The following is a 72,089-nucleotide window of genomic DNA, read 5'->3' as shown; positions in this document are numbered from 1 at the left end:
CTTAAACTGTTTTTTTCTGTTTCCTGCTTCTGGTCCATAGCTTGAATTTAAAATCTCATTGGTTAGAAAATGGACCCTCAGTTTAAAATCGGCTTTCTTCTGCTTTCTTTCACACATCTGAGGCATTCACACATTGAACATTCAGGACTAAAAGTCATTTGTAACAACCCTTGCACGAAAGGAACCTTACATTTTCCTGTGAAACTAAAGTGCTTGCCATTTCATTCAAACTCACTCTATTTTTGGATGACAGCCAGCATAAAATAAAATAAAAAGCTGCTGCACAAAGGACTTACGAAGTGGAGAGATCACAGCAAGAACGGAGCAAAATGTGTTTTTCTAAACATGCATTGATTTCACTGCAACTATGCTCCTTGCATGGCACTATTGAACAAATGGAGGAGCAACGGTCATTGTGGAAGGGAGTGTGTACAGAAAAGAATACAAAGATAAGTAGGGATCTACCTGGTTCTTGCTGGAGAATTTTGAAATGAAACCCAGAAGAGGCAGACCAGGAGGAGAATGGAAACCAGAAATGAAAACCTGGGACCCTTGAGGGGACACACCCACCCACCCAATTAAAAATATTGGTCCAGGGAGGTACATATGCTTAGAATGCTGAGCACTTGTTTCTGAATTAACCAGTGAACCCAGCTAAGATGTGATTGGCCCTGGCAGGTCCCAGACGCCACCTACCAGTCTGGGATCAGGCTGTGCCTTTGGACAAAGGCCCTTTTTTCTCCATGCTTCTGGTCAGGCAGGTCCCGTGGGTCTGATTCTACGACTAGGAAATATCTGAAACACACACACATTTTGGATGTGGACTTTGTTCTAATTTCATTCACAATAACTTGGCTTTGGGAGTTATTCAGTGCGCCATGTCTTCTGAAGAGTGGGACATAAAATATACATGGGCATGGAAGGTCACGGTCAAAATTTGGGCTTAGGAGGAGGAGCCGGACCGAACAAGGAAGGTTGAAGAAGGTCTTCACTCAGCTGTAATCAGGCGTTCACCTGAATACAGGTGATAGCTCAGAGATGGGGCAGAGGGGCACTTGCAAAGATCTCTGCCCCAATGTTCCCTGATGAATGGACCACTCTTTGGATCTTCATGTTTGACAGATAATGTTTCATGTTAGCAACCCTACCCATGATTAGATGTTTGTGTCAGTTGTGCAAAGATCTGCTGAGCAGCCCAAAGATATTGTGGGTGGGGCTTGGTGCGTGAAAAGAGATTGGCTCGTTCTTTACTGTGAATCGGAGAATGCATCATTTGTGCAATGGGGGTTTCCCACTGTACAAGCAGAATCTTCCTTGTCACTGAATAGAAATAGACATCATCAGTTGCACAGATCTTCATATAACTAGAGCTTATATATAAATTTAATTAACAATAATTGATAAAGGCCAATGTTGCAACAAAGTTTATGTAACTTACAAATGTTGTGCAGGAACTAGATTAGATGCAGCAGGAATTTGTCCAAATGCTGCATCGCTTTGAAGATCAATGGCATTCCCTGATGCAATTTCGCAGTGAAGTGTTTGCAGACAAAATTCTAGTCTTATCACCCACTTTTATGATTAATTATTATTAATCACCCATTATTATTATTATTATTATTAATTAATTAAATTTATATATAACCCTTCATTTGAAGATCATGGGGCTACTTACAACATAAAAATACAAAACGAAAACACAAAATACATAACATAATAATAATCCCCCAACGTCGCCAGTAACTCCCCTTCCACAAACACATTTAAAAGGCCATAGATTGTTTTATCATCCAAAGGGCTGCTTGAAGAGAAACATGGCTATCAGACATTGGCAGAGCAGGTCTAGGTTAGAGCGTGAATTGTGCAATTGAGCCACAGCCTTTAAGCCTCTTTTCCACACTCCTCGTCTATGTTTTCCCTACAGCACCTTGTATATGATAGCTAAAGAAGGGTCAGTCCTTCCTTTCTGTCCTGGTTTCTGGCTGCTGTTTCACCTTGGGCAGGAGGATGCAGCAACTGTTGAATGGGTGTAGCAGATATGGCTAGAGTCAGTCTTGTTTTATTTTTCCTCCTCCTGTTTCAACTGGAGTCGACTTGCAGGCTTGGCTTTGTCCCAGTGGTTTTGTGGGTATACAGAGAGTGGTGGCTTGTTTAATGAGCATTCCTTCCTTTCACTCATCTTAAAACTGGGGCACAGTGATGGATTTATATGACTTTTTTTTTAAGGTTATGAAGCCACTACAAACTTGATACCTTGGTCTGGCAAAAGCTCACCTGAATTCTTTAATACATCCTGGATACACACAGAAGTCACAGTTCACCACAGTCTGGAACTTCTAAAGGTTTCAGAGGACGCCCAAGTGCTTGAGGCATGCTATTCATTGAGACAACCCATCACCATATGCCTGACTTTACCACCTTACTCAGAGAAAACTATGGGGTAGTTTGGTTGTTACTCTGAGGGTTTGTTCATACAAATATGGATTTGAACCTGCCTGTCTCCCTATTAATGTAGGGATGTCCAGACAATGTCTTCTCCATCTTGAGGTTTTTTTTAAAAAATCTGGCCATTTCAAACTTTCCAAGGCTTAAGAAACCCTGCATTTAAAGGGTGAAAGGTCTAGAACAACACTTGGATGGGGAGGATGTTGTGTGGATGCCCCTTCATCAATGGAGGAACAGGCAGATGCAGTGGCGTAGCATGGGGTGCGGGGGGGGGGGGCGGCCGCAACATCTGGGGGGGCACGCTTGCACTCGCAGCTCTCTGCCCCTACCTGGGTTAGGGGGCGCAAATTACTTGCCTTGCCCCGGGTGCTGACAACCCATGCTACGCCACTGGGCAGATGCAAATCCTCATGCATTCTTTCTCAGTGGTACATTTTTTGCCACCTTCTCTATGTTCTCAGAGGAACAGCAATGGCTTTTGGGAAGCTGTCCTTGCATGGGCATGCAGACACTGTACATTGAGAGCACATTGCATCAGTGTCAAATAAGAGTGAGGCAGTAATAAATGTCAAGGCAAGAGCGGATGAATATATTTTTCCAGTCAGAGAGTATAATACAATACATAGTGTCTCAAGCACTGAGTAGCAAGACTGGTGATAATCTGAAAGCATGATGGGGAGGGAGAGAGAGAGAGACAGAGAGAGAGAGAGAGAGAGAGAGAGAGAGAGAGAGAGAGAGAGAGAGACTGGCAGAAGGACAGTACAGTGGTACCTCGGGTTAAGTACTTAATTCGTTCTGGAGGTCCGTACTTAACCTGAAACTGTTCTTAACCTGAAGCACCACTTTAGCTAATGGGGCCTCCTGCAGCCGCCGCACTGCTGGAGCATGATTTCTGTTCTCATCCTGAAGCAAAGTTCTTAACCTGAAGCACTATTTCTGGGTTAGCGGAGTCTGTAACCTGAAGCGTATGTAACCTGAGGTACCACTGTACTAACATGACATGACACTCCATCTTTAGATTGTATTACAAGATAAATGGAAAGCAGAGTATCGTTGACCCAAGGCCTCATCAGCTCCACTGTGAACTCACAGACTCCTCCCATTCTGTTTTATACAATGCCCAGGGCCGGTCCACCCATGGGGCAAAGTGAGGCAATCATCTCAGGTGGCAAGATCCACAGGAGCTGCAGATCCCAATGTAGATGTTTATCCCTCTGACTTCCGACTCGTGGCATCGGCCACACAACCCTTTCCCTCTTGATGTTTCTAACATGCTTTTTTGGTTTCTCCAGAAGTCAAAAAAGGCAGAGTCACAATGCTTCTCAACTCAGGTTAGCAAGGAGGACACACAATGTTCTCTTCATTACCACACACTGGTTTAGGCCCAAGCATGCAATGCATTTTAACTCAAGGGCAGGCCCAGACCCAATATTTATGGCATGGATGCTGAGTATGAATGAGAACTTTGTTTTCTTAAAATAATGTGTCTGTGTAGCCCGCATCCTATCTGAGCTCATTAGGCTTTGCTTTTTTTGAAACATACATAATCTCTCTTCGATATGGCAGTTCCCACTGTTCCTTTAAACACTGGTTTCCTTGATAATGTTTCAAACTTCTCAGATATGCTTTGAACTATTGCCGAATAACTCAATCAAATTTAATGCTGAACTGTTACTTTGTGAAGTGCACACCCTGTGGAGATAACTTCCAGCGGGTCATTTCAGATGTCATAATATTGCATGAATGTTGCCTTTATTGAACAAGAGAGATAACTCATCCTTAAAGCATGATGTACAATCTAGCAGGCACATGGCCCCAACTGCAGCTAGAATTCCAAACGCTACTGCGGGTCATACAAGGGACTAGTGCTAAGTGATCCCTGCCTTTCGGTGGTTGATCTCTGTCAGGGAACATCAGAGCGAGAGGTGGAGGCAAGGCTCCAAAACGATGCAGGAGAGGGGACCAGCAGGGGGGAAGGAATTCAGCGTAACACCAGTAGAGAAGAGAAGGAGATGGAGGATTTGGAGACAGGGCTCCAAGACCCTTCACCAGAGACTAGTGGGGAGAGCGCTGACACGCCTCTGCCTTCCCCTTACTTGCGCAGACGAGTTCCGCGCAGGGAAAGTAGGAGGAGACTAGGCGTCAAACAGCTCTTATGCTGGAAGAGGTTCAAGAAACGCCCACTGACGGATTCTGCAAACGACTGACCGGCCACGGAGTGTGGGCTGTCAGCCAAGGCATGGAGAACCAGGCAATCTAACTGAAATTGAAGGCAACTTACGCACAAGTAACCCCTTACAACCATTACAATCTCCATACCGTATCCTTTAGTGCTTTTGAAAGTCTCATTAATTCAGAGGCAGTTTTCTACGCAGCTGTTAACAACACCAATGAAAGCCCAAACTTTCATTGTATTCACAGAACTGGTTTCATGTCCCTTTGGATCCTTGCTTATAGCTGAGATCCCTTCTTTATTGTTCAATAATCCAAGTCCAGATTTTAATAATGGGCAGACCAGCACGTCTTTACTTACGTCAGACACATCAAATAAGAGTTCAAATGAATGCAGGTGGGATGAATTTAAAGAGACGTGCATTTAAAGTAGTAATAAAAGACTTCCAAAATATTCTGGCCCAGTGTATTCCTATCAAATGCAAGAGGGCTTTGAAAAAAAATACACAAAATATACTCGGATTTATTACTCTAACATCTTGGGCTATGAGCCTTTTCATTCCATGCCTTCAGTGGCTGCCTCTATAAATCTTATTTTGCTCAACATCCTTGCAATTGAAAAGGAAAGAGGTCAGCAATTAGCCTCTGCAGAACAGAAGCTGCTCAACGTAAGAGTTTTGGGTGGCCCTATATATCAGAGTGACTTTTCTTTACTGATCAACTAAGAATCAGTTATGGGTTACAAAGGGAGGGGGGAAAACAGCTGAATTTTTGAGGTGTCGGCATCATTGAATTGTTTGATGTGAAGAACGACGCTTGAGCAAGAAGCCTCAGAACTTGATTTGTAACTCTCTGCATGCACACAGATAGTAAAGGAAAACACATAAAGGTGTGAGAGAAATAACAATATGTAACTTAACCTAAATTTGGGGGCAGGGGTGGGGGAGTCTGCAAATATGAAAGGAAAGGGGGAAGTACAATGGCAAAAATATGTGAATGTACCAAGCCTAAAACAGTTTGCTGAGTTGTAACTGCCTGAAGTACAGTATGTGGAGGAAAACTTTGGTGTTTCTTTCTTTTTACTAGAACTCTAAAGTCCATTGACTGGAGCCAAGTGCAAAATATGAGCAGGTGTGGTTAATTTTTGATGCAAAATTGGCTGGAGCCAATTGCTCATTGTAGCAGAGAAAGCACCTTACATGGATAACCTTCACATATCACTTTGAAACAACGTCTGTCTTAGAACCAGCCAAGGATTCTAATATTGCATGATTTAGAGCAGAGGGGGAGATAACACTTTCAGGTTGCTGTTATGGGCATATAACGAACTATTTCTTTATCAGCTTCCAATTAACCGGCAGATTTACCTGTAGATCCCAAGCTAACGGAAGCTCACCAAAAAGATTTGAAAAGGGCGTTCTTTTTTTTTTTTTTTTTCCCCCTCCGAAAAGGGCGTTCTGAAAGTCTGTGTGCTTTCCATTCTCAGCCACAAGATGGCTGTATAAAGCAACATTTTTCTCCTTGTATATTTTAGGCTTGCAGAGATGTTATAGCAGATTCCCACCCCCCTTTTTTAATGGAACAAAACAAAACATTTTTTTCAGAGGGGTGATCAAAAATTACAAACCTTCCCTGTGCGAAAGGGTTGCTGAACTGGTGTCCTTCTGTTGTTGGACTTCCAACTCTCATCAGCACAAACCAGCCTAGCCAAATAGTCTCAAGGGTGATGGGAGATGCAGTCCAACAGCACCTGGAAGGCCCACTGGTTCTCCACCCTGCCTTAGGATCAAGTACAAGAGGCCACTGACTGCTAGGTCTCTCCTTCTACCCATGTCTGCAAATATAATGTGCTGAACCACACAGGATGTTCCCAGCAGCCCTGGTTCAGTAATGCCAATGGCTGCTGATGCTGTATGACGGACCTAGAAATGAGATCTGCTCCTACTCCAGCTCCATATTCAGGCTCCTGATTCTACTATGCTCCATAGTAAAAAAGGTAAAGGACCCCTGGACAGTTAAGTCCAGTCAAAGGACTGAACTCTGGGGTTGCGGCACTCATTTTGCTTTCAGGCCAAGGGAGCCGGTGTTTGTCCACAAACAGCTTTCCGGGTCATGTGGCCAGCATGACTAAACCGCTTCTGGTGCAATGGGACACCGTGATGGAAACCGGAGCACACAGAAACACTGTTTACCTTCCCGCTGCAGCGGTACCTATTTATCTACTTGTACTGGTGTGCTTTTGAACTGCTAGGTCGGCAGGAGCTGGGACAGAGCAACAGGAGCTCATTCTGTCGCGGGGATTTGAACCGCCAACCTTCTGATTGGCAAGCCCAAGAGGCTCAGCGGTTTAGACCACAGCGCCACCTGCTCCCATTATGCTGCATAGCCCTTAAACAATGGATTATACATTTGGTAGACAAATCCTGTTTTGCCTTACTTAAACCAAGAACTTCTCTACCCTACTGGCTGCTTTCCTGGAATTCTTAGGCCACAGTAAGTCAGGCTTCAAGGCAGTAATCCTATTTACACTCACCTGGCAGTAAGTCCCATTGAACTCAGTGAGATTTACTTTTGAGTAGAATATTCTATGAGTAGACATATGGTCTCACTGTGTCAGTGATCTGCTAATGGTGGCGCAACTTTGGCATTGCGCAGCGAGTGTCCTATGGTCTTATAAACTCAGGAGTGAAGTGGGTAGACTTCTGCCTCTACTAGAGCCCATTGATCTACCAACCAGAGCCAGGTGCAAAAGATGCAGGTCTCAGCTACATTAGTCAAAATACAGCATTATAAATGTGTTATAACAGTGTGGCACCAGATGGCGCTGTAGAGCTTAAATCACAACTCAATTATATTCAATTGTGAGCTTTACAACGGTTTTTTGCTGAGCATTTTCATAGCATTTTTTAATAGCTCTGTAGATCTAGCCACAGTGTTAGAATGACCGCTCCCCGCCTAAAACGGGGAGCGCCCTTTGCGTGGACGCGCGCAGCCCCTAGATCTGGAGCGGCTCCAACAGCATAGGCTTGGCTTTGCCTTCCCTCAGGTGGGATACCTGGAGGTCTCCGCCTACCTCAGTCAGTTGTCCAATCTCACCTGGGGGAAGCGTTGCCAAGGAGACCAGGCCAGGTAGGGGAGAGATTACCTGCCCACACAGTGTTAGAATTAGAGAACAAGGTGCTTATGAACAAATGCCTGAGCCAAGGAATTTATTTTCAGTAGCAGAACTGAACTGAGCACACAAAATTCCATTTTTTGTTAGTGTTCTTCATTTCAGTAGCTTGATTTAAGTTGGTGAAAAGCCTCTTTGTTGTTTGCTGTTGGGAGTCAGAAAACCTTGCTGATCTACTAGAAAACACTGGGAGATCTGGCAGCAGATCCAAACCTCTATTTTGCCAAGCCCTGCTCTAGCTGCCACAGGTGGTTCATAATATTCTGCTATAATACTGCTAGCCTTCTGGAATTTGTCTTTATGATGCATATCAGTCAGAATTTCTGGGGTTATAACTTACTATATTTGTGACTTGACTATGATCTCCCAGAAGCTCTTTATAGGGTGGTGGTTTTTTACATTATTCTATTCAGATTTATTGGCCAACAGAGGTCTTCTTAAGCAGACACAAAACTGCACTTCATTGTAAAAGAGCAGCACTCATTGCTTTCTATGGGGGATTGTAAAAGCCTGAGGCAGCTGGGACTTGGTATTCCTACCACATCTGCGACTGCCAAACGACACCACAGTTTGCTCACAATTAATGTTCAGACCGAGACTTTTCAAAACATAGCAGTTATTTACCGAAAAATTATGTCAAAGGAATGTAACACAGATTGCCATCCAATTCTGCTGCTCAACAATTTGCTGTTTTTGCTGCTATTTCATATTTAGCTAGGATCCCTGCCAGGTTATATATTGCCCAGAGATTCCATTTTGGTTTTATATTTTCTGGTTTAAACCATTTGGTTATGTTTGACTAAAGTCATCTTTTGGGGTCTTAACTGGCACTTAGTTTCTCCTGAGCTAGAATTCTGTGTTTAAAATTCCCAGGCTTCACACCTAGAATTGAGTGCTCTGATTTGCATAATGTGTGCATGCAAATTTAAATTTTAAAATAATTAAATGTGCCAGCTTTTAAGAAAAATAAAACGTAAGGGAGGAACTTCCCCTACCCTTGAAGGAAGGCAGGAGGCAAGTGTTTGAAATATGCAGCTTTTGGAGGAACCGCCAAAAGGCAAGTTTCAAATTGTCCCCGCCATTCTTTCAGTTTACCTAAAGCAAAAGAGATATCTATAAAAGGCACTCCCTTTTTCTCTTTTGAAAGCTCTACCCCATTTCTGTGGGATATATCAACCTCAAATAACCAGCATACTTAGATCTAGTTAATGCATGAAGGGGTTAAGACCATAGATTACTTGCCCTCTGCTCTGGATCTAGGCATCCTGGCAATTACAAACAGAGGCGCCAGCTTGAGAGGGCAATTTGGGGGGACGACGGCGACAATGTAGCATGTGTGATGTCATGCGTGTGATGTCAGAATGTTGGGAGGAGCTGGGGGCACAGCCGAACATGGTGGCGGCGCAGCTTAAATGGCTGGCGGCTCTTGCTCCACCTCCCCCTGGCAACACCAGTGGTGCCACGACTGGCGGGAGGCTGCTTCAACACTCCTTCCCCTCTGTGGCAGGAGGAGGAGTTGAAGGAGCTGGTCACCGGAGCTGTAGCACACTCAGCTCTACACTTGGCCTCCACGCTTTATTATGTAGAAGTCATTATCTCTGCTTTACATGAATGTGAGGGCGGGGAAATCCAAAGATTATGTTTGTAGGAAATTTGGCAGTGATGTTCTAGGTATGAACAAGGGGCAGATGATATCTGGTTTTCAACATCGTGATATATCACCAGCTAAACATTGTGATATACTGATTTATCATGACGTCTGAAAGAAGGATGGAGCTATGTAGAGGCACTGGCTGGCTTCATGGTCCCCCCCCCCCCGCATGGTGATTTTTGCCGGCACCTGCTCTTGTGATTCGCTGCACACTGCAGGAGGCAGAGAAGAACTGAGCTGGCAGAGTTAACAGGAACTGCAGGAATCGAGAGAAGCATTCGCTAGCTTCAGTCCCCCCCCCCATTGTGATTTTTGCATAGCACACACACACACACACACACACACACACACACACACACACCATGAGTTATAATATATTGCCGGGTCAAAAACTAAGAAACTGATAACACGATATGAACTTCAAACCGGTTTGGGACAATGTATCACCCAGCTCTAGTATGAACTAGCTCAAATGTTAGATTTAGAAAATGATTCCCATGATCATTGCAATTATCACATTAAAATCAGGTAGTGGGGGTGTTATGCCATATCAGGACTTACGAGTAGCGATCAACAAGAAGAATAGCTGGGGCTATTACCATGTCCATGAATTGTTAGCAGGATGTCAACATTTACATGTTTGCTGCTCAGTATGCAAAAGTTAGAGTTTTGTTATTTTAGGTAGGACGTGAAATTTGTTTTGTGTTGTTTTGCAATATGTATTAGGCATTGATATGTCCAACCCCAATGGCTTAATCTCAACACAAATCTCAATTCAAAAGGGCTGTTTAAAGTAGCACACATGGTCTTGCAAAACTGTATTCCCAAGGGGGCTTTTGAAATGACACACACTATATACTGAACTTATTAGGCAATGGAATTTGTGCTTCTGAGGATTTCGATGCTCTCATCATGAACTCTGCAGCGGCAGCCTACCAAACCCCATTAAAGCCAGAAGGACTGCGGGGAAGTCTAGGTATAAAACATCTGAGGAACTGGGTTTTGGGGGTGCTTTGGCAAAAGAAGACCAGAACGGCAAGGCTAGAAGATCAATGGGAAGTCCGTGGGGACTTGTGTGCGTTTGACATGGAATAGCTCTTCACATTATTTACTCCACTCAAAATGTCGAAGTGACGGGTATAAAATATGAATATATGCCTGACAAAGAGTGCTTCCTTCCTGCTAATTGAAAAACATTATGCAACCCAATATTTTGTAGTGAAGTAACTGTAATCTACTGTAAGTAGCTGCTGGGAACAGAGGTTCCCCCACCTTAAATTGTCAATATGTAGTACAACACATGCAGGTATTATTTTGGGGTTTGATGCAAAGGGTCAGTAGCAACAGGCGGAAGGCACTTCTGTACCATGCCGTGGGGAGAGGCATGATTACCCCCACTTCTCCCCTGTAGCGACATCACCCTGCACCACATCCCATGCCGTCTCTGGGGGTCAACTTCCAACTTTTTTTGGAAGTTGCTTTTCTGGGCTGGAATTTTCAGTTAATGAAAGAAAATATGGACGAGGTATCTAGTTAAAACCAAAACCAAATACAACCCCCTTTTCATCAAATTACAAGCAGTCAGAGCCAGAATCAGTCACCTGCAGCAGACGTTTAATGCACTATCATACAACTTTAAATCATCACAACTTCCCTCAAAATAATCCAGGGAACTGGAGTTTGTTACTGGTGCTGAGAGAGTTGTTAGGAGACCCCCTATTCTAGACCCCCCCTCCAAGTGTCCCTATTTTCCAGGGATGTGCCTGATTTAGAGAAGCCATCCTGGTTTCTGATTTGATTCTAGCATGTCCCGCTTTTTCTTAGGATGTCCCTATTTTCACTGGAGAAATGTTGGAGGGTATGGAATTATCTGACCCCCAAGCTGTCTGAAGGCAATCATGCATAGGAAAGGTTTTTTTTAAAAAATGTTTAATGTTTTGTTATGTTTTTATATACATCAGAAGCTGCCCAGAGTGGCTGGGGCAACCCAGAAGATGTGTGGGGTATAAACAGTAAAATTATCATTATGGAATGGGACGTCCCTATTTTCACTGGAGAAATGTTGGAAGGTATGCTATTCTCCTCACAGCTATATTTCTCACAGTGAAGGCCTTCAACAGTGGTTTAACAGTCAATCCCTCTTCCCAGAGAACTCTGGGAATTGTAGCTTGGGGGGTGGGACAAGGGGCCTCCTAACAGCACTAAGCCCCCTTAAGAAACTACAATTCTCAGAATTCTTGGGTGGGGAGCCATGACTTTTTAAAGTGGTGCAACCCTATTTTAAATGTGTAGCACATAGATTAGAATAGAACAATGGAAAGCAATGGGACTTAATCTGAAATTTTAGAAACATAGCTTTCTGAAGGTTTACACAGCAGTTGTTGGAAGCTGTACGGCTTCCAGAACAACAGACACAACTCATTTCAGCAAAAATGCCAGCTCAGCTTGAATCAATTTCCTGTCCTTTGCCATGGACTGCTTTAACATATAATCCTATTTTCCCCCTTCTGGTTACTATTTCCTGCCAGTGGCATAAATCATCCAAGAATACTGAGCCCAGTTAGGCTTTATTTTTTACAGTCTTTTCCTTTTCTAGATAATTCAGTATGCCGATCACTGTTGCACCTGGATGAGGAGGAGGGTTTAAAAGGCAATAAAGTCAAAGCAGTATCCTACCTACCCTATAATATATTTCATTTTAAAATATTTTTTTATCTTGTCCCTCTTCATATTTCAATATCTATATAAAAATCAAAGCAGCTAACAGATATGAAAATCGAATATGCATAAAATCCAACAATGAAACACATCTCAACAAAAGAACAACATGCAACAGCAGCAAGAACTCAAATGCAAAACCAGGAGAACTGGTAAAAATGGAATGAATGTAATATATGATGAGGGGAACACAGAGCACAGCCTCATCTGGAGGCTGCAGAGACTGGGCAGGTTCATATAGTCAAGAGAAGATGGTTCTTCAGATTTTCTGGACTGTCCTATTTAGGGCTTTAAAGGTGGAAACTGGGATCTAGCGTATAATCAGCCAGACAGGGCTTTTTCTTTTCTTAATCAGCAATAAATAAAAAGAAATAGGGATACATAGCCAGGGTGATATGTTAGCTAGAGTGAGAGACTAGGGCTGGGTACATATCAAGCATTTAACCCTTCCTCACCACAAAGAATAATAGAAACTGTAGTTTAGCCCCTATAGAACTACATTTCTCAGTTCCCAATATTCTTTGTGAGTTGGGGGAGTGTTTTAATGTATGGTGTATACACAGCTTAGGACTGGGGAAACCCAGGTAATTTTGGACTCTGGACAATGGTCTTATGACTCCCCCTACAGAGATATTGTGTAGATGGCTTTGGCCCTGTATATCTAAAGGAGCATCTCCACCCCCCATCATTCAGCCTGGACACTGAGGTCCAGTTCCAAGGAACTTCTGGCAGTTCCCTCACTGTGAGAAGTGAGGTTACAGGGAACCAGGCAGGGCCTTCTCAGTAGTGGCGCCCGCCCTGTGGAATGCCCTCCCATCAGATGTTGAAGAGATTACCCATTATACGACCTTCTGTAGACATCCGTGTATTGGGAAGCTTTTAATGTCTGATGCTTGGTTGCGGGTTGGGGCAATCCAGTCATGTGGGTGGGGTATAAGTAAATAACAACAAGGTAAAGTAAAAAAAGTAAAGGACCCCTGGATGCTTAAGCCCAGTCAAATTCGACTATGGGGTGCAGCGCTCATCTCACTTTCAGGCTGACGGAGCCAGTGTTTGTCAACAGACAGCTTTCCGGGTCATGTGGCCAGCATGACTAAACCGCTTCTGGTGCAACGGAACATCGTGATGGAAACCAGAGCACACGGAAGCGCCATTTACCTTCCTGCCGCAGTGGTACCTATTTATCTACTTGCACTGGTGTGCTTTTGAACTGCTGGGTTGGCAGAAGCTGTGACGGAGCAATGGGAGCTCATCACCATTGAGTGGATTCCTATGACCTTCCAATTGGCAAGCCCAAGAGGCTCAGTGGTTTAGACCACAGCACCACCTGTATCCCTTAAATAACAGCAACAACAATAATTTCTCTTACCTCAAAAATGTGGTAAATGGATACATTTGGGGACCCTTCAGCTTATTCTGTTGAACAGGCCTTGTCCTCCTTCCCTAAAGTCCTACTCTGATGGTACCACCAGACCCACGTTCAAATCCCTGCTCTGCTTTTACTGAGTGGCCAGTTGCCACAACAGCCTAGCCTCCCTCACAGGGTTGTTCGGTGGCTAAAATGAGAAGGGAGAGAACCACAAATACCATTCTGGGCTACCTGAAGGGAGGGCAAGAGAAATAAATAAGCAATAACTGGTTTATTCAGTAGTAAGTTAATCAATCAAGTTTCCCAAACATTTTGTCAGCTCTGAATTAACCCATCAGCAGCAATCCCAGGGCTTTTTTTCAGCCGGAACTCGCCATAACTAAGTGCCGGCACTTATCAGGTGGACACCATTGCCATTATAAGAGAACAAGGGAGAGCTCCATGGTGAGTTCTGGCACCTCTTTTTCTAGAAAAATAGCACTGAGCAATCCTATATGGTCCACTAAGAAATAAGTCCCATTGAGCTAACTAGGGGTTTCTCTCAAGCAGGTGGGTACAGGATTTCAGCCTAAAGCAGCATAGCCACTTCATGGAAGATCATAATCAATAATAAAATCTGAATGGAAATGGTAAGCAAAACACATTTTAATTAACGATTCAGTTCCAATCCCGTCTTTTAAAAATAGCATTGAGAATTTTCATTTTGTCATAATCCAGAATTGGAGAGTTAGACGGCAGCCCCAAAGAGAAATTAAAATTGGCCAGAGCAGCTAAGCAACCGCCTCAAACAAATAAATTACGAGAGCAGCAGACATGAATATTTTTTACAGATAATTTTAATTTTCTGAGTTCACTGAATTAATAGTTCCCAGATGGAATAGAATTTATAGCCAAACATCTTCCTACCAATCATGACTTGACAGACCACCGTTGTTTCAGGGAGACAGTAACTACAACAGCATATTCTACAATTTGCTTTACAGCAGTGGAACAGGAGTTCCAAAACGGTAGTAAGGTGAAAAACACAGACGTATTGCGACTCTGTCGAGTGGAAACATTATTTACTTACCTTTGCCAATTTAAAATGTGTGGCGTGAATTCTGCCTTGACTGAAGAGCTTGTGGGTTGGCCAACATGCTGTGAAAACCAGGCATTTGGACCTCAGATGGTCGTGGTGATGGAGAATGTAGCAGGATGGCCTCCAGTGATGTTTGTCTCGGGTCGGATTTTATATCAACTCTGTGATTTGTGTGTTCACTCAGACCACTACAAGTACCAAAAGTTCAATTGTTACACACACTGAGGGACTCAAGTAATAGTTTCTGCAGATGCCGGGTCGTGAGGCTCAACAGTCAACACCAGCTGAGTCCCAGAAGGTGAACTGTTTCTCACCTTTCCAACGCCAGGTCATACCCTTCAGGTGTCCCAATTTTCCAGGGACAGTCCTTGAATTATGAAAGTCACCCCAGCTTCTGATCTGATCCAAGAATGTCCCTATCTCCCCCACCAGTGCCATCACTGCCGAACTTGGAGAGGAGGTGGAGCTGGCACTTGTCCCGAGTTGTGGTGGCAAGGGAGCAGCCCATTACCTCTCCATGGCCACTGGTGCTGGCCTCCTCCCTTGGACAGCTTGTAGAAGCTTCTGGAGAGTGGGTGAGGAGGATGAAGAGAGGTTGCTGCCACTGAGGCCCAGCCACACGTGATGTGCCAACTCTGAGGGGCAGGCAGAGGGCAGAGCTGCCCTGAGCTGGAAGAAAGGGGGAGTGGGGCGGAGTGCAAGGAGTCTAGATCAGGGGTCGGCAAGGTTTATCTTGCCTGGGCTGGATCGGTCCTGCAGAGATCCCTCTGTGGGCCAGATTGCGCATATGTGAGCGTGCCCGTGATTTTTGGCATTTGCGCATGTGTAGACATGATTTTTGGTGTTGCAGAGCAAGTCCATGTGCTGCGCTGCACTGGTTTAGTGCAGCGCGAGAGCGGGCGGCTCAGTTTGGGGGCAGCTCTGTGCCGGTCAAATGACCTCCGTGAGTCACTTTCGGCCCATGGACCTTAGGTTGCTGACCTCTGATCTAGATTAAAATAAAAATAAATGCTGTGCGTGTCTGTGTCTAAACCTGCCCAAAAGCAGTTTGAAGAAACACCTTTCTTGGCAAGATTCACCCAGATGAAAGCATTTTTAAGTCCTGCTAATTTCAACGGAAGAGGTTTAAGCACATGCTTAATTTTGGCTGGGGTTATGCCCATGGTATTTTCTTTTGAATCTAGTTTTATTCAAAATCCACAGGCTGGGTTTTTATACTTGGGGTGTGTGTAAGAACAGTTGTGGGGACTGGGACGATGACTAATAACTAGATAACCAGATGCATGCATTAATAAACTTGCATGTCTCTTTGGAAAACAGACAAGAATAGCATCTAGGATTAAAGATTTTCGGTAAGTATTCTTTTGAGCCATTAGATGTCACTATTCAATGCAAAATGCTTCAGCTTCAGTAATCATGTCTGTTCTCCACATACCAAACAGGGTTTTTTTTTATCTGTCACAGTTTTGTTTTAAAACTATCACAGAAATCCAGTTAAGTTTGCAGATGGATTGGCAGTTCTAAACTGTTTTGTGTTGAGTTCCTTAGAAAAGCGAGTGGAGTGGTATAAATTGGGGGATGGAGAGAAATCAATAAATATATGTTTTGATGGAAAAGGATGTAAAATGAAAGGCACCGCAAGCACATTGTGGTTTAAAACAAAATAAAAATGCAGGGGAAAATGAAATGTAAAGGATTGGCAGAGACACGTGGAAAAAAAACCTTCAGGTCTCAAAAGATGTGAGAAGCAAGATTTATAAGAAAGTTGAAATGTGATTCTTTACGCAGAACTCCATGTATTCCAAGTTTAATTATTTCACTAAGTATTAAAAATAAATCACATCACAGATGTCGTCACACGTGGCTCACCATCTAAGTGGCCCATTCATTTTTAATTTTCTTTTCTGCTATGCATTTAATTTACAGTAAATAAAATGGGATCTGGGCTTGTGGCTAAGGCTAGATCTACACAGCTATTAAAAACACTCTGAAAATGATCTGCAAAAAAACACTGTAAAGTTCACAATTGAAAATATCACTAAGATGCGCTTTCAGCTCTACAGCGCCATCTGGTGTCACAGTGTTATAACACATTTACAACACTGTATTTTGACTAACATAGCTGAGTCCTAAGTGTGCATGGGTACTACATAAAACCGCAGAATGGCTGTTTATATAAATGCAGCGGCGGAGCAAGCTGATTGGGCACCTGGGGGGTGCACGTGCTCTGCGCTCGGGGCAGGGCCAGCTGGGACAGGATGCTCCATGGGGCCTCTGAGGAGGCGGCGGGCAGACTGTTTGGGGCAGCGCGGAGCCTGTGGGTGCCCAAGCCACCGTGTCACTCCCTGAAGAGACGTGTGGCTCGGGTGCACTACACGGTGAGTGCCACCTGGCATTTTGTGACCCCCCTCAGTGGTGACACCCGGGGCAGACCGCCCCTACTGCACCCCCTTCCTCCACCCCTGTATAAATGCAGCCCTTTGTCCCAATCCAGCAAGCATATGATTTGTAAGTACAGTCATACCTCATGTTACGGACGCTTCAGGTTACGTCTTTTCAGGTTGCATCCCGCAGTGACCCAGAAGTACCGGAAAGGGTTACTTCCAGGGTTCGCTGCTCGCACATGCACAGAAGCACTAAATCGTGCTTCGCGCATGCGCAGAAATGGTGTTTCAGTTGCCCTCTTTTCAGGTTGTGAACGGGCCTCTGGAATGGATCCCGTTCGCAAACAGAGGTACCACTGTGGAAGCAGAATTCTTTACAAATCCCTTGGTCAGACCAGGAACCACATGCACTATAACTGCTATGTGTGGAGTTCCCTTGACTGGGTCACTACACTCAGCATCAAGAAGAATCTGAAAGTGGTGTAGCTAGATTGGGACTTGGTGCCAAACAAACGGATGCCATTGTCAGCTTTAAAAGTGGTGACTGTAGGGGTGGGAGAAATGATCTGGGGCTTTCTTTGTCGTGAGCAAGTTTCTAACTTGGTGAAAACGGCAGGGTAGACCCATGACATTTTGCTGGTTGAGGCAAAGAACCTCTTGGGCTTGCCGATCAGAAGGTCGGCAGTTTGAATCCCCCCGACGGGGTGAGCTCCCGTAGCTCTGTCCCAGCTTCTGCCAACCTAGCAGTTTGAAAGCACGCCAGTGCAAGTAGATAAATAGGTACCGCTCTGGCGGGAACCTAAATGGCGTTTCTGTGTGCTCTGATTTCCGTCTTGGTGTCCCATTACACCAGAAGTGGTTTAGTCATGCTGGCCACATGACCCAGAAAATTGTCTGTGGACAAACGCCGGCTCCCTCGGCTTAAAAGCTAGATGAGCAACGCAACTCCAGAGTCGCCTTTGACTGGACTTAACAGTCCAGGGGTCCTTTACCTTTTTTTTTTTACACAAAAGCTGACTGGATTCCCCACTGAGTCTTTCTTCAACACTGGCAACAGAAGAAGCTCTTCCACTGTACTCAAGGGGAATCTATTTTGTGATTGGGGATCTATTTTGTGATTGGAAAGTTCATTTGAAAAAGGAATTAGTTCTCATTCACCCTAGTTCAATTTAAAATTCATTCACATGTTCCTTGGCATTTTTTTCTTCAGCCTTCAGAATTGTACAGCCCACTCTGCTAAAGTATAAAATATACTAAGAGCAAAAGAAGAATAAAAATGTATAGGGTAAGGTGAACAATTGCTTTATTTCCTCCAACAATTACAAACTTTAAGCTTAAACAGCTTTTCGGACAGATGAAAATGGTAAATGCAATGGCCAGAATCAGAGTTAAGTGTGACGAATAATAATACAGAAATATAATACAGAAATTATTGAATTAAACTTAAAACTGAATTGAAACTGAATTTTAAAAACCACCCCAAGTTCCACTGCAAAAGGAAATTAATTCACATTCAGTTCACCTGGCAATTATAGGAGTTACTTTCAGATGCAATTCAAAGATTTTTGAATTAGTTCAACGGAAATACTAGATTTATTTATAATCTGCCTGCACCTTTGAAGTCCAAACCTTGGTTAAAATATCGTTCTCCAATTCAGGTATGATTTGTCCTGGTCAGATGGAAATCCGACTGGTTGTTCTTGCCATTTTGTGCAAGGGAAGCTAGAGTGGAAATGTTTTTGCAGCTCATGTTTTGCCTTGAATGGAACTGAGGGACAAATGAGGCAAGCAACTTGTGTTCAATTTAACATCTGTACCTGGAGCTCTTTTTGCCCTAGCCAGGAGCTAAGAGATAATGGAGCAATATTACCCTTTTCGTGTTCTACAGTTGCAGACAGACTAGAGGAATATAACCCATAGTGGGGGGTGTTCCCAGCACTAACTAACCCTTAATTACCTTCCTTTGCACACTGAGAGTTACATGAGGGTGGTGGGTGCACTTTTGTGTGTGTGTGTGGGGGGGGTACATTCTGGAGAGGTGGCCAGAGTTGGTGGTGGGTGAAGCCATTCCCTCCCAGTCTTTTTCTCTCTTGTTAATCTGGGCCCTGCTCATGGGCGTAGCCAGGATCTATTTTTGGGGGGAACAGGCATAATGCTAGGGGGGCAGAACCTAGTTATCTGCAATGGAAGTGGTCTGTTAAGTATTTTTATCTACTTACTTGATGGGGGCGGGGTCAGCTGCCTCTCTAGCCTATGCCCATGGTCCTGTTACATCCAAGCAACCACTCACTTCAGCAAACATGAGAGCAACCACAACAAACCAGAAACAGATGATGATAAAGAAAAGTTCAACTTTGTGCAAGCCGCTTGGGGGTTTTATTGAATCACAGTGATGGCACCTGAGACGCTGGCCTCTTGGGTGATCCTAAGAATGCAGCGCTAAGGTTAAAGAAAACATCATACCTAAGAAGACGCTAAAAAGAAGAACGGGGCATCTTAGCAAATGTGGAATCAAAACGTTACTTGGTTATTTGGAAGAATATCGTGGAATGTGCCAAAGTGACTTAAGTAAAGAACTACCAGACAGCAGGAGCCCTAGTTACGCTTTCTCCTAAAGCTATATCTTACATGGCTTTACTTTCGTAAATAATGAAATTGATGGAAAAGAGGAGAGAATCTGGTCCAGTCCCTGATCAATTTAAAAAGATGTGCAGAGACCCTTTCACACCCTCCTATCTTAACACTCCCCCCACATGTACCTGCTGTTCATCTCACACACTCCGGGTAACAATGAGTTTTATTCAAAAATGCCATGGAATTTCAAAATTCTTTTCCAACTAGGTAGGCTGGAGGACAGTGGAAAGACACCAACCCTTCCGCTAGGGTAGGAAATGGCAATCTAGGATTCTCATGCTATTACTATGACTGTTTTGCACACAAATGCTCTATGCATCATAATTGCATTGGCAAAACACTCATAGTAATAGCCTGAGAATCCTAGGCCTGCCATTTCCTACCCTAGCGGAAGAGTTGGTGTCTTTCCACTGCCTTGAAGAAAGAAAGAGCAACATAAAATGTAATATGGTACTTAAAATATCACATGCATATCTTAATCCATATGGTATTTTAAGCACCATATTACATTTTCTTTTATGTTGCTCTATCTTTCTTCAAGGCTCATTTTTTCAATGAATATTAGTCTCTGAATTAAGCATTGCGAATCAGCACATGGAATGATTCATTTCGGCTGCTAAAGTTCAAGTCTGAGACCAGCTTACACCACCAAATTAACCTTTCTCCCACCCACACTCATTAGTGACTAATGAAAATGGTGATAGTGGCTTCGGGTTTGAAGAATAAGTCTTCCTCCTATTTTAAATTCAAATATTGTAAAGTCACTAACTGACCTGCAAAACCAGACCAGCCAGTTCATGCCTAATGCACCTACGGTAATTTGTCGATCATTTCTGCATCCCCTGCAGGCGGCTGAATCTGGATCAAGAGGGTTAAAAACAGGTTACAGAAGTAAATCCCCCCCCCCCCATGTTTAGCAACACTCGAGTCTTGTATGCTGGAAGCATACAAAGTTCCTCATATTTCTCAATCTTCAAAACCCTGGAGAAGTTCACAAAAATGATGGGTCATCGTGACAATCTAACGGCTGCATATCTGTAACGTAATGGTTTCTAGCCTGGGGATGCATACCAAAGTCTTCTCAGGGCCAGAAGTGAAAGATCACCAAAGCACATACAAATCCAAGCTATTTTTCTCCACCCATCTTCCTTGTCTGTTATAACAACCCCTCTAGAAACTATAAGTAGTGCTGGAGCTGGATTAGGGCAGCATAGGCAGTTTCCCCCCACAAGGCGCCAAACTGAGGGGGAGCAAAATAACAACAAACCTATACAGTGGTACCTCGGGTTACATATGTTTCAGGTTACAGACTCCGCTAACCCAGAAATAGTACTTCGGGTTAAGAACTTTGCTTCAGGATGAGAACAGAAATCGTGCTCCGGCAGTGCGGCGGCAGCAGGAGGCCCCATTAGCTAAAGTGGTGCTTCAGGTTAAGAACAGTTTCAGGTTAAGAACGGACCTCCAGAACGAATTAAGTACTTAACCCGAGGTACCACTGTACTGTATTTATATGGATACCTACTAAGAAGATCCATAAAAAAGCAACTGTACCACAATAAATAGTGAAAACTAAGATTTTTGGGGGGGGGTGCGTCAAATTTTGTCTTCACTCAAGGGGGTCTTGCGCAGTTTTTTGGCAGGAGTGCAGTGGTCAAACAGTGGATGCTGAGGTGACTGACAGGTCAGTCACAAACCACCATTATGTATGAAGGCTAGTACATTTTCAAGATGATGCTCTCTCTATGGGAAGAAAAGCAAAACAGGGTGCTAATTTGAGATGGGGCTCAGGAGGTAGGGCTGCCAAATGTCTAGGATTTAAAAGGCAAATCTATCGAAAAATTGTGGGTGGTTTTTTGGTGTGTTTTCGTAAAAAACCCAAAACCACAACTTTGGGGTTTTCATAAAAAAAGCTCAACAACATTTGGGGGGGGGGGTTACTTTTTGAAATATGGCAACCCTACCAAATGCTTTGCACTTACATGCTGTCTGAAAAATGGGGGGTGCATAGCCTCCTTTCGGTAGCAAGATACCTACCTAAATGTTAGAGTTTTAAGTCAACATTGCTGGTCCCTGAATCCCTGCCCCCCCCCCCCAAACAAGCAATGTATACTGTATATTATCTCTGACCAGATAAAAAAAAACCTATGGAATTTTGAAAGAACAGCTTGAAAATGGGCACTTAAACCGATTTCTCATTTTGAAGGTATCCTCTTAAAATATAAATGGCTATGTAAAATGAAATTTTGACTGTTTCAACTACATGACTATTAAAAACTGTACACCTTTGTCTATGGCAACAGAGGAAGCAGCCACATTCCAACTGCGTAGGACACCTCTGGAGTTTCAGGCATTGGCCACAACATAGTCCCTTCCAAAATTCTTTATTTGCTTCGTCTTGCTCTCATAAAATAAGTTCAAAGTACCCACACTGACAGCACACTGAGCTTTCACAGAGTTTGGCCCTCCCTTGGAATTCTCTGTTAGGGGAGACTAATACTTTTCAGTAATATGCCTATTTAACTAAGTGCAGATGTAGATGATAAAATGTTTCAAGGTTTGCAACTTACTTGTTATAATATGAACTGAACATTTGTTGTTCAATCATAGGACACTGAATGACAAAATACCTATAGAAGTAAGTATAAAACATGCAAATTGTAAAGTGAGTCTACATGATTTGTGTAGCTAAACCAAAGCTTCAAGCGCAAACTCTCTTACATTGTAAGAAGTTAATACAGTGGTACCTTGGTTGTCAAACGTAATCCGTTCCGGGAGTCTGTTCGACTTCCGGAACCATTTGAAAACTAAGGCGTGGCTTCCAATTGGCTGCAGGAGCTCCCTGCACTCAATCGGAAGCTGCGTAAGACATTCGGCTTCCGAAAAATGTTTGCAAATTGGAACACTCACTTCTGGGTTTGTGGTGTTTGGGAGCCCGTTTGTTCGGGACCCAATCTGTTAAACAACCAAGATACCACTGTACTGGATATCAGAACCAAAGTTGCTGCTTGGGTAAAGTAGAAACCAAATTTGGAGAGGGATATTTGGACTGCAAGAAGATTAAACCTATCCATTCTTAAGGAAATCAGCCCTGAGTGTTCACTGGAAGGACAGATCGTGAAGCTGAGGCTCCAATACTTTGGCCACCTCATGAGAAGAGAAGACTCCCTGGAAAAGACCCTGATGTTGGGAAACACTGAGGGCACAAGGAGAAGGGGATGACAGAGGATGAGAGGATGAGATGGTTGGACAGTGTGCTCGAAGCTACCAGCATGAGTTTGACCAAACTGCGGGAGGCAGTGGAAGACAGGAGTGCCTGGCGTGCTCTGGTCCATGGGGTCATGAAGAGTCAGACACGACTAAACGACAACATCATTTGGATATTCATCTTAGATATCAGAGGAAAACACTATGAAGAAGACAGAAGTCTTCATCAGCAAGACCCAAAGCTCAGTGGCAGAAGACATTCTCTGCTGGCAAAAGATTCCAGGCTCAGTCCCCAAGTTTTCCAGGCAGGGCTGGAAAAGAGCAATTGCCAGTCAGTATGTACAATGCTGAGATAAGTGGATCAATGGTCTGATTTGGTGCAAGGAAGTTTCCCATGTTAACTCTTGTAATATTAGATTCCAGAAAAAACTGAAGGCAAAACTAAATAGTGGCAACCCACATACATTTCTCTATGCCTTTGTCAAGTTTAAGAAGCAAAAATTCAGTTACAATTCCTCCCATCAGGACAAATTGGGGAGCAACTTGCAACTATACACAAGCAGAGAGACCATTCCCTCATCTACCTACCTTGCATCTTCATTTGTTGAAACCAGTGTGGCAACCACTGTTGACAGCTAACCACAGATGAAGAGAGAACATTTCACTTCCCTTAGTGCCATTTACAGTGGTACCTCGGGTTACATATGCTTCAGGTTACATACGCTTCAGGTTACAGACTCTGCTAACCCAGAAATAGTGCTTCAGGTTAAGAACTTTGCTTCAGGATGAGAACAGAAATCGTGCTCCGGCGGCACAGCAGCAGCAGGAGGCCCCATTAGCTAAAGTGGTGCTTCAGGTTAAGAACAGTTTCAGGTTAAGAATGGGCCTCCGGAACGAATTAAGTACTTAACCCGAGGTACCACTGTACTTAAAAAGCTTTTGTATTTCCTGGCCTGTTTAAAATCCCATGTGTAAGAAAGAAGAGGACATGCCCTATTTGTGTTTGGGCTAGTTGAAAAGATAATTTTTAAAATTGGCAGGAATTGTTTTGTGTTGTATTTTATCCCCATGACATGTGGGGCAAAGATGACAATAAAACTGAAAAAAGTATATATATTTCTAATTGCAGTGCGCTCGAGAAAATAAACAAGCTGTCATTTGTATAGTGAAGGTCTGTAAACTGCAGTAAATGTAGACTTTGCAGTGTTGCTAAATTTGACTTTCAAGTTTCCTTCATGCAGTGCTGATACTGACCCTACAGAAAAAGTTAGCATGGTGAAACCAACTAGGCTTGAGAAGGCCCTTGGTTTAAACCCCCCACAGCTATGAAGCTCAGTGGTCTTTCTCTCTATGGTCTTTCTCTCATGATTGCTGTGCAGATAAAATGGGGTGAGGAAAAACTTGTATGCTGGATATAGTGTTCAGAAAATAGCTTTAAAAATATATACTTCCCTGAAATTTATGAATGGGCTCACTTGGTTAATCAGCAAAGAAACGTTCTGCAGGCACTTTTAGCTGCTTCCACCACGTTAGAACTACTTCTCTGCTTCTGGCATCTTGTGGAAGTTAAATCTTTTGCCCTGGGGCATAACATTGGGTCTGACGGCTTTCAAGTCGGTTCCAACCTTACCAGTAAATTCTATTAGTTCTTACTGGGGTTTCCCAGTTTTTTTTTTATTACTATTATAAAAGTAAAATCAACACCATGATACAAAAACATTCTGTAACGAAGTAAAATATAAATAAATCTCTTTCGTTTCTCATGAAGATGCCCAGCAGGCCTGCATCCCACACTCATAGCCTCCTGAGCATTACCTGGTGATGGCGATAAGAAACAAGGCACAGTTAGCCTTCATCTTGATTGGGACCCAAAGAACTATTTCAGGGGTGCTGAAGGTCATAAACATGCCAAAGGACGACTTGACTTCCCTCTTCTCGGAACAGGAGATGCTCCCCTCTTCCTTATATTACACAACCCCTTCATTTTCAAATGCGGTTTCGTCATATGGTACAGGGGACTGTTCTTTGACAGACTCAAGTACAATGTTGCCTTAGGCATAATTTGAGGGTTTTTGTTTTGTTTTTTTGGTATCCACAGACTTTGCAGCCTGGGCTAATGAGGTACTTGTGCATTGACAAGTGCATGATAGAATCCACCCATGGCCAGGAGCTGGCTGTGAGTTCCCTGTTCCACTACTTTGCCATTCTGGATGACTGCTATGATATCAGAATTCTGGATCGTGGACAACCGATGAGCAATGACGATGCAGGTCCGACCCTTTCTAGCTTCATCCAAGGCCTTCTGGACAATCTGCAGGCATGGGCAAAGAAAAGAAAAGAAATATTTAGAATGATAGCCTCAATTCATCCCTACCCTGCTGCAGTGCAGGAAGCAAGGCTGCAAGTTGACTAACCTTTTCACTTTCTGTGTCAAGAGCTGACGTGGCTTCATCCAGAAGAAGTACTGCTGGTTTTCGGACAAGGGCACGGGCAATGGCTATTCTTTGCTTCTGTCCTCCTGAAAGCTGTGCTCCTTTGTCACCTACTCGAGTATTATATTTCTGTAGGTTGTTGTTGTTTTTTAAAAAAGAAAAAAATCACAGACATTGTGAGTGTTGTGAAGAGCAAGTTAGACCTTTCCGCATCCTATCAAAACTAATAGGCTGTGCATCTGGATCCTGTGCAGATGTTTCAACAGAAGCAAGACCCACTGCTTGCAACAGGACATACTCAAGGATAAGTGTGCATGGGAATGCAGCCTTAAATATGCATTTAAACATTAATCTCTGACCATGCTTTATAAGTCAACATGATAAGGTTGGGGTGGGCTACCTGTAGCTCTTGGCCTAATTTCATATATGTGGCAGCGAGAGAGAATGACCAGAGTGTGGGGAGATGCGACAGAGAGAGAAAAGGATGGCTACAGCTCTACCCACCATTAGCACATGCCCCCCCCCCTCAGAAGGACCCTAGACAGGAAGGATGCCCCTTCCCTCCTGCAAAGGATTCAGCTCTAGGTTTCTGTGCAACTGGGATTTGTGCAAAATAGGATAGTTATTCCTCTGGAGAAAGAGAATGCTGGAAAACATAAGGACATCTTCATTTACCTCTGGGAGATTTTCTATGAAGTTGTGGATATTAGCTGCTTTAGCTGCTTCTTCAACTTCTTCCTGACTGACAACTCGGCTGTTGTCGCCATACTGGATGTTCTCCGTAATACTGCAATCAAAGAGAATAGGCTCCTGTTGCACAAGACCAAGTCTGGATCTTAGCCACTGTATATGTAGAGATTTGGTGTCCACGCCATCTGCAAGCTGTAGGTAGAAATGGAAGTACATAAAGTTTGAAATGAGCTTCTGCAGAGTTGAAAGACACAACAATAGGCAGCTGAATCTGTGTAAAATTTAATGGACGCACCAAGTTTATGGTCTTTATTTATTGTTGGGAAAAATATATAGACATGTAGCATATATAAACATGTATTTTTAGGAGAAAGTAAATACAAAAACCTGCATATCAGGTAAAATATGTGCAATTTAAAAGCAATTTTTGTGTGTTTAAAAGAAATGGCAAACGACAGGATCAAATGGACTTATGATTTTGAACACATACAAAACTGACACAGAATGGAAATAACCGGATCTGTCCATCCCTACTCACCACTTGTCCTGATCCTGGGTCATAGAATCTCTCCAGAAGCTGGATGGAGGTGCTTTTGCCACAACCACTGCTTCCCACCAATGCCAGAGTTTGCCCCTTGTTAACCTTTAAACTGAGTCCTTGCAAAACTTGAACTTCTGCTCTAGTTGGATATTCAAAATGGATGTCTCTGAATTCAATGTTGCCATCAAATTTCACCTACGTTGCAGGGGGTGGGAAATGAACACAGATATATGTTATGGGTTATGCATAAAGCCATATCTCAAATAAAGGAGTTTATTTCTGAAGCCAATTTTAAGCAACCAGAAACTGAGCTGATGCCAGTAAATAAAACAGCATTATATTTCTTTTCTTTTATTCTAGTAGACTACACCGAGCCCTGTTTATAAAAGAACCACAACAATTCTATTTCTGAAAGCACTATCTGTATAGTCTTACCAATTTTTCACCTTCTTCACTATAGCTATCAATCACTGGCTTCCGATCCAAAAGCTGAAAGATTCTTTGTGCAGAAACCTTTGATTTGCCAAAATCTGGTGCAAGAGAACTGGACTGAGCAACATTCATAGCAGCAAAAATCACAGAAGAGAAGACTCTGTAAAACACAAAACAAAGAAGCATAGAAAAGCAAATGTTTTTTATTGAAAAGCAGAAGCCATACATCTCTGGATTCAATTGCAAACTAATGTTTATCTTGCAGAACTGATATTTATACAGTGAGCTCCTTTTAACAGGCCTGCAATATTTCTATGTACAGTGCATCTCTAACACACTTATCCTGTCGCTAAAATAGTGTATCTGTACATATTGTGTACATACTATATATACATAAGAGCAAGCATAAAAGAGCACCCACTGTCTGCAATTCAATTCATGATAAATTATTTGTACGACTATCCAAGCCTACTTAAGTTAAGAAAATATACTTGAGACTGCAAACATATACACACTTTGGACTACTTTTGAGTAGACACACATAGAATTGCAATGTGAATCTATACAAGTATAACTAAGCAAAAGACTATTATAACAATGGTCAAGTTAAATCAGAGGTGTTTTATTCAACGAGTATACAATTTATGTACCTAATTGCACCAGTGATTGATTTGCACACTTGTAGTTATTCACACATAACATTCAACATTTGGGAAACTTTAATGTGGGACTCCCACCCTTTGTCCAAACTGCAAGTGAGGGCAGGACAGAACTTTGTTGCTTGCTTCTCCTCTGTCACAGTCTCTTGCAGATCAGAAGGGGTCAGGAAACATTTTGATAGGTATACATATTTATGTATACAGATTTTCACATTAGTATTTGAAATCAGTTTATGTTTTGAGTTCATTGCCTAGCTCTTCCAAAAGACAGAAGACACACTCACATAAAAAGTTGCTCGAAGTCCATTAAACCGTGGGCAATAAGCCACGCTCCGAATCTGAAGACAGCAGCATTTATAAAAAAGTTGAAACACTGGGCTATTCCATATGTAACTCCATGAAGGGGAGCCTTCTTCAGAGAGTCCCTGATAAATGAGAAAGCCAATTAAAGAGTCACAATTCGTCATGAAATAAAAGGAACAGTAGAGCTTCTACTCCCAAAGCATTTTTAAAAAGCAAGTCAGAGTCATTTACTAAGATGCTAGTAAGCTTTTAAAACCAAAAAACCACACTGAAGAAATGAATCCTCAACAAATGGGGGCAGTGGAATCATACTAACCATTTTCTCAACACCCAGCCCATCTTGGGACATGACTCATCTATGTATGTTGGGCATAACAAGCAAGTAGCCCAAATCCAAATACCATAAGCCCAATAAGCTTGTCATTTTTATCTGGCAAGATTGGTCAAGCAAGGGTCTTCACCACTTACATACTGTGCCCAATCTGTGTAGGTGATAACAATTTCTTGTTATTCTGTATCACTGTGACATTAAATTTCGAATCCTCTTTTGCAAATCCCTTCTTTTGATCCAAGTTGAATATACTTCTAAGTTGTATATACTGCCATCTGTCAACTTCATATTGCTGTATCTCTTCATATGATTTTAATCTGAGTTTCCCTTGTTCCTCTTCCAATAATTGTCTATATGTTAGCCAATTTGTCCTCATATTCAATTTTTTGATAGCATATGCCTCCAGCGGTGATATCCACCAAGGTGTCTGTGGTTCCAGATGCAATCTATATTTGTTCCAGACTTTGTATAATGCACCTCTTAATATATGACTTGTGAATTCTTTATTGACTTTTACTTTCTCATAATTAAGATACACATGCCATCCAATCTGTGTAGGTGAGCTGAGTATGGCAACAGAACAAGATGAACCCATGCTGCACACTGAGAGACGTGGTATCAAAACCAAGACTTGTACTCCACTAATACTAAACCAGCTTGGATCAAGCTAATGCTCCTCAGTGTCTCTAGTGTCATCAGTAAGACCGTTCGCAAAATTAGCTGTAAATGAAGTTGAAATTCCTCCCTTTCCATTACAATACTAAAAGAGGATCATGGGAGACACATCATCACATCGCTATGGGAACTCAGAACTGCTGGGAACACAAACAAGACTGTTTGAATGGTGGTTTCTGCATGCACCAAAGTTTTGGCATACCACTACTATTAGTCGAAAAGACTGTCTAGCAGTTGTATGCTAAAACTCAACATATTCAAAGTTCTGCAGGAGCCATTGGACTTTACACATCACTCAATTGCACATTTTGGTACTAGCTGTTTAAGCCATTGCAAGCCCCAGATATTTGGACCTTAAAGGGGTGATATCTATCTATCTAAATTGTGTATGGGGAAATGGTACAAGGTGGATTCAATCACACTTCCAGAAATTTAACATAATTATGCACAAGAATATTTTTAGTTTGTGAAATAATGTAATTAAGAAATAAAACTCAAGAACTCAAAGAAGAAGACGACAGACTTGCATACAAATTTACCTGTATGGACCTTCTACGCTTGAAATATATCTCTCAAAAAATCTGTCTTCTCTTGTTAATGAAACCACAGTTCTTATATTTTCTACAGCTTCTGTTGAAATCTGATTTGGGAAACAAGGAATGTACAAGGCTTTAGAAAATCCCGATTTCACTAAAGGTTAGGTGTTCTCCATTAGATGTTTAACCTCATAAAGGTAAAGTAAAGGTACCCCTGCCCATCAGGGCCAGTCGTGACCAACTCTAGGGTTGCGTGCTCATCTCGCTCAAGAGGGCGGGAGCCAGTGCCGTCCGAAGACACTTCCGGGTCACGTGGCCAGCGTGACGAAGCTGCATCTGGTGGGCCAGCACCAGCGCCACACACGGAAACACCGTTTACCTTCCCACTAGAAAGCGGTCCCTATATCTCTACTTGCACTTAGGGGTGCTTTCGAACTGCTAGGTAGGCAGGAGCTGGGACCGAACGACGGGAGCTCACCCCGCCGCGGGGATTCGAACCGCCGACCTTTCAATCGGCAGGTCCTAGGCTCTGTGGTTTAACCCACAGCGCCACCCGCGTCCCTGTTTAACCTCATAGCCATACACAATATTGAACTAGGTGCAACTAAGGGTCCAGGCATTGAAACAATGTCAGAAGTCAGGCACTTGCACTCGGAGGGTTTGGGGACAGTGTCCTTGAAACTTGAAGTAACATATTGGAAGTGGTTATCTGCAACGTTACTCCTTCAGTCAAGTACTTGCCGGACCATCCAAAGTGCACCATGCTGTGCACCTTGTGGAGGAATCACTGTCCCCACTGTGAGTATTGATATCCCAGCAGTCATAGCAGGAAAGCGGCCACGATTCTGCCTGAGCCAGTCTGTCACCTGAGGGCACCCAAATACAGCTGGGGACTTCTTCCAGTTCCATGTGCAGTCGTACCTCGGAAGTTGAACGGAATCTGTTCCAGAAGTCAGTTCGACTTCCAAAATGTTCAGAAACTGAAGCGCGGTTTTTGATTGGTTGCAAACCAAAACAGTCACTTATGGGTTTGCGGCATTCAGGAGCCAAAACGTTTGAGAACCTAGCTGTTTGAAAACCAAGGTACGACTGTAATTGAATGAACCCTGTATAGGGCATTCACATCAACTATTTTAATGGTTGGCTTTAGTGGAGTGTGTTTTAAATCAGTGTTCATCCTTTTACAGTGTTGAAAACTTGATGATATAGAAATACTTTGAATAAGCCAATTGACAAACCAACCAAGGGCTTCTGGGATAGGCATCAGTGGACATGAATAAAAGTTAAGAGCCGTGTTGGAAATTTTCCCTTCTGTCCCTGCCACAGATCTAATCAGAACCACATATTTTAACTATATAGAACTCACTCTTCCAGCTTCCTCAAGGGCTTTTTGATCCTTCGACGCATGGCCAGTCACTGATTTCAGTCGTATAACATGGGCTATCATAACGAAAGGAATACAGGCCAGGATGAGCAATGTTAATTGCCAGCCATGCACAAAAGCAATAATAATAGCAGTAAAGAGTGTAAAGATCGTTGAGGTTAATAAGGCCAGCCGACTTCCAGTAGCCTAGAAATAACAAAAACAATAGACAACACATTTAAAGTTAACCTCATTAAAGAATTAATTGCAAACACACATACAAGTTAATCATGTTCATTAGTGGGTCTAACTCTGCATATGGCTAGCCATTGTCTTCCTAAAATAGCAAGTGAGGCACAATTATACTTGGTAGTTTAACTAAGAAGGCACAATGCACATATTTAATCTCTCTTTAGCTTCAGCCAATATAGCAGCCCTGCTCTTGCCAAGTCATATTCCTAAAAGTTTTGAAAAGCCATTCAGTAGTCCTCACAAAATTCCTCTTTGTTAGTTAGAATGATTCATCGGGAATTTTGCAAAGGCACCTCGGAATGAAAGTAAGAGTCTCTATGCCAACATGATGTCAGCATGAGATGCTACAAATCTAGTAGGCTAGCTGGCACAATTACACCTGAAACCCAATGTCATAGTGCTGAAATAAATCATCCAGAGACATCTCTGTCAAGCAACATTTAAGCGACTGCAGGAGATCCTCTCTAGACTGACCTCTCTCACTCTTAACCAACCAAAGATCCTGAGGTGTGCCTTATATTCAACAAGCTACATTTATAGAAGTCAAGCTTATAGCAAGCTGAATCATCGATATCAGCCACAAATTAAAGACAATGAGTTGTGCACTGCTCAGTTTCGTTCAGAGCAGACTCTCTGAAATTTATGAAACCAAGTTGGTCATATCCATTAATTTCCGATGGTCTACTCTGAGTATGACCAGTACCTGATACAACCCACTGTCAGTGTGGTACATTAAATGCCATGCAGTTTCAAAAGTACCATAGATTTATTATGCTCTTTCCACAAAAGCTTCTTTTTGAAATCACTGCAATTTAAATTTCAATTCTTTTTTTCTATTTTAAAAAAAGACCCCTAAATAAATGGAAAACATACTCCTTTGACTTGAGAAGCATCTGTTGCAAGCCGGGTTAGCAAAACTCCAATGCCGTTGTTATGGTCATCAAACCATCCAATTTCCTGAAAACAAAAAAAAGATGGTCCAAATAATTTTTGGCTTTGCAAATGGTTAGTCATGGCTCAAAGCAGCCTATGAAGCTTTTGAAGTACGTGATAGTTTTTTTTTTTTTAAAAGAAACCCTTAAGAAGTTAGGAGGGATTGTAGCTCTGTGACAGAGCACAAGTTTTGCCTCAGGCTGAATCTTTGGCATCTCCAAGCAAAAGCTGTGGCCAATCAGAGGAGACAACACTGAGCTAGATGGTCTGACTCAGCATGTCAACTTCCTACATTCCCGCAATCTTTTGTATAATGAGGCTTCCCTACTTGGCCTTCAGCATGGAGACTAGAGACTGCCCCTGAAGACAATGGACCACATCCCAGACCCACCCACAAAATTGCACCCCTTTTGCTGTATCTGTTGGTGTTACCTGTTGAAGCAATGCTTTGAATGAAAGTGATCTCAATCGCATAGTCAGAGCTTCCCCAGACCTCCCAAACATGAATCCCTGAAAAATGTAAACATGAAGCATTTAGATTTTATTTACCTGTACAATGCCATAACATTTTAAAGACTGATGAGCTATAGACTAAAGCGCTGTAAGAGTTGAAGCTATTTACTAATACAGAGCTCAATAGAAATCCTACAGTATATTTTGGTATTTTTCCATTTGTTAAGCTAAGCTGAGGAAAGGTTGCTGAGGGCCAACATTTTTTCTGTTAGTTGAACAAGAACCAGACTGTCCTCATCACAACACACACTGTATTTCCATTCCAGTGCTTCTAGAATAGAAATAAGGCCAGTTTGCAAAACTAGTCACCCTTTTGCCTTTTCAAGCTTGCTCCTCTAATTAAGACACTGATAAAGTGTCCTATAAGCATAACACCCACAAATTGTGAGTACTGATCATGAAGGTTACTAGTCCACCTTTCCAGTCCCAAGTTCCAGGGGGCAGAGGGGGACTAGATGTTGGTCTGAGAAATGCAGTAACAAGAGGGGGTCATGAGCAGGAGCGGCAAAACATGTGCAAAAATAAGTAGTCAGATAGGAGAAGAAATTAGCTGCCTGAAACTGCAACAATCAACTTCTTCCTTGGTGCTACTGGCTACCAGGTACATAGGTTGCTGCACCATCAGTCCTAAATATTCTTTTACCCAACACCTCACCCCATTTTATTTACATTTGGTGTTCTTGGACTTCCGGGTTGGCGCCATCGCCGAATGGCGGACTCCCTCCGAGCTCGGGAGGGAGCCTGCTCAGCAGGGGCTGGGTTCTACTGCGCCGGCGACGCGGGGACCCTCAAAAACCATGGGCGCTGAAACCCATGGGCATGGTGACTCGGCGGGCACCATTTGCGCCCCCGCGAAGGAGCCTTTTTAAAGGCTGCGGAGCGGGTGCCGGGGGGTGTGTGGTGCTATGAGTCCTCCGCTTCCCCTACTGAGCGAAGCCGCATGCCATTCGGCAGAGAGCGCTGACTTCTTCTATTGAAAATTTGGATCAAAAAGAACAACCCGTGAGTAATTGGAAACTGGACTTAAAAAGGAATTTATTTATTTTTTAATTCGGAGCGAGCGGGGGAGGTGCAAAAAGGAAGTCAGTCTCCCCCCGGTTGTAGAGGATCTAAAGCAAAGGATTTGACAACTAAGATCGAGTGCTACCATATTTTGATAAAGTTACTAACTTCACGATGGAAAATTATAAGACTGGGCTGGAGGAGAAAAGTAGAATGTGAACTAAAAGGCACCCCCCCGGGAGCCGGGAGCGATTCGCGAGAGCGCCGGGAGAGGAGCAAAAGAGGCTTTGACAGCTGTCAAAGGAGCTGTCAAAGCTGAAGAATAAAAAGAGAACTTTGTTACGAGGACTTTGCCGGTTATATTCGTTACAAATTGGATATTAACTGTTTAAAATAAGGAATAACAAGTTACTTTGACTGTTGGGTGTGATCTGGAAGGAAACTGAGTTACTATAATCCCTCTAGAGGGGCTGTGGGACACTACAAGTATTGCTGGTATGGAATTTGAATAGGACTTTTTATCTCCTGGGAAACTGCAGAAATGGAATACTATTTTGTCTACAGAGGTCTCTACACTAAAGGAGACAATAGATTTATCTATTGAAGAATGGAAGGGACTTGACGTAAAGTTTGGTTCCTGAATAACAAAGCCTCTGTAGAGGATTTAGAAGCTTTTGGAATTAGAACATTTTTGCAGGGGAGCAGGAAATGAAACTAGAGGAAACTGAGGAGAGAGAATAACAAGAACAACATGAACAATAAGAATTGGACAAAGTTGGAAGTGGGAACATTTGGGACATCCAGATTTGAAAAGCCTAAAGAAACAAGATTGGAGTTTTTGCTCTTAAATATAGAGATCTGGATGGAAAAAATGGACCTTTTTGAGATAGAGTTCTTCCAAGATTGGACGTTCGAAATTAAAGATGACCAAAAAGGCGGCAAAGACTTTTAAAAAGACGGCAAAGTGGACTTGTGAAGGATTTTGGCCTAGATGTGGGATCTCCAGGATGACAGCAGGCATTGATGGACATTGGGGAACGCAACCGGGAAAGGGGGGGGGGGGAATTTGGAATCCAAAGGGTGTTAAACTATACTTTATTCTTTTTTCTTTCCTTTTTTATTTTAATCTGTTCAGCATATTAAAGAGGGGAACTCGTGGAAGGGAGCGGGGTCGATTTTAGGGGATGAAAAAACATTGTTAACATTGGGCTAATCATAATAAGTTTAAAATTTGGGGTAAGAACTTGCTGAATCTACTTGAAGGAATTGGAATACAAAAGGGGGTGGGGCGGGGAAGTCTTGAAAGGATATTAATGAAAATAAGGTTATAAAATGGATGTTTTATTTTTCTTTTTTCTTTTTTCTGTTATATTTGAAAATGTTCAATAAATATTATATTAAAAAAAAAATACATTTGGTGTTCTTATCATACTGAATGCACTGCAGTGGTTGCATTCTGAGTGACAGCAGCTCCTCCCTCCATTTATAAAGTTCCAACCCACTCCAGCTATTGCCTTTGCAATATCAGTTTTAGGTCACTGGAGCACAGAAGTTCATAGAAATAGGTGGAAGGATCCTACTCTCATCATCTTGCACCCCAACCCCAGTTCTGGAGCTGCCATTACAATCAGAGTTTATAGTAATCATGCATCATTATTTGACTGAAATGTGCCCAGAAGCTTGAGCGCTTCTATATCTTACATAAATGAAAACCATGGTGCCTCAACACCCTTTATTTATTTTTTGCTGGGGAGTGGGGACAGGGATTCCTTGTTTTGCTCGAATTTTCTGAGTGAGTTGGTACGTTATCATGGTCTCACAAATTTCAGCAATCCGCTGTGCCATTCTGATATTATTATTATTATTATTATTATTATTATTATTATTATTAAGTAGGCCTTAGGATAGTCCTTACCTGGACAACATATGTTACTAAGCTGATCACTCCCAACAAAAGAAACATAAGAGAAAACAACACCGTTTTTTGGCTTTTCTTGACTTCGTCTGTTTCTTGGAAAGCCTGGGTTACAAAGCACAGAGTTAGTCACCAGTACTAGAAAATCATTTATTTATTTTCTACACTGCCCGTCACCCGAGGATCACAGGGTGATTTACAATATAATAAAAAAAAACAATCATACACAACATGGTAACAAACAAAAACAATATCCCCAGCCCGCCAGTTTAAAAGACCATAGTTTATTTAGTTAGCCAAAGGCCTGGGAGAAGACAGCCATCACTGAAGAGGCCCTGTCCTCCACTTCAAAAGGCAGAGACCCTGAGAGAAGAGACTCTCCAAGTGTCAGAAGACTGGAAAGATTAATATGGATGGAGTTGCCCTTTAAAGCTACCTAGGGCTTTAAAATGTTATATGCATTTTGAATTCTGATTGGAAACAAACTGGAAGCCAGGCAAGATCTTTTATAACTGGCCAAATATGTCCAAATCAGAAAGCCAACTTATGTACGGTACTGTATTTTTCCATGTATAACACGCCCCCTGTTTGTGGGGACTCCAAATTAAGAAAATGGGGGGAGATTGTCAAGAGTTGTCAAGGACCAATGCTGAAAATAGCAAGCAAAGCAAAAGCCGCCATTCGCCCGCCCAATTGACACAGGGGCAGCCAATCGACAACAGCCCTTGCCGCGGCCACCAATCAACCGCCCAATAGCCGCTGACAATCTCCTGCTCATGGCACTACCTGTGTATAACACGACCCCCAATTTTAAACATAATTTTTAAAGATGAAAACCTCATCTTATACACAGAAAAATACGGTAATTTCTAGTTGGCCCATAAAAAGGCATGCAGTGGGGAAGACTGAAAGCTACCTTCCTGACCTGACACCAGAGTCACTGTAGCTTATGTGAATCAAACTGGGCTGCATTGGCAGAGCCTATCCAGTACTCTTGCAGCCCCAACCTCTCTACTGCTCCCAGGCGAGTAAGCTGTAGCGAGGGCAGCTCCATAGCCCCACAGGCTGCCCCCACAGTTGCCCAATATTTAATGCATATTGCCATTAAATCTTTCAGGCTTTTAAATTATCTAGAATGTGGTTTTTTTAAAGTATGCACTGGTTGAGAGCAAAAGGTGCTGGCAAGTATCCTTATTATAAAGGCACTTGGACCAGATGTCATTATGGAAAACCAACCAATTACACACTGAATTTCTTTGTTTTCAATGAACTGAGAAGAGGGTAACATCCTAAAGAGAACAGAAAGTGGAAGCAAAAGGTTTTTACAGAGGCTGAAGTATAAGCTTCTAAACTTACCCCAATTATTTTACCAAACAGAACAGCAAAGGCAGGCGTGACGCCACCTCCAATGGCAGCAGCAATGATTCCAAACACTATAGAGCAGAATTCGGGCTTATTCAGGGCTAGAATTCTAGAATAAGGCACCTCAGGGAGCTTCTCTTCCTGTAAGAGACAAAATTCCAGTTGTCACCAGCGGGTGAGAACACTGAAGGGGGTAATGTAATTGCCTGGGCAATGAACCATGCTAGCAGAAGATTGCTGGGAAATTAGTATGAACTCAGAATGTACTAAATACGGAAACTTACTGAGCTATGCACACCCATTGATTGTCAGCAAAGTTTTAATTGCTCAAAAATGTGGATAAAACAAAGAGGAAAAATGGAACAAAAGGCCAACTCATGTCAAAATCTATCCAAAAGGGCACTGAAAAGTCAAACTGGATCAGTCATAATGAATGGCAACTTTAACGCATGAACCTTTCTGATGTATGATTTTTAGAAGAGCCTTTTAATTTAATTTTGATTTCTCATCATTTCATGTTTTGATGTAAGCCACTTAATTCTTCAGAAAAAAGGACATCAATGTTTAAAAATTAAAAAGTAAAAATAGAGAACATGAGTCTAACACAGCTACAGCCATCCTTGAAGTTTGTGGTTAGGAAGCAATATCACGAGTGTATCAAACCTCTTCCAAATTGCTTTGTCTATCAGTCAAGCCCAATTACCAAAACCACCAGAGAGATGTACGAAACTGCAATTTCAACCAATATGCCTTTTTCTACAGATATGGACATAGCTGTAATTTTATGTCAGGTTATATGAAGACAGACTCAAGCACACAAGTTTGTAGAAAATATTGCATGAAGTCATGAGGCAATTTTTTCAGACAAGCTATTTTTCACAAGATTGGTAGATACTGACAGAAGCATGACTATATTTCGGCATATTATTATTACTATTACAATAGATATATTAATTGCCTTTAAACCATCGTCTCAGGGAGATTTACTCAAAAGATTATTTAAAACAGTTAAAAACACAAATACATTTAAAACAAGAGTAGAACCTTAACAATTGGGCACTCATGGTAAAGACCCAGCTGGGAAAATCTATTCTCACCTTTGCAAAATGGATGCTTCCAGGAATGCTACACTGGGGCTGTGTTTTAAAAGTCTTCACTGGCTCCCAGTTCCATTTCCCCACTCTTAACTCCATCCCTTCTTCCACTTTGCCTACTGTGAAACAATATTTTGTTCATCTGTCAATACCAGGCATAGGCAAACTCGGCCCTCCAGATGTTTTTGGGGCTACAACTCCCATCATCCTTGACCACTGTTCCTGTTAGCTAGGGATGATGGGAGTTGTAGTCCCAACACATCTGGAGGGCCAAGTTTGCCTATGCCTGGTCAATACTCTATCTTTTGTTTGTTCTGCACAACTTTTTCTAAACCACTGGACTGTCTCCCGTTTCTGCAACCCCCCCCCCCATTTTTTCTTCCTGTGCATGAAGACAAATGCGACAGGGGAAGAAAACAAGAGAGCGCTCCCAGGGCATTCGTCACCTGACAAGCAAGTCTGTTTCCACAATGGAAAATGTAAAGTCTGCCCACCAGTGGATCTAAACAGTGGTTCACCTTATCTATTTTTTTCTGCATTTATCACTGCCTATTTAATAATAATGGAAACTTTCCACTGTTATAAGAGTCCTCCAGGAAGTGGGTGGATAAATTCCTGCTGGCACTGCGTGAACCCACCTCTGGCCTATGCTTCAAATTTGCAGAATTGCTTTGTTCAGAGTCCAGCCATGGAAAGCAAAGATACATTTGGACTGAATGTAGTGAAGGCATTTCCAGGTTGACTACTCATGTGCCAGAAAACCCTACATGTTAGACAGTCCCCGCCATACCAATGCTGGTTATGCATCAGCCAGGGAGCAGGCCCACCATCATTTAGGGGAAGAACATCCCCTCCTTGTTCCTTCACACATTCAAACTGACCCCTGTAGAGAGTTAATGAAAGATGATCTCTGAGTGATAGTGTCAGGGGCTGGGCAGAGGAGCAATGGTGGAGACTGACTCCCCAGTCTGACCCTTCCAGAGGGAGGGAGGTCAGAGCCCAGAGGAAGATGAGGGGGAAAGTTGGGAAATAATGGGAGAGAAGGAGCAGGCAGAGCTGGAGCAGAAGCTGGCTGACACGTTATCACTAGAAAGCATTCCAGACCCACCATCTCCCAGAACCCGGCGAGCCTTAAAAGTAGGAGAGCAAAGAGCTTGAAGACAGATGCCACTAATGGGTGTGATGCTGATGACGAATGAGGAAGTGGGGGAGAAGGGTGTGTGTAGAGATTTACTTGGGACAACGCCATTATCCGAGAGGCTGGGTTCCAAAGCCTCTCTCTGTAAATACTGAATAAAAAGCGGATGCTAAGAAACTTTTCCTTGTCTTTGTACGTTCCTGGCAACCAGCTGTAGAAGTTGCTTGCAGCTGCCTGACAGATAGAGACTTTATATTTAAACCTCAGCCAACATACATGCACCAATAAAAAGAATATGGATTATGGAGTTCATGAAAGCTGAAAGTGAACAGTAGTCAGGTCTAGCATGATGTATAAGAAACACAATGCACTACCATCTTAACAAAAATGGAATGTTCTGTTCTAAATTTTATGCTATTCTCACAAGGCATGTTAAGAATTAATCTTAGCACCAACCACTTTCTTCTTCTTCCCTTTCTTCTTCTTCCTCCTCTTCCTCTTCTTCCTGTCAGAGTATCTTTTCGTAGAAGCCCTACTGAGGCTGCGTTTACGGAAGCTTCCTCCCTTAGCTAATTCTGTGCCACCAACAGGATTTTCCAAGACACTGGCCTCCACGTCATTTAGATAATCATCCTCAGAGTCGTCATCATCTTCCTCAGTCTCAAAATCTGTTTCTTCTACTGTTTCATCGCTTTGATCATCTCCGCCATAGCACTAAGGTAAAAAGGAATTAGTCAAGAAAATTCATTACCCATGGAAAATATCAAGAGAAACGTATTTAATTACTATGTACAATGATCAAATCTCTGTACACAGAAAAGCATGTGGTGCATTCTGAAGTGGCGCAATTCCAGATTTTTTGGGTGGTGGTGTCATTTTTGGGTTCCATTCCAAAACTAGTTGCCCAAGAGATATTCAATAAGAGGATTCTAGCATAGTCTTTCTTTTCATACATGAAGGTGTTCCCCCTTTTTAAATGTGCAATGAGTTTTTGACAAAAGTATTTAAACAGGCTCTCACACTTCTGCTCTGAAACCTATGGAACTTTTACTACATGCTTTTCCTGAACATGTAGAGCACCCCTAACTGAAAAGTACTTGCCTATTTCTATCAATGAAAGTGGAATTAAAATAAATAAAACTACCCAGTACAGTAGTTCTCAGAAACAGACACAGACAGAAGTAAGCACCAGTTTAATCTGTAACTTTGCTTGGGTGTTATCTGGGCAGATGGGTAGAAATAACCGTTTAAAGGCTGAAGGCCACACTTACGCATGGTCAACTATGTCAACTGGGGCCCTATATCAAAGTTGGCATGACCAAATGATTGGGGGTTTTTTTAGCAAGAATTTTTGTGGGGTATTCTGAACATCACAGAATCATAGCAGGGGACTTATGAGAATCATCAGTAAAGAAGGGGGGAGAGGATTATTATTATTATGAAAAATGGACATTTGGGGGGCATAAGAAACATCTTAGTGTTGTGGAATTACAGTGGCTTTCAGCATTTGAGGCATAGGTTTTCAGGACCCACCTTATTTTTTATGGTTGTAAGCGTGAAGGACAGGAAATAACTAACTAACTAACTAACTAACTAACTAACTAACTAACTAACTAACTCCCATTTTTAAAAAAGACAATGGGGAGGGTCTGGCCCCTCTCTACAAAAAACCTCTTGCATGACTTGATACAACCCATAGGTCATGGGTTAGCCATCCCTGATATACAGTGGTACCTCGGGTTACATACGCTTCAGGTTACAGACACCGCTAACCCAGAAATATTACCTCAGGTTAAGAACTTCAGAATGAGAACAGAAATCGTGCAGTGGCAGCGTAGCAACAGCAGGAGACCCCGTTAGCTAAAGTGGTGCTTCAGGTTAAGAACAGTTTCAGGATAAGAATGGACCTCCGGAACGAATTAAGTTCTTAACCCGAGGTACCACTGTATATGAATTCTTTGTTATGTTACACTAGAGAAGCAAACAACATCTGGCAAAGACAAACATGTGCTGTTCCTCTTGAGTATCCCCATTTGTGTGCAAGTTAGCTTTTAACCACCACTGCTGTGCCCACCAAGGGTGAATGCTCAGCTGTTTCAAGCACCTTCATTCAACACAGGGAATATAATTGGGAGAAAAGGCAAACCCAAATGGTAGGTGCAATAGCATGATACAAACCTTACAAAAGTGGTCCATTGCAATGGTTTCGCTTCTTTGGCAACCTGCCATCTTTCCCAACACTCTTAACTCTGTGAAAAGGATCTCTAGTCTCTCACCTGCCTGCCACAAAGCCCTGCGTACTTCCATGCTTCACCTGGTCCAACCTCTTTCTCTGAGTTCCCATTATGCTGACCCATGGGTTTAGCATTATGTGTAAACTGGGCCACGATGGCTCATTACCTGCTGCATTACAAGCGCATAGTAGACTCCCTTATGTGCCATGAGCTCGTCATGGGTCCCCTGTTCAACAACGACACCTTTCTCAAAGCCAGCAATAATGTCGGCTGTCCTGATGGTGGAGAGTCTGTGAGCAATCACAATGGTGGTTCGCCCAGTTCTGGCCTTGAGGGGAAAAAAAAGAAAAGGGGTGGAAGAAGGCAAACATTTTTGTATACACAAACACAAGAAACATATACACAAGAAAGTTTGTTCATCTCACATCTGCACGCAGAAGGTCTAAAGGGAAGAGTCCCAGAGATTATTTATTTACTACCAATAACATACATCCAACAATTCTATTAATCACCTCTTCTATTTAACTAGATTTTATAGTTATAATTCATCTCTCACATTTGATTTCCATTCAATGTATTTTCAGCACATGATTAGACATATCATTATTGCTGTTTCCTCAACCGATTTAGCATTTCCTTTACAGATTTCACATTATCATCTAAGTGTTGGCTAAATTAACATGGTTAACACTACAGTACACCAAGTCTCACTGCTTTGGCATCTTGCATTTTTGTTTGTTTTTATTTAAATATTTTAAAATCACCCATAAGGGGGTGGGGAATCCAAGGTGCTATACAACCTAAAAACACAGTATAATAAAAACACTAAACATATAAGTAAAAGCTGGTTGGCAAAAGAATCTCAGGTTTGGAAGCTCTGTCTAAATAATATTTTTCAAGGGTTAAGGCATTTTCTTAAGGCCAAACTCTAACTGGCATAGGAGATGCCTCAAGGAACTTCAGTTTTTAAACTATAGCTCAGTTGGTTAAATTGTGGTGCTGATAGCACCAAGGTTGCAGGTTTGATCCCCCTATGGGACAGCTTAATATTTCTGCATTGCAGGGGGTTGGACTAGATGATCCTCAGGGTCCCTTCCAACTCTACGATTCTATGATAACAGACTATTTACCTTATCAAGTGCTGCTTGCACTATGGATTCACTTTGATTATCCAGAGCAGAGGTAGCTTCATCCAGCAACAGGATCTTGGGGTTCCTGGCTAGGGCACGAGCAATTGCTATACGTTGTTTCTGTCCCCCACTCAGCTGAGCTCCCCTTTCACCAACCATGGTGTCAAATTTCTGGGAAATTCAAAGCACAGAAATCAGACTGAATCACATTAGAGTTTCCACTCTTAGTTACAAACAAGAAAAGGTGATGCTGTGTAGAAGTAACACTCTACAGCCCAACACAAAACATTCAGTAATGTTCAGCAAAGGAGCTTTCGTTTCTGTTTTTAGGGTATCATACCTCATGAGCATGGGTAGGCAAACTAAGGCCCGGGGGCCGGATCCAGCCCAATCGCCTTCTAAATCCGGCCCGTGGACGGTCCGGGAATCAGTGTGTTTTTACATTAGTAGAATGTGTCCTTTTATTTGGAATGCATCTCTGGGTTATTTGTGGGGCATAGGAATTAATTCTCCCCCCCCTTCAAAATATAGTCCAGCCCCACACAAGGTCTGAGGGACAGTGGACTGGCCCCCTGCTGAAAAAGTTTGCTGACCCCTGCTCATGAGCATAAGGACTTATTACTTGCAGCACAGATGGTGCTAATAACAGATTTATCTGTAAATATCTGGGACGCGGGTGGTGCTGTTGGGTTAAACCACTGAGCCTAGGGCTTGCCGATCAGAATGTTGGTGGTTCAAATCCCCGTGACGGGGTGAGCTCCCGTTGCTCGGTCCCTGCTCCTGCCAACCTAGCAGTTCGAAAGCATGAAGTGCAAGTAGATAAATAGGTATTGTTCTGGCGGGAAGGCAAACGGCGTTTCCGTACACTACTCTGGTTCGCCAGAAGCGGCCTAGTCATGCTGGCCACATGACCTGGAAGCTGTACGCCGGCTCCCTTGGCCAATAAAGTGAGATGAGCGCCACAACCCCAGAGTCGTCCACGACTGGACCTAATGGTCAGGGGTCCCTTTACCTTTATATCAGGGTCAGAAAACTTTTTTTTAAAATAGATTTTTATTGAGATTTTAAAAGTTACATGAATAAAAAAATAGCAAAAAACACACACCCAATTAAACAAATAAGAAAACAAAACAATACATAAAAACAAGTCACATCAAAGAAAAAAACAAAAAAGGAAAACAGACAAAAAGGGGAAAAAATGCATACAATCAAAAAAAGAACAAATCAAACCTTTACATAACTTTCTTTCTTTAGCTTATTTCCTTGACCTCCTCACACCTCCCCTCTTTGTGTTCTGGTTCAGTTAGATATTTCAGCAAATCCTTCATCTTTGTTTTTATCCTAATAATTTATCTTAAAATACTGTAATTTTACATTCTCTTCTTTCAACAATTAACCATCCATTTTTACTTTATTTAATCTTATTTCTCATTAAAACTAATATATTTAAACTTCATCTCTTAAGACATTTCCCCTAGGGTCATAAAATTTTCATTCCACGATTTTTCCATTTCTCATTAAATTTTTTTAAATCTCCATATATACACTTTAAATTCCCAATTTTCTTCCACCGTCTCCCCTCCCCGGTCTCGGCCCCTGCCGTCACTTCCATCAACCCCCAACAGTCCATCAACCTGGAGATCTTATATCCAAGGCTCTTAACTCTTCTTCACGTCCCTTCTGCCGATCTTCTTGATAATCTTTGGTGCTAAAAAGCAGATCTCGGGGGAGCTCCAACCCAACGATGCTTATATTCCTTCTTGACAAGTCTGCCAGATTTCCATAGTTAAGGCTAGGGCCCATAAAGTATTCCGAATCTTGTTTCACAATTCTTCCAAGTCCAAAGGCCCCAAAAGCTCCAATCTCCTCCTGGCTCAAATTCATATCCCAAAAGTCATTTGACCCCTGCATAAGGGGATCTCTCCACCTTTCCTTTTCCAAATCAGGCCAGGCTCCCATCTTCAAAAACTGGCTTCTCCTAATTACAGTCATATAAGGCCTCAACTTGTAATCCTCCATTTGCCTCTGTAGGGTTAAGGCTCCCCCTTGTGTTGCTTTATACTCAACAACAGCAACTTTCTCCTTCTCTGGTTCATCAATTTGTTCAGTTAAGAAAGATTCCTGTGCCGGGTTCTTGTCAACTTCTATGCTGATGCCCACTTTTGTTCCCAAAATATCAATATTAGTAGCCATGACATCTATCTGTTTATGCAGCTTTCCCAACAGATAAATTGTCCTATTCAGTACAGACACTACTTCTTCCTTAGCCGACATTCTTAAGATGTTCAAGGTCAGAACTGGTTTCTCACAGTCTTTATCTTAAGGCCAATTTCCCAGCTGCACTCTTGTAACAATGTCCCAAAACTCCCTCTAGAGGAAGACAGTCTCCATTTGTCAATCCTTTCCAGCACAATTCCAGAAGTAAATTAGTAACAGTTTCCAGTTACCTTTTCTTCTTTTTAAGCGCAGAAGCGGACAATGGAAACAATATCTTTCTTTTAAAGCTAGCTGTCAAATTTGTCCTGTTTACCATCGATGGACTTTTTGCAAACCGTTCCCAGGTTCAGAGACGTGGTGCTTCGATTTTTAATTTTTCACCTTCTCCTGCAGGTTCACTTGATCAAAATTCCCCCCCTCTTCCCCTACTTCCGGGGGGGGGGGTAATAGTTTCAATCAGTGGAGTTTTAATCCTTTACGTAAGACTTTCCAAGACCTTAGTTAGCAACTACTTTGCTTCAGTCTATTTACAGAGAGGGAAGGTGGACTTCCTGTTTGAACCTTCCCTGTTTGGTGCCAAATTAAATTCTTTAAAAGCTCAATTTCCCGTTCTACTCACGGGTTGTTTAAAATCCAATTGTACATAGGAAAAAAGTCAGCGCTCTCCGACAGCAGCAATGCGGCTTCACTCCGTGAAAGAAGCGGTCGATTCAAAGCACCATGCCTCTCACCCCACATCGCTCCGGATTCTCGATGCCGGGTCTCCCCGTGAGTAGGGGGGGCGCAAAAGGTGCCAGCCGAATCCCAGGTTCACAGGCTTCTTCTGCCTGTGATTTCTAAGGGTCTCCGCCTTCGCCGTGGCGGCCAGACCCTGTTTTTCACGGAGCCAGTTTCTCCCGATTGGAGGAGCTCCGCTATTGCCGGAGGCGCTAACCCGGAAGTCTCAATTCCTGGAAACTTTCCCAATGGAGAGAAGAAGGGGCGAAAGTGCTATATTGGCACTCCAGTAATAAAACAGGTTTCTTCATTTGTGTGAACAGTCTAAATAATTTGGTTAGCTATTCACATTGGATTCACCAGTGTGTCCTGTAAGATTGAATATGCCATTTGCTAAGAATAAGTTTTTCTGTTATCAAAAGGAAGCAAAGGATTGGTTGACTGGAGCCATCTCAATGATTAACCACAGTTAAACAATGACTCATCTAAGCCACACATTTGAAGAGGACTGGATATCCAGAAAATATAGGAACAAAGAATTTGACTTAAGAAGCTTTCTGAAGCATATCTGTGATAATAATGAATATGCATGCAATCAGTAATTTAACAGTTTGCCTATAGAATCTGCGTAAGCCAAAGGTCGTTCCAGCAAAGAAAAAGAGAGAAAATGGTGGCCATTATTAAAGAAACACTTTAATTACAAGTATGCATTGTTTCATGAGTAATGAGTCTAAGAGAAGTGACTCAGAATTTGGAAAGGGAACAGGAAGTGTGGGAGAGGATGCTCTTCCTTATCTCAGCTTGCTGAGATTAGACTCGTATGAGCACATCTAAAATTGAAGAAAGATTATTGAAATCAGTATAGTACTTTTGAAGCTTTGGTTGTTGTTTACATGTAAAAGCTCTGCTGGTGAGGTTTTGCAGAGCAGCAGGGCACTGCCCCATCTGCAGCTCAAGGTATTTGTGGCCAAGGGGGTGTGTGTGAGAGAAAATAGCTGCTTACCCGGCTCTAGGTGGGCAGTGGTTGTGGCCCCTCGCGGGTTACCCTCCATTCCCAGAATAGTGAGGAATCACCTCCCAGCAGCCAGCCATTGTAAATTCCCCGGACAACCACACTGCAGGGCAGGACAGCCCGCCAAGACTCAAGATTAAACTGCCAATGGTTGGGCTCGATCATGCGATGGCAGCAAGAATGGTTCCTGGACTGACTTGGTTTTCCCCCCAAATGCCCTGTTTTGGACTGGTGACAGGAGGCCAGTTTAGCTTCAGAGCTGAGCAGAGGGGCATTTCCACTCACTCCAGTGCCCCCGCCCCCCACAGCCAGATGTACAGCTATGTTGTTGTTTTAAAAAAGAAAAATTCTTTGTCCATCTACTGGAGTGAAAAACAATTAGCAATACAGTCATACCTCTTGTTACATTCGGTTCAGGTTACGTCTTTTCAGGTTGCGTACCACAGCGACCCGGAAGTACCAGAAATGATTACTTCTGGGTTTTGCAGCTTGTGCATGCGCAGACGCGCAAAATGACATCATGTGCATGCGCAGAAGCGGTGAATCACAATCCGCGTGTGTGCAGATGCGGGTTGCATTCTGTTCAGGTTGCGAACAGGGCTCTGGAACGGATCCCGTTCGCAACCAGAGGTACCACTGTACAGTCGTACCTTGGTTCTTGAACAGAATGCATTCCGGGAATCTGTTTGACTCCCAAAACTGTTCAAAAACCAAGGTGCGTCTTCCAATTGGCTGCAGGAACATCCTGCAGCCAATCAGAAGACATAGCAGACGGAACACTCACTTCCAGGTTTCAATTGTTCAGGAGCCGATTTGTTCAGGAGTCAAGGCGTTTGAGATCCAAGGTACGACTGTAGTTTAAAAGCTGACACGTGTAAATCCTTGCACATGTAGGAACGAAGTTCTCCAGATCGTAACAGAGAATGTGACAGTTCAGGTACTCACATCAGGAAGTTTGGATATGAAGTCGTAAGCATTAGCTTCTTTTGCTGCTTGCTCAATATCAGCATCAGTAACATCCTCTCTGCCGTAGCGGATGTTGCCTGCTATCGTAGTAGCAAACAATACGGGTTCCTGGCTTACAATGCCAATGTTTTCTCTCATCCACTTGAGATTGAGTGTCCGGATATCATGTCCATCTATGGTTATCTGGGATAAAGATGTAGCAATTTGTAAGAGGTCACAAAAGCAGGTTTTAAAATGGGTGTAGTTAATAGCTACATTCAGATAAAATTTCTTAGATAACTTGTAACTTTACAGATGATGCAGGGATAAATATACTTCAATAAGCTATAGTTTTCCATTATATCTGAACCACAAAACTGTGGTTATTTGCTTTTAAAGAAGTCTGGATATGAAACTATGATTTAAAATTGGCTTCAGATCCAGACTTGTTTGGAAACCACTGACCACAGTTTCCTGGTTCGAGCATAACAGATGACTTCTCGGTTTGTTTACTCAATTGCAAAGGGAGGGTGAAGAGGGGAAATGATGTTTGTTCATATCTTATTATGATTGCTTGAATGCAGCCTATTTCATTAAGGGAAAAGCAAGCTAAAATGTTGACACATATGTACATACATACTTGCCCTGGCCAAATCTTATGAACCTTCTTAATATGATTTTTTTGTATTTAGGCAATTAGTTTCAATAAGAATAGCATACTGTATTATTGACTTGAGACTACAGTAGGTCATGAAGGTAAGAAAGGGCAACAAAATCAAAAAGAGGACAAGGCATTGCTAAGAAAAGCAAAAACTACAAATTGGGAGTTGGAAGTGGGATTAGATAAAGCCAGAGACAATTTAGAATAACTTCAGCAAGAAATATGCAAGAGTAATTCAGTTCTGATCCAATAATATAAAGGTAGCATTCAGGCTGGGTGCTAATCAAATATGGAGAATATTTCTAAGTTACATTATGGTCAAGTTTATTAGCTTATGAGAATAAGAGGCCATTAACTATTTTAACTAGGTGGGTGAAAAATTATCAACCGAAGGCCATGATACTGAAATATTATCTATATCCATACTGATGTTCTTATTAAACATAGGGAGTTTAAATTTCTAAGATATCGATTAAGGAATAAAAAAATTAAATAGAGATGGGGCATTCTGTTTAGACTTTCAATAAGGACAATGACTGAAAGTTAAAACTATTGAAGAGCTACATGAGATGGAATGGAATCTTAAGTTGACATTTTCAAAGGTGGAAAATAATCCAAATTCATGGCCCAAAACTAAAGATGGAGATCAGACAGCAGAAAGAGTAAATGTCAAGGATTGAGGGAAGGAACCAGCTTCAGATAAGGGCACAACAGATTTGGGCAAAGAAGAACGTCAAGTAAAGGAAGGCCAAATAATCAAATAATTCAGAGACTAATTTTAACTAAGATTAATTTTAACAAAAGTATTATCTGTGTAGAGTATAATATCAAAAATATAGTCATGTATGTATACATGTATAATATCTATAAATGAAAATGTTAATACTATTTTTTTTTGGGGGGGGGGGAATCATTTGAGACCATTTTTATTCTGTTGAAATAATATATAAACTAAATGACCAGAAGCAGGAAGCACAGACTAAGAATTGCTCTTAAATTTAGTGAAAGTATTTAAAATGGGATTACTTAACACAGTGGCAAAAGCACAGATGAATCTCTTACAGCAATGACTTCCAACCAAATATTTCAGTGCTTTTTCATATAGCAAGCTGCAACTTGTGACATTGAAAATTGAACAGCTATGGTCCCGTCAAATCATACCTCTCCTTCAGCAGGATCGTAGAATCTCTGCAATAGCTGAATTGTAGTGCTTTTCCCACAGCCACTGGAACCGACAAGAGCAATAGTTTTCCCAGGCTCAATTTTTAAGCTCAGACCTTTGAGAATCTAGAATTATTCACAAACATTTAAACATTTAAAACACAATGAAATAAAACAACAACAACCCAGAGATCACAGAGACCTTCAGGGTGATTTGATCGATGAACAACATCCTAAAAATGCAACATGTTAACAGAGACATGGTTGCTGTATCTGAAAAACACACGTTGTGTTCTGAATGCAAACACTTGATTTAGTTGCTCATCTTTTTATTTTGTTAAACAACAGCAATCCTGGTGATATATTTTAACAAAACCTATCAGCACTTATTTGGACACGCAGTAAATTTTAAAGCACATTCCTTAAATACCCGAAACTACCAAAAAGGAAAAAAAGAAAAAAGAAAAGCTTACTTGAGTATCAGGCCTTGAGGGATAGCTGAAACAGATGTCTTTGAATTCAATCTCTCCTCGCAGTTTGTCTGGCCTGAACCCCTCACTGGAACTGCTATCTATGGGGCGCGGCTGGAAAGGAAATTGGAAGTAAGATACATTTCTGTAACTGTGGCATAACACAGGCATGTTCTTCATTTTATGTCTAATGATAAACAAACAGGCCATTTCACTCTTTAAAGTACTGCATGACTCTCTTTTCTTCCAAAAGGGCTGTATTTCTGGAAACCAGAATTGCCATTTCAGATGGCGGGGAGCAGGATTCACAATGAAGTTCAAAGATCACAACTTGCATAATATACTTATGAAAAATAAAGTGGCAAAACAGCCGGTTTGCTGCAGCTACTTTATTTTAACACCTCATAAATAAATATATGAGTGCTCCTGAGGAATGAAGGGACACGGGTGGCACTGTGGGTTAAACCACAGAGCCTAGGACTTGCCGATCAGAAGGTCAGCGATTCGAATCCCTGCGACGGGGTGAGCTCCCGTTGCTTGGTGCCTGCTCCTGCCAACCTAGCAGTTCGAAAGCACATCAAAGTGCAAGTAGATCAATAGGTACCGCTCCGGCGGGAAGGTCAACGGCATTTCCGTGCGCTGCTCTGGTTCACCAGAAGCGGCTTAGTCATGCTGGCCACATTACCCAGAAGCTGTACGCCGGCTCCCTCAGCCAATAAAGCGAGATGAGCGCCACAACCCCAGAGTCGGTCACGACTGGACCTAATGGTCAGGGGTACCTTTACCTTTACCTTTTACCTGAGGAATGATTATTTGTGGGCTAAAGTACAAGGCTGAGGTGATTCCTTTCTTGTTAGCATGGTGTAGTGGTTAGAGTTTTGGATTAAGACTGGGGAGGCCCATGTTCAAATCCGCACTTGGCCATGAAGCTCACTGGCTGACCTTGGGGCAGTCATTTTCTCTCAGACTGGCCTACCCCAAAGAGTTGTTGTGAAGATAAAAACTGTATTTTGTGAGAATTGTGCATTAGGGCGGTTCATAAAAAACTTTTTTTAAAAAAATGCCTGCTCCAAAGCTCTTATCTTACTACACTAGGGATTATATAGCTATATCTGAAATTTCATGCATATCAGTTAATATCTTGACACTGCTGCAATGAATTGAAATTTCAGCCTTCACGACATAGGAAAATGGCCAAGTAAAAAGCTATTTTTGTGGAGGTGGGTCAAGATATTAACTGATATGCATGAAATTTCAGCTATAGCTATATAATCCCTAGTGTAGTAAGATAAGAGCTTTGGAGCAGGCATTTTTTTTTAAAAAAAGTTTTTAATGAACCGCCTTATTGTGTATGCCAGTTTGACATAGCTGTCAACGTTTCCCTTTTTTAAGGGAAATTCCCTTATTCTGAATAGGATTCCTCGCAAGAGAAGGGAAAAGTTGACAGCTATGCAATTTGAGGTGCTTCCAGGAATGCCCCCACCAGTAGCTTGGCTATCCAAATTGCAGTGAGCAGCAAGAAGGCGGCAAATGTAGAATGCTGTTGCTCACTTTCCTTCCCGGTGCTGAGTGTTGCTGCCAGTTCCTGAAAGGGGCAAGGAGCTCAGCACAGCAGCAGAAGTGTTACTGTATATTGCTGCTGAGTTCCCTGTGTCTCACTCCTCTCTCTTAGAAATCAGCAGTGATGCTTGGCATTGGGAAGGTTGAGCCAGCAATGCCATCCTACCTGAGCCACCTTGTTGACCATTGCGTTTCTCGAGCCCTGAGAATTTCTCAGTGCTATAGTTGCCCACAATCCATCTGTAAACACATCATTAAATCTTGTTATCCCACATGTCGCCCAAACTGGTTGCATTTTTTTCTGTTTTAAAGCCATAACTATAAAGGGATAGTAATGGGTTTGTTTGTTTGTTTTAAAATCCATTTTTTCCCATATTTGCAATGCTAATTCAAGAAATGGCTTAGGATAATTCATAACCTTCTATAAGAGCCTGTGTGATACTAAGGTAATTAGTTAATTAGATGATTACAGCAGTCATATTATACATCCCAGCCAATAAATACCTTCCTGATAATACTAAAGACTTCATAGGCTGCTCCTCGAGCATTGGCCACACTCTCCAAATTTGGGGATGCTTGTCCAATGGAAAATGCACCAACAATCACAGAAAAGAACACCTACAGTGAAGAAATGGTTGAAATAATTAGCATTTGAAAACTAGGGATTTGCTATCAGTTAATGCAGTACCACAACAATTACAACTGCAATTCTATGCCTGGAAGTAAACCTCACTGAACACATGCAACTTACCTCCAAGTTAACATGACTTTTTAATTTTGTTTACAGCAGAATCACTTTTACAAACATTTCTCCCCTCTCTCAAGTTTTTTCACCTATTAAAAAACCTCCTATGTAGTCTAGTTATTGTGTCCAATGGAAACAGCAGTTAAATTGCTCAGTCTGTAGCGCACGTGACTTGAACTCAGGGCCATGGGTTCAAAACCCACACTGGGCAAAAGGATTCCTGCATTGCAAGGGGGTTGGACAAGATGACCCTCGCGTTCCCTTCCAACTCTACAATTCTGTGATTCTAAGAGTGCATAGTATGGTTATTTCTGCAAACAGGTGGAGCGGTTGATTGACTTAGCTCTGATAGAGGCACCTCTGTCTCGATTATTTTATCAAGAGGTGCCACTTCAGGGAGGAAATCTGTGCAGGGTAGGATTTTGTGTACAGATTGCCTTGCTGGATGTTATGTGCATCAACAAGAAAACAGGTCAAATTATGCATATTGTGATGGTAGATAAGGTTCATACACAGAGAGATTTAGTTAGGTAATGTTAGATTCTGGGCTTAATGGTATTCCCTCTTTAGGTTGCAATGGGTTTATTGGGTTATTGCGTTTGGTTTGATTTTCTGTGTTGTGGTATTGTTGTGAACCACCCTGAGACCTCCAATTATAGGACAGTGTATAAGTTGAATAAATAAATGATGATGATGAACTAAGCCAAGAGAAGAGTACTAGACTTCTGCCCTAATGTCCTTGCCCAATGGCACATACATATACACTTAAACAAACCGTGAATGTTGGAAATTACCGCTTCCAGTATCCACACAGCACCGGTTTGATACGAAGTCCATTACTGCATATACTGATCTGCAGATCAAGATAATATGTGCAGAACCAGGTAGCAAGGCTTCTGTGGGTTGGGCGCAAATCTCCAACGCAGCCTCTACTTATAAGTTCAGAGCAGTGGCGTCACAATGGGGGGGGCACTGCACCCTGGGTTCCATGGCTTGGGTGGGGTGACAAGAAGGCACCCCACGGGTGCATGTGGAGGATCCTCCGTTCATGGCTGCAGCCGCGAGCAGAGGATCCCGGTGCTGGCGGCAAACGGCCATGTACAGTGCATGTGCGGCATCACGACGGAGGGATCCCGGCACCGTCCGTATGGCGCTGGAGCGGTGCCGCCACCGGCAAACCGCTATGTACAGCGCATGTGCAGCATTGCTGTGTATGGCGCATGCTTCCTACGTAACAACGCCGCACATGCACCCTATGTAGCGACGCCCCGCCCGGGGTGTCACGACGCCTTCGTTCGCCCCTGGTTCAGAGATCATTTTTTTAAAAGTCTGCATTCAGCAGGACAACTGACTTACAATTAATACTTTCCCGATGTTGTAGTTTTCTTTCTCCTCCAGTGTGAGCTTGGTTCCATACCAAAAGGCAAGTGCATAGCATCCATAAATGAAAAACTGGGAGACACCCATAGAGACATTGGTGGTGATGCTCTTTTTCATTCCAACAACCCTAGCGTCCTCTAGGTTTGCATCATACCTGAAAACAAACCGCCAAATGTGATTATTTAAGGTATTTCCTACTCAGTTCTGCTTCCATACAGGCAAGTACTCATTGCCATTTATCTCTACAAACAAACCCCATACTGCTCAAATCTTCTGAGGCTGCTAGAACCACACTGGATTTTTCCTATCTGAAGGTGTAACCCACTGTTTTAACAAGAAATGTCGTGAGAAAAGCAGGCATGTTTCATCCTGTGATGCCCCTTGGTTGTAGGCAGACGTTCGAAGAACATAGTTCACACTGGCTTACAAACCTGTTTCCATCAGCCATGTTGGATGGGCAGAATTATAGCTTAATCTCCACCTGAACATGCGCAACAATACACATGTTGGGTTCTACACTAATCTGGAGGGATGCTTTCAGTTGCTGATCTCTAATGCTCTCAAAAAACGCCTGTTTCAGCTTCTTCAGAAAAGGAACAAATGTACCTTCTAAATAGCTTTCCAATTACGCTTATTGTTAGAAGCGGCCTTACCTGGCTGTAGCTTTCGCCTGCCCATTAAAAGCAACAACAGTCCTGATGGCCGACAATATTTCTTCTGCCACAGCACCTGCCTTAGCATAGGCTGACAGTTCTTTAGTAGTCAACACCGACAGGAGCTGGAATATGTAAAAAATGAAATGAAAAATGAAGTTGTTTCACAGAACAACCCAATAAACTCATAGAACTATCTATGTGACAGGAAACGGGGACGGGTCTTTTATTCATAGGCAGTATTTCAATTCTAGCTCTGAACGACCCCTGGTTTACACCAGAGTAAGGAACATGTTTTAGCTCATGGACTGCATTGTCTTATAGGCAACCATCGGCAGGGCTGCATGCCAGTGATGGGCTGCAGGCCAGAGGCAAAAGTGAGTAACAGATCCTGCAAAACTCTCTTCACCCAGGCAAGCAAGATGCATAAGTATAGTTCAAGGGCACTTTCCAGGCATGCAGAAACACTTGAGGTGGTCAAGGAGCAGAGTGGTGAGGCAAGGAGCCTGGGCAGAGTCCCAAGGCCCAGAGAAAGCCCCAGAGGGCTGCATTAGGCCCTAGGCCTTAGGTTCCTCACCTGTTTTGCACCAACAAAATGGGTTACTTGTGCAGACAGTTCTCCTGCATGAGAGACTTTTCTTGATTATATAATAAAGCTGATTATATGGGTTTTAGCAAAATGACTAAAATACTACTTTAAAAATGTATGTGCTGAAAGACTGGAAACTCCTTATAGACTTTTTGAGTGACAAAGAATACGAACTTATGATATCTGGGTTTGAGGATTGAAGAAAATATTGCTTTTATAGAAAGCTGAACTGATGGGTGCTATCTTGGAGAGGATGTTTTGAATAATTTTCTACATAAGGCTGACAGACGAAGAATAAGAAGTTCTCTTTTCCCTTCCCTTTTCTTTTTTCTTTCTTTCCCTTCCCCCCTCCTGGTTTATGTTTTTAGATTATTTTATCTTTGATTAAACAGTATTGGATATTAACCTCTGTACATTTTCTTTCAAACATTAATAAAATTTATTTTTAAAAATGTTTGTGTTAAAAAGGTTGCTGCTTTTCTTTCAAACAATGAATTCAGCTACGTCTTTGTGTGGGGATGCAGGGAAATGAGGCTGTATCTGTCCAGTTCCTTTCCATAGCTATTTAATTATAGCCATTGGAATCTCCAATTATAAGGCATATGTGCCTTATCAATTAGCACTAATTACAGGAGGCTCAGATGTGGGTTGGGTAGATTTATTATTCATTATTATGTACTTATCCCACCCCTTCCTCTCAGGACCCCTGAATGGTATACATGGACCCTGCTATAGGTCAGGCTGAGAGAAAATGGTTTGCCCAAACTTCCCCCATAAGATTTATGGTCACGCAGCAACTTAAGCCCAATCTCTCTGGTCTATGTCCAACTTTCTAACCACACTACCTCTCTCCTACAAATGGTTAATAAGAACTCTTAACATGACTGGAACAGTTTCTTGGCACCAAGTTATGTCAGATTAATGGGGCACAGTCTTTCAAGAGTTCCCATGCCATCCCCCACATGCAGGTTTTCATTTTATCCTTCTTTCCTTTGATTCTACACCCTCCTTTGTTGCGCACATAAGGAGAATTTTCGTTTGTAGCAGCTCAAGCAACTTACGTATGACCACAAACCCCCAGATACAACGAGAAGCGGGCTAACAGACAAGATAACCAGGGTCAGCTTCCATCCGTGCACAAATCCTATGATAATGCCCGTCAAAAACGTGCTTAAATTCTGCATTATTATGCTGAGCTTGTCTCCAATTCCTTCATGAATGGTGTTAATATCACTGCAATGAAGGATGAAAAATGTGAATGTCAGTTGATGTTTTTATTCAATAGTTAAGTCTTCAACGCCTTTCTGAATGGTGTTGAAATCACTGTCATTAAATACAAACTTTTCTCAGTATGGCAGCATATGTACCTTCCCATCCATTTGGTTATGAAGAAGGAATGCATATGCAAACACATTTAGGAACTAGCCATGTAGGGATTTACACCTGGCCCAAAGCTGGAATCAGTTTTTGTTACATGGCACTGACCCCCCCCCCTTTCCCCAGATTATAACATAAAACAGAAACATCTTACTCTGTTAATCTCGTGTTCAGCGTTCCAATCTGGTTGGTATCAAACCAGGCCATCTCTTGGTGAAGTACAGCAAAAAAGAACTTCTCGCGTATCCTTGCTGTTTGTCTTGCGGAACTGGTCACAAAGGTCCACACCTGAATCATGCTGCAGAGCAAGACTCCAAATCCAATACCAACAAAGTAGTAAGCATGTCTGTTGAAGAAACGACAGGTCAGTGGGGTATTGCAATCCAACGTTTCCCACATCACGTCCTCCAGGTGTTTGGGACAAGAACTCTCAACAGCACAGGTCATCCCGGCTAATAGATACGATGCGATTTAGAGTCCAAAATCTCTGGAGGGTATTAGGTTTGGGAACATTATTTCTATGCCACCATTCAGCTGAAGAGGCAGTTCGCAAAGCTTAGAAAGGTGAAGAGTGTCTTCTGTGCTACAACTGTTATATTGGGGAACTGAGGCTGCACTCACAGTTAGGAAGTGCAAGTGCAAAACGAAACTGATCCGTTAGTGTGGCAGCACCTACATTTTGTAACTCCCTTCCTGCTGACATTAAGCAGGTGCCTTCACTGTACTCTTTTCAGTTCCTCCTTGAAACATTTCTGCTTATGCAAGCCTACCCAGACATGTGGAAGCTATATGTGTACAGTGGAACCTTGGTTCTCGCACAGCTTAGTTGACGAACAAATCGGCTCCCGAATGCCGCAAACTCGGAAGTAAGCGTTCCGGTTCTCAAACGCTTTTGGGAAGCCGAATGTCTGATGCAGGAAGCTCCTGCAGCCAATCAGAAGCCGCGCCTTGGTTTTCTAACAGTTTCAGGAGTCACTCGGATTTCCGTAACACATGGGTAGGCAAACTAAGGCGCAGGGGCCAGAACTGGCCCAATCGCCTTCTAAATCCGGCCTGCGGATGGTCCAGGAATCAGCATGTTTTTACATGAGTAGAATGTGTCCTTTTATTTAAAATGCACCTCTGGGTTATTTGTGGGGCCTGCCTGGTGTTTTTACATGAGTAGAATGTGTCCTTTTATTTAAAATGCATCTCTGGGTTATTTGTGGTGCATAGGAATTCGTTCATTTATTATTTTTTTCAAAATATAGTCCGGCCCCCACAAGGTCTGAGGGACAGTGGACTGGCCCCCTGCTGAAAAAGTTTGCTGACCCCTGCCGTAACAGATTAAGTTCAAGAACCAAGGTTCCACTGTATTATCTCTTTTTAGCAACAGTTGATTTTAACAATCTTCTGACTGCTTTTAAATACCCATTTTAACTTATTTTATGTAGAACTACCTAGTTTTTAGCTAGATTTCTTTTAAAAAAATGTTTTTATAAAATAAAACAAACAAGCTGTTTATGAATTCTGTTAAATAAAGAAACACAACGTGCTTGAAAGCAAGATGAAAGTCCATTGAGGGTAAATCTGTAACTGGCTACTAGCCATGATGACTATACATTACCTCATAAATCAGAGGCACATGTTTCATAGTACCTGTGTTCAAGCATTTGAAGAGTACGCTTTGGAAGAAAGACCCATATATCCTTCATGTCACTCTCATTATCAGAAGAAAATTCTTAACTAATGTTTTAATATAATTTTTCATGGTAATTGGGGAAAAAAGCATTGGGTTCTATCCAATGCTGGTCATATTCCTTGGAACAGACCCACTGAAATTAAGTTTATGTTGTGAACCACCCAGATACCTGTGGGTATAGGGTGGTATACAAATTTAATTCAACATTATCTGAATAGCTGTCACTGGGGAACAACTGTGGGAAGAGGGATGTGACTTCCCAACCAGCATCTGTTGGGTCTTTAATCTTCTTATGTTTTTAAAGTCAGCCATAGCTCAGTTAAAAAATAATAACTGGATAGGTCCTTACACGGCCATTTCGTTTTCTATATCTGAAGGTGGACGCCCTGAGATATTAGCTGGTGCAGCATCTGCAAAATAGAAGGAAGTAGTTATAATTATCAGAAGAGGTGCTGCAAGATTTTCTGGCAATGCCATCTTAGCATTTTTACATGGCATTGTTAATTATTACTTGACTTAACAACGAAAAGTCTCAAGTAAAGAAAGATTAAGAGTCACATGCGTTAAGCAGCTATCCAGTTTCTAACCTTCAGACCTGATCTCTTCATGATGTAGGCAACTTTCCTAGGCATTTTAAAAAATATGTCAGTGTCAATAAAACTACTGTATTTTTCGCTCCATAAGACGCACTTTCCCCCCTCCTAAAAAGTAAGGGGAAATGTGAGTGCGACTTATGGAGTGAATGGCGCTGCGCAGAGAGGGAGAACTGCGCAGCGCCCCTTCAGTGACGCGCCTGTCCTGCGAAGCCGGAGGAGGAACAGAGGGGGCTCCTTCTGTTCCTTCTTCTGCTTCGCTAAAGGGGCGCTGCACAGTACTCTCTCTCTGCGCAGCGCCTTTCCTGCATAGAGAGGGAGAGCTGCGCAGTGCCCCTTCAGCGAAGCGCCTCTCCTGGCTTCTGCCTTAGCCGCACGCAGCCTCTTCCGGGCAGGGGGAGCCTTCATCCCGCTACCCGGGAGAGGCTTGGTGCAGCTATCCCAGAAGCCAGAACAGCCAGAGGCTATCCCAGAAGCCAGATTCCTCTTGCTGTTCTGGCTTCTGGGATTCAGAATATTTTTTTATATTTTTTTCCTCATCCCCAAACTAGGTGCGCCTTATGGTCTGGTGCGTCTTATGGAGCGAAAAATACGGTACATTCAGTCCATGAGGGACCAAGCATGTCATGTTAGTTTCATGTAATGTTTCCCAACTTAACGTAACTGGATTTAACAGAAGCATATGACTGTCACACAGCCACTAAGTAATACTAAACCCACAACCCCTCCATGGTGAAGTTGCTCATGAAAAAAGGAAAAATAAAACTGAGGGTTTTTTGTTTTTTTTAAGCACATAACATTTGGAACCTGTTTTGAAACGTGTGGCTTTTTCACCCCACCCCACCCATCCTATGTATCCTTACATCTCTGCTAATGCATTTTTTAGTATGTAGACATCTAAGTATGAAACACACAGTTACCCAAACATATGAGATCCATTTTCAAGCCACATTGTCCACACTGTTGAAACTGATGCCCAAGTGGACACTGATTTGTAGGCCGGATCCAGTTGCCATGGCTGCCAAACAGTAGCCATTTGCTTCTCTCAAGCTAAACTGCAGCAATGGGGAATCTCTGGCCCTTCAGAAGTTCTTGGACTTCAACTCCCATCAGCCCCAGCCAGTGTGATCAATGATCAGAGGTGATGATGGGGTTTGTAGTCCAAGAATATCCGATGGGCTACAAGTTTCTCATTCATGCTGTCAAGATTTAACAACTTAAGCAAAGGTTCATTTATTTTATTTTATACTGAGTGCTTAGAGTAGCCTTTGCTTGATTACAGTTCATCAAGATTATGAATGTAAATTGCGGGGGTGGGGTGGGGAAGGTGAATACTGATCTCTAGCATTTTAAAGCTCTGTGTCTCCAACAATATTCTCAGTCTCTCCGTGTCTAGAAACTCAGGAAGCCCATAATATTCATATATTCTCTCTCACACACACTGCTTTTTTTCTAAAACAATGTCTGGGGTACTCTCATTTTCCTGCTCATATTGAAATATTGCCCCACAATGAGACCAAACTTAGATTCACAAAACATTTAGGGGTATGTGTACCCCTGTGTCCCCCCCGAAAAAAGCACTGTGTGTGTGTTTATGTCTTATACAGTGGTGCCTCGCAAGACGAAATTAATCCTTTCCGCGAGTCTCTTCGTCTTGCGGTTTTTTCGTCTTGTGAAGCACGGCTACTAGCGGCTTAGCGGCTATTAGCGGCTTAGCGGCTATTAACGGCTTAGCGGCTTTAAGAAAAAGGAAACAAACTCACAAGAACTCGCAAGACGTTTCGTCTTGCGAAGCAAGCCCATAGGGAAATTTGTCTTGTGAAGCACCTCAAAAAACGGAAAACTCTTTCGTCTAGCGAGTTTTTCGTCTTGCGAGGCACCACTGTATTTATGTTATTTTTCTTTCTCATTATCCTGTGTATGACTGTAACACAGAATGCATTGATGATGATATGATAAAACAGAAAAGCAAATTAAAAATATATTAATAATAATAAAAAAAGAAACTCAATAATCCTAAAAAAGCACAGATGGGGCAAACTTAGTGATTTTTACCTGTAGATTTATTGAGACCGGTCAACACAAAGCTGTTTGTCATTTCACCGAAGACGATGATTAAAAGTGGCTGTCCGGTTCCAGCTGCAGCAGCTGCGATTAACCCCACTATCATTAAAATAATATCTAGCCCATCTGCAAAATGAAACTAAATTGAGAAAGAAAAAACAGGAGGAATCAGGTGAAATTATGGCAGAATGTGTATATATGTGTCTCATGAAAGGAGGAAAGGTAAAGTTACATTATATTAAGATAAATTATAGGATAAAAATTGGGAAGGATGGAAAGGATTTGCTGAAATAGCTAACCAAACTAGAATACAAAAAAGGGAGGTGTGAGGAGGTCAAGGAAACAAGCAAATGAAAGATAAGTTATGGGAAGGTTCGTTGTGTTTTTTCTTCTTCTTTTTTTAATTGTTTCTATTTTTCTATTTTTTTGTTTTTTACAAGTTTGTGTTTAACTTGGTGTGTTTTCTTTCTCTTTTTGTAACCTTTAAAACTTTAATAAATAATATTTTTAAAAAATATATATGTGTGTGTCTCTCTGTGTATATGCACGTATGTATGTACACACACATCATACTTAGTCAGCTGCTGGGCTTTCTTTTTGTTCTTCCTACTCTACTGGTGCTCTTTGTCCACTTATGCAGAACAGACCTTTGTACCCTCCAACATTTCTCTGATGAAAATAGAGACATTCTAGTGTATTATTATTATTTTTTATTGTTGTTGTTGTTGTTGTTGTTGTTGTTGTTGTTGTTGTTATTGTTATTCCCCCATCTGGGCAGCTTCCAACATATACAAAAACATAATAAAACATTAAACATTTAAAAACTTCCCTATACAGGGCTGCCTTCAGATGTCTTCTAAAGGTTATATAATTATTTAGCTCCTTGACTTGGGGGGATCACATAATTCCATACCCTCCAACATTTCTCTGATGAAAATAGGGACGTCCTAAGGAAAAGCAGGACATTCTTGGATCAAATCAGAAACCAAGATGGCTTCTGTAAATCCTGGACTGTCCGTGGAAAACAGGGACACTTGGGAGGGTCTGGACCTTACGTTAGAAAGGCCTCTCTCCAGCTGAGAGTTTTCAGTCATCATTTTAACCTTCTCTCTCATGGCTTCTTTGTTCCCATTGATCTCTCCATCTCTGAGCAACTGGGAGTTGATCGACAGCCCACCTTTCACTTTTAGTTGACTAGTTCCTCACACTAGGTCAGGCATCTCCAAACTCGGCCCTCCAGCTCTTTTGGGACTACAACTCCCATCATCCCTAGCTAACAGGACCAGTGGTCAGGGATGATGGGAATTGTAGTCCCAAAACAGCTGGAGGGCCGAGTTTGGGGATGCCGGCACTAGGTATTCCAAATCTTATTTTGAAGAAAAAGAGACATGGCTAGTTGTCTTCCTCATATTTTGTATTGTAGGATCAAGAGAAGGGCTTGGCTCATATATTTCCTCATCACTCTTCCCCTAAAACAGAGCTTTCCATACCTGGCCCTCCAGGTATTGTTAGGAGTCCCATCAGTCCCAGCCAGAATGACCAATGGTCAAGGATGAAGGGAGTCCAACAACATCTGGAGGCCACCAGGTTCCTGTGGGTTATGTTGTTTGTGCTATGGAGGAAATGGGGAAGGGGTACATGTCTCTGAGTGATCTGAGCCAACCAAAGAAAATGACAAAGGCAAAGAAGCATACTAACCAGCTCGAAAAAGCCAACTGCCTCCCCTTTCTTCTTTGACTTCTCATCTTTCTTTCTGAAAAGTTTTGAACAGAAAAGCAAGTCAGCTGAGGTTATTTGTGGGAAATGAAAGGCATCAAAGTGCATAAGGGAAAACCTACTTTTTCTTCTTCTTCTTTAAATGACCATTTGGTGTAGGTTCTTCATCCAAATGGAAAGAAGGGTTGTCATAGGCTGGAGGTTCTGTTGATGGGAAAGGGTTGTCATAGCCTGGCGGTTCTGTTGATGGAAAAGTCAGTTGGATTTCATAGAAATAGTTGGGTTGGAATCCAAAGAATTCGCTTGTAACTTTATTCACCGAATTCTCCAGGAACACGCTTACATTTGACAGGGGCCAGCCCCATACCCTAAACACATCTACAAGCTATATAAACCTATTTAACTCTATACTACTAACTCAGGCTGAAATTCTAAATATACTTACTTGGAAGCAGGACCCGTAGAAATCAGTGAGACCTGCTTCTCAGTGAATGTAGAGATTGGACTTGCAACAGGATTGCAAATTTTAGAAGCAAGTCCCTGAAATGCTTAATGAGTAAAAGAAATACTACAGTGGCACATCGGGTTACATACGCTTCAGGTTACACACTCCGCTAACTCAGAAACAGTGCTTCAGGTTAAGAACTTTGCTTCAGGATAAGAACAGAAATCAGGCTCTGGCAGTGCGGCGGCAGCAGGAGGCCCCATTAGATAAAGTGGTGCTTCAAGTTAAGAACAGTTTCAGGTTAAATACGGACCTCCGGAACGAATTAAGTACTTAACCCGAGGTATCACTGTATAGGTATTAAATTTTAAATCAAAGCAATTGTTTCTATTACTGATGCAATAATTAATCTGCATTGTGCCTGAAAAAGCAGACAATTCTTTCTGTTGTACATTAATGAAGATTAATCGTTGCACAGTGAAAATGTTCCCATTTACCAACAAGTCTGAAAACACGTTAGATTTTTATAGAGACACCTTACTAATATGTGTAAAACAAATGAAATAAGGAATGCTCCCCTTGCTGTACGCACCATGTGCCAATGAGGTGATTTAAAACATATGGGTTTCCTCCCCGCTAAACATTTTAAAAATAATGTTTCAATCTGCTAATGAGTTCACAGGTCTTCACCAATAATATCTCAAGAAGATTTCAGTAGACTTCCACCCCCAAACCACAAATGCATTATTTTCTCAACAAAAAGTATTTTATTATTTGGAAGAAAGGTCATTGCAGGAACAGGTCTTTGGAAATTCTCACACCCAACAAGTCACATATGAGTCACATTATGAAGAGAAGCTCAGATCACTGGGTAGGTGGGAAAGTAGCACAATAGCTTCAGAAATGTCCATTTTAAGTTATTAGATGCAGATTGGAAATCTACACAAGTATTATGGCAAAGTTAAAACACATGTACTTCCACAATATTGTGAAAACTGGCACAAGGGGTAAATAAAAACCAAAATTTGTTGTAATTACTATTAGCCACTTAATTTTTTTAAAAAAATGGGACTCAGAAATAAATATTTGGAGGGGGAAACAACAAAGTAGTTATAGCTGTTGAATGCAATTTCATGGCTATCCAAATTCACAACACTTTGCCCTATTTTTATAACCATTCCTAAACAAAGGGATCCAAATATTAAGGAGTAACGAAATATATTACAACTTACCAATTTTGGACACTTGATTCACTGTGTAACTTCTCATGGTTTTGTTCTATGGTCCCGTTCTATGGTAGAGAAGTAAATGGTATTCAACCCAAATCTGTGTAAAAAGAGCACAGTGATATAATATACTCATTTTTAAAACTGACCTTCATACATTTTATTTAGATCACCTTCATTTTTCCTTATTCCATTCTTTTTACATATTTGTATCATCAACACCCTCAATGCTGTATAATATAATGATTCTGATCCTTATTAAACACCGAGATGTAATTTTCATGGTTTATTTATGGAAATATCTGCTTATTCAAATTGGGGAGCACATCAGAAATATGCAAAGGAAATGGTGTCTCAGAGTGCGAAAATTCTGACACGCTTTTTCCATACAAAAGGTGGCAATCACATACCATCAGCACTTGAAGTTTCTAAAGCTAAACCCCTGGGTGCTCACCTTGGATCTACAGAAGCTGTTCAGTCTAAATTCCTAAGGCAATTTTTCCCTGTTCCATATTGTGTTCATTGTGCTTAGACGTTAACCTCCCCACTGTTGAATTACAGATTTGGTGTAGGACATTTAATTATTGGCTTCGGCTAAATTTAAACCCCACTAGCCTACTACCCTTAATATTGCAGGATTGTCATGAGAGCACTTGGACTAAAATTGTCAACCAAAAACTTTATTTTTCTGGTTTAACACCACAACTGTTATTAACACTGGGCTTCAGTACAGCAAATAATTTAATTAGACAGCACGTATATGATACTGAGAAACAGAATAATTTGGTCACGATAAGGAAATTTTGTATGATTATTTTCCACCTAGCCATTTTGATATGTTGGCACCCTATTTGCAAGATTTAACAATTCCAAAATACAGACGCGCTTTCACTTATGCGAGATTAAATATACTGAATTCTGCTGTACTCAAGGGCTGATTTCAAGAAATTTCGCTGGAAAAACGCTTATGTCCCTGTGGAGATGGCAGTATTGAATCAATTGCTCATGTGCTTCAAGCTTGCACTCTTTATAAAGATTCGAGGAGTGAGGTTATTACCCCTCTGCTACTGTTCATGCCGGGTTGCTCAACCCAGTGGCGGAGCTAGCCACTCCTGCACCAGGAGCGGCGTGGCGATCTGCCCACAGGGCGATCGGCATGGCAGCACGATCCTGGGGGGGGGGGGTTCCAATCGTGGCGAGACAGCACAATCCTCCCAGCAGGGGGCCGATCGCAGTGAGGTGGTGCAATCCTCCTGGCAAGGGGCCAATTGCAGTGATCCGCCCAGGAGGGTTTTTGTCACCCCCCTCTGGGAAGGCACCCGGGGCAGACCGTCCCCATCACACACTCCTTTGTACTCCCCTGGCTCAACCATTCCTACTGTGTCCTTTCTTCTAGCAGATTAAGTTAATCTGGTGACAGCAAAAAATGCAAACCTTTTAGCAGGGGCAATTAGAATAAGATCTATTGTTTGGTTATGGATGTTAAACCTCCAGAATGTATGTTGTATAGTTAAGTTTTTACCTCTATCTTCAGTACATTGTATTTTATTTTATTTCATTGCTATGACTAGTGGCTGATGCAAATAAAGATTCTTCTGATTCTGGTTCTTTGGTTAGACCATACTATTGCACACCACCCCAGTCTCTGAGTGGCGTAGGATTGGAGGGCTTCCAGGCACTTACCCAGGGTTCGTGTTTCCTTTTAGAAATCAGACACAGTGGAGACTGTGGTGTCATTATGATATATGGTTTATTTATTCTTATCTACAACCTGAGCCTACGGTAGAGGGGTTCGCAGCATTAGCATCCCAAAAGGGTCTTGTTTCTCCCATAGCCACAGCCTTGGATTCCAACAAAAATCAAACACTGTGTTCCGACTCTGTCTCCAGCTTGTTGCTTTTTCTCTGGTTCACATCACAGTCCCAAAACTCTCCTTCAAACTCTGCCTTTCTTTGTCTAAGTAGGGCCCCCCCAATTTTTTGCCGTCTCACACCTAGCCCCTTAATCCTGTGTTCTCTTAATGGACCATCACACAGGCGATCACCTTGTCAGGAAGCAAGCCTGGCTGGTATTTTAACACCTGCTGGTTCCAGGGGTTAAAAGGGTCTCAACTTCCCCCGCAACTCATAATACTATAACTAAATCACAATTTCGACAACAGCTGTTAGCCAACGTAAAAGCCTATTAAAAACACAACAATATGCTCTCCACATACAGAGGTACCTCGGGTTAAGAACTTAATTTGTTCTGGAGGTCTGTTCTTAACCTGAAACTGTTCTTAACCTGACGTACCACTTTAGCTAATGGGGCCTCCAACCGCCACCGCACGCTTTCTGTTCTCATCCTGAAGCAAAGTTCTTAACCCGTGGTACTATTTCTGGGTTAGTAGAGTTTGTAACCTGAAGCGTCTGTAACCTGAGGTACCACTGTATTTGTGCTGAACAGACAAGTTTGCACTGTTACCTTTATTAGCACCAATTCTTTTTGTTGTTTATTTGTTTTTAAAGACTTTAAGATTGCCTTTGTAGTTCTGAACTAGCACATAGAATCAGACCTGAAAACAAATTGGAGGATATTGATGGGAAAGTGAGTGCTTGCTTTCCCTCTGGAGAGCTCAACAGCTGCTCCTGGGCAGGCAGTGCCTTGAAATCTATTTAAAGAGAAAGAAAGGGGAGGAGAACAAAGTGAGGATGGAGAGAAGGAAGAGGACAAGTCAGGGCCTTGGAGGGGAAGAGAGAGCGAGGAGGCAAGGACGGAGCAGCCACATCTGTACATACTCCAATTGACAGCAAAGAGGGATAATATTTTCCCCAAGAAGGAAGGGGGCTGGAGGAGGTAATCTAACTAAGAGGAATTTCCTCATGATTCCAAAAACAAAAGAAGAATCAGCCCATGAAAAAAGGAGCGGAACACCCCAAGCACCACCTTCTGGAATGCGCATTAAATTCCTGTCCTCAAATCTGGTACACAATATCGTGGGTTCATGGTGTCAAAAAGTTCCCAGAGAATGAAGGGAATTACATTTCCCCTGTCCTTCTCGAAGTGAACGCAGTCCACCAGGGCCATCAAAGCAGCTTCACTGCCAAACCCGGGCAAGAAACTTATCAGTGTCATCCAAGAATGCCTAGAGTTGGAGAGGCCACCACTTTGGATGAGCTATTTGTCCAAGAATAGGGCCAGAAATTTGACCGTGGGCAATAGGGACTAGTGGGAGATGGGTCGGGGGTCAATGCGTTGTGCAGGAAACAATTGTTCTTAGCATACTCCCTTTAATAAGCAATTGCAAACAAATGCAAAAGCTTTAAACACATTATTGGAAAAAATTAAGAAGTTGGGAGGCATCTGTGTAAGTGCAGGCATCCAAGATAAACAGATTCATATACATGAAAATATGTTTTAAGATAGCTTTTTCTTGGCTGAATCTTTATTAGTACAGTATCTTGTATTTGCACTGTTTGATTTGTTTCAAAGTGTCTTTGGTATTTTATTATTGTAAACAGGCTTGGGACACCGCTGAGTGTTTGAAGCAGTATATAAATATACTAACTAACTGTAAAGGAATTCTGTCTTTTTCCTGTTTGCAGTTCTCTATTGTGTAAAATCATTCTACCATTCACCGATTCAGTTTGACATTTAGAATCCTGTTATTGCTGCGTAATATATCTGAACAAGTAGAAATTTTCAAGAGTACTCATTGTTTGGATTTATTCATAGTATAATTTATACAGAAAGGATATTCCCTTGATGAACACGTATCAGCGGCAGAAAAGGTGCTATGTGGCACCTTAAAGATTAAAATTTATTGCAGCACACACTAGGCTTGAATCTATTTCTACCAGATGAAATTGTTTCATCTTTTAAGGTGACACAACACACACACACACACACACACTTTTCTGTTTATTTACTAATAAAGCTATTGTTCTAGAATACAACGGAGATTTTCCAAAACTCAAATGGATTAAAAGAGGGCAGGAAGTGACTTTGGATTGTTAGAGGCTACAAGAATAAGCTTAGTGTTAAGGTTTAAACTTATTATAAGTTATTGTAAGTTTAAGTTAAGTCTGCTGCAACTTGATTTCTTATGGACAGTGCCAATCCGGAATGTATATTGGATTTGTGACCATTATGTTCATTTGCCTTCAGTAGCAGTAAAGCTTTGCTGGATGAAATACAATTGCCTCTGGTCTATTTTTTGGGGAATCCTGAAAAGTTTTTAAGTTTTTACTCTGCTAACTAGAAGTCGGAGTTCTGCTCTGGATCAATATTGAGTAGAATTTCATGGATAACCAAATTCTGTTTCCCTTCAGGATAATGGGCTATTGTATATTAAAGGATGGCGGGTTGGGGGTATCCCTGGCAGTTAACTGGGATTACCCTTTGATTACCCTGACCCAAAGTAAGGACCTCGGGAAAGGAGAGGTGAAGTTGGAGAGATGGTTTGGAGGCAAATGCCATTGCTTCGCTTTTCCACCACTGCTGAAAGAATCCAAAGGCAGCAGGTTGTGCAGACATGTGTCAATCCATCCTGCGTGCTTTGATGAGGTGGGGCTTCTGCCCCAAAGGCAGAGAGGGGGCGTCGCGCACATTCTTAACTTAAATCGTGCGCGCGCGCGCGCACAGACAACCGCTTGGACGTGTGAGGATGTTTCTCTTACTAGTAAAGCCTCATTACTTTATTCTTTACAACGCGTTGCTAAAATCTGGCTTGAAAACCGAAGCATTCTTATAGACGGCAGCCCTGTAAAACCACTTACCCGCGAGTAAGCCCTGCTGATCTCACAGCAACTTACTTCAGAGTAGACACGCGCAGGCTTGCACTTGCAGCCAGAAATCTCGAGGCTCCACCCGTCCTATAGTATAGGCACTTCCCTGGGGGTTAAGTGCCACTGAGCCCAGTGGTACTTACTTCAGACTAGACTCCTAAGATCAGAAAGGCAGAAACTGTGGTCCAAAAACTTTCTGGTCGGCGGAAGGAGTTCCAAGAGAAGCGTTCCAAGTGTAACGGCTATCCTTCCCCTCAACCCCCCCCCCGACATGTCAATCCTGCAGCAACTCACCTGGGACCCGATGGGGACCTGAGACGCCGCTGGCGCGCGGCAAGCCCAGGCGCTCGGGACCGGAATGCCTTCGCCTGGGGATGCAGCGCGGCTTTCGTCCGACAAGCCTCGCCTGCGAGCTGCGCCGCGTGAACGCCCCTTTGCAGCTATAAAGGAGGCCCGCCCAGACGGCTCTTTCGCCTCGAGGAAGGTTGCGTGACCTGCAGAATTCCCCTTAGCAACCCTAAAGCTAGGAAAAAAGGATGAAAAAAAGAAAACCAGCCCGGAAGCAGATATTGGGTCTGTTGGGCTCAGTTCAGTGGCGAGCTCCGAAACGACTTTTAAAATGAAAATGCCATGTAAAATACTTGACGTATATAGGAGCAACTGACCCTCCTCCTGGTATTTTGAGACCGCCTGTAAAGTCAACAATAATTAACTTGGGCGCTCCAGAGACTTTCTATTTTTGTCCAGCTCAACTCAAACGTTGGTCCGGATTTATCCCACCCATCACAGGCTTCGCCAATCTGGTGCCCTCCAGATGAGTGGGACAGCTACAAAACACAGTTTTCTATGTAGTTAAGTCCTGAACCTGTACTGGAAGATCCTTTAAACATGGCTCCTGTTGACTAGAAGTTGCTCTTCTGCAAGCAGCGGCATCCTAGCTTGTGTAGTATTTCAATGGCCAAACCACATGAATGGGGATCAATTTGATCAATTGTCTGAGTGCCAATTAGGTTTTTGGGACCTGGGATATCAGGCCCCACTGATCATTGTAAATGGATAATTTACATCAGGGGCTTTCACTGGCACCCTTGGCAACCTATTTTCTGATGGGTTTCTCCAGAGCACTCTCAAAATTTGAGTCATGCACAAGGGTCCAAAAAGGCGGATAACCCCTGATTTACATGTTATGATGGCAGCATGGGAGCTTTTCCCAGGCAAGTGGCTTCCTTGTAGCTCAGGCAACTTTAAAATGCCCCTATCAGTTGTCATATATGGTTGTAAATATCTCAAGAACCAGCTTAAATGTAGAAAACAGCTCAGGAATGTTGTTCTTAAGTACAGCTGATGATCCAATTTATATACAGCACCAACCAAAATTGAAAGCCAGATTACACTGCCATAGAACATGCATGTACCACAAATATAGGCATAATGCATACACCCTTGCAAGGTCCATTCCGGGAATTCTTATTTTCAATTGTAAAGGCAGTTTAGAGCCCTGCGCTCTTTGGGCTGCTACTCTGATGAGGAAATGACAACACACCCTCGCCCATAACACCATTCCAAGCAACCTTGGTTGTTGCTACGTAAGTGAAGCTTGACCTTAGCTCTTCCAACTCTGACCATCACCGTTTTTCTTTGAGGATGACAGCATTCACTTCCTCTTTCTGCATAGCTCACGGTATGATTTGCATCATTTTAGAGTTTTCGTCCAAAAATAAAATAAAATACATAATTGTAGTGTACTTTGATGGCTTTGGTACAGCCAGCAGCTTCTTTAAAAAGCAGAGCAAAATTACCTTGGGCCTAGCTCTAGCTTGAGAAGAGACTTGGCATGCTGTGAAGGGAATGCCTCTCATATCAAAATCAGTTACTTTGCTGTTTCTTGTGCAGATATTACTTGGGGCGGGGGGTTGGGGGGAAGACACAAAAACCCAGAAGTGAGAAGCACAATCCAACTTCTGCTATCAGGGCCCCTGGGAGGGTTTACCTCCTCCTTTCCAGCAAGAACACTAGACTGTAAGCAGTTGTGGAAACGGTGTGGTTTGGTTGCAATATCTTGCAGTTTTTAACTTGATATTACTGCTGCCACTGAGGGAGGGAGGAGAAGAGGGTAAGATACCCTAATATCCCTACTCTATTAGCAAATTATTCTGCTGTATTTGTTGTATTTTTATCGCATTTGTTGTTGTTTAGTCGATTAGTCGTGTCCGACTCTTCGTGACCCCATGGACCAGAGCATGCCAGGCACTCCTGTCTTCCACTGCCTCCCGCAGTTTGGTCAGACTCATGTTTGTAGCTTCGAGAACACTGTCCAACCATCTCATCCTCTGTCGTCCCCTTCTCCTTGTGCCCTCCATCTTTCCCAACATCAGGGTCTTTTCCAGGGAGTCTTCTCTTCTCATGAGGTGGCCAAAGTATTGGAGCCTCAGCTTCACAATCTGTCCTTCCAGTGAGCACTCAGGGCTGATTTCCTTAAGAATGGATAGGTTTGATCTTCTTGCAGTCCATGGGACTCTCAAGAGTCTCCTCCAGCACCATAATTCAAAAGCATCAATTCTTCGGCGATCAGCCTTCTTGATGGTCCAGCTCTCACTTCCATACATCACTACAGGGAAAACCATGGCTTTAACTATACGGACCTTTATTGGCAAGGTGATGTCTCTGCTTCTTAAGACGCTGTCTAGGTTTGCCATCGCCTTTCTCCCAAGGAGCAGGCGTCTTTTAATTTCGTGAATGCTGTCACCATCTGCAGTGATCATGGAGCCCAAGAAAGTAAAATCTCTCACTGCCTCCATTTCTTCCCCTTCTATTTGCCAGGAGGTGATGGGCCCAGTGGCCATGATCTTCGTTTTTTTGATGTTGAGCTTCAGACCATATTTTGCGCTCTCCTCTTTCACCCTCATTAAAAGGTTCTTTAATTCCTCCTCACTTTCTGCCATCAAGGTTGTGTCATCTGCATATCTGAGGTTGTTGATATTTCTTCCGGCAATCTTAATTCTGGTTTGGGATCCATCCAGCCCAGCCTTTCGCATGATGAATTCTGCATATAAGTTAAATAAGCAGGGAGACAATATGCAGCCTTGCCGTACTCCTTTCCCAATTTTGAACCAATCAGTTGTTCCATATCCAGTTCTAACTGTAGCTTCTTGTCCCATGTAGAGATTTCTCAGGAGACAGATGAGGTGATCAGGCACTCCCATTTCTTTAAGAACTTGCCATAGTTTGCTGTGGTCGACACAGTCGAAGGCTTTTGCATAGTCAATGAAGCAGAAGTATATGTCTTTCTGGAACTCTCTAGCTTTCTCCATAATCCAGCGCATGTTTGCAATTTGGTCTCTGGTTCCTCTGCCCCTTCGAAATCCAGCTTGCACTTCTGGGAGTTCTCGGTCCACATACTGCTTAAGCCTGCCTTGTAGAATTTTAAGCATAACCTTGCTAGCGTGTGAAATGAGTGCAATTGTGCGGTAGTAGGAGCATTCTTTGGCACTGCCCTTCTTTGGGATTGGGATGTAGATTGATCTTCTCCAATCCTCTGGCCACTGCTGAGTTTTCCAAATTTGCTGGCATATTGAGTGTAGCACCTTAACAGCATCATCTTTTAAAATTTTAAATAGTTCAGCTGGAATATCATCACTTCCACTGGCCTTGTTATTTGCAGTGCTTTCTAAGGCCCATTTGACTTCACTCTCCAGGATGTCTGGCTCAAGGTCAGCAACCACACTACCTGGGGTGTACGAGCCATCCAT

The 72,089-nt window shown here is 42.4% G+C and overlaps 1 protein-coding gene across 4 annotated transcripts; it reads right to left on the bottom strand.

The window, feature by feature from the left end:
- Positions 1 to 24,514: 24,514 nt before the first annotated feature.
- Positions 24,515 to 68,718, bottom strand: ABCB5 (ATP binding cassette subfamily B member 5). Of its 4 annotated transcripts, none has more exons than XM_081881882.1 (29): positions 68,635 to 68,718; positions 63,581 to 63,674; positions 62,026 to 62,143; positions 61,886 to 61,940; positions 60,179 to 60,326; positions 57,880 to 57,940; positions 56,004 to 56,195; positions 55,534 to 55,705; positions 53,884 to 54,008; positions 53,207 to 53,384; positions 51,610 to 51,723; positions 49,549 to 49,659; positions 49,076 to 49,201; positions 47,254 to 47,457; positions 42,363 to 42,533; positions 41,399 to 41,560; positions 39,455 to 39,712; positions 36,761 to 36,907; positions 35,405 to 35,509; positions 32,407 to 32,484; positions 31,915 to 31,998; positions 30,793 to 30,996; positions 29,430 to 29,530; positions 27,866 to 28,006; positions 26,926 to 27,082; positions 26,488 to 26,685; positions 25,935 to 26,141; positions 25,242 to 25,388; positions 24,515 to 25,138 (listed from the first exon to the last, which is right to left on the bottom strand). In XM_081881882.1, exons 2-29 carry the CDS (start codon positions 63,615 to 63,617, stop codon positions 24,941 to 24,943), a joined length of 3,999 nt encoding a protein of 1,332 aa, XP_081738008.1. In that variant the 5' UTR covers positions 63,618 to 63,674; positions 68,635 to 68,718; the 3' UTR covers positions 24,515 to 24,940. The 4 variants fall into 4 exon arrangements, with proteins under 4 accessions (XP_081738008.1, XP_081738009.1, XP_081738010.1 ...); XM_081881883.1 differs by having other exon boundaries at positions 62,026 to 62,107; XM_081881884.1 differs by lacking the exons at positions 63,581 to 63,674; positions 68,635 to 68,718 and having other exon boundaries at positions 24,517 to 25,138; positions 61,886 to 61,924; positions 62,022 to 62,107.
- Positions 68,719 to 72,089: the final 3,371 nt, after the last annotated feature.

The sequence above is a fragment of the Podarcis erhardii genome, assembly GCF_964252035.2.
Source record: "Podarcis erhardii genome assembly, chromosome: 12".
Lineage (NCBI taxonomy): Eukaryota > Metazoa > Chordata > Lepidosauria > Squamata > Lacertidae > Podarcis > Podarcis erhardii.
The sequence above is the reverse complement of the archived record's forward strand: the minus strand, read 5'-3'. Positions and strand labels throughout refer to the sequence as shown.

Excerpts from the sequence above, each read along its gene's own strand:
- ABCB5 (XM_081881882.1), bottom strand. The coding sequence starts at position 63,617 with ATGAGAAGTTACACAGTGAATCAAGTGTCCAAAATTG. Across the intron at positions 62,144-63,580 it reads GAATCAAGTGTCCAAAATTG|AACCGCCAGGCTATGACAAC; the intron begins GTAAGTTGTAAT and ends TTCCATCAACAG. Across the intron at positions 49,202-49,548 it reads CCTCAAGGCCTGATACTCAA|ATTCTCAAAGGTCTGAGCTT; the intron begins GTAAGCTTTTCT and ends GAATAATTCTAG.